The sequence below is a fragment of the Panicum virgatum genome, chromosome 4K (genome assembly GCF_016808335.1).
Source record: "Panicum virgatum strain AP13 chromosome 4K, P.virgatum_v5, whole genome shotgun sequence".
In the NCBI taxonomy this organism is placed as follows: domain Eukaryota; kingdom Viridiplantae; phylum Streptophyta; class Magnoliopsida; order Poales; family Poaceae; genus Panicum; species Panicum virgatum.
This window is the reverse complement of record NC_053139.1, coordinates 11,896,863-11,963,984: the sequence shown is the minus strand read 5'-3', so window position 1 is coordinate 11,963,984 and position 67,122 is coordinate 11,896,863. Positions and strand designations below refer to the sequence as shown.

General features: G+C 49.9%; 3 protein-coding genes and 2 long non-coding RNA genes across 6 annotated transcripts; all 5 read right to left on the bottom strand.

Moving 5' to 3' along the window:
* Positions 1-8,514: 8,514 nt before the first annotated feature.
* Positions 8,515-9,201, bottom strand: LOC120705059. The gene is made up of 3 exons (XR_005687762.1): positions 9,142-9,201; positions 8,812-9,068; positions 8,515-8,737 (listed from the first exon to the last, which is right to left on the bottom strand). It is a non-coding gene; the product is annotated as an uncharacterized LOC120705059 (long non-coding RNA).
* A 15,991-nt stretch (positions 9,202-25,192) lies between these two features.
* On the bottom strand, positions 25,193-27,077 carry LOC120703132. Its single transcript, XM_039987143.1, has 2 exons — positions 26,587-27,077; positions 25,193-25,654 (listed from the first exon to the last, which is right to left on the bottom strand). Exons 1-2 carry the CDS (start codon positions 26,940-26,942, stop codon positions 25,504-25,506), a joined length of 507 nt encoding a protein of 168 aa, XP_039843077.1. The 5' UTR covers positions 26,943-27,077; the 3' UTR covers positions 25,193-25,503.
* An 8,711-nt stretch (positions 27,078-35,788) lies between these two features.
* On the bottom strand, positions 35,789-52,168 carry LOC120703131 (protein CELLULOSE SYNTHASE INTERACTIVE 1-like). The gene is made up of 8 exons (XM_039987141.1): positions 51,907-52,168; positions 51,264-51,398; positions 49,946-50,013; positions 45,999-49,047; positions 37,924-40,462; positions 37,113-37,567; positions 36,365-36,481; positions 35,789-36,261 (listed from the first exon to the last, which is right to left on the bottom strand). Exons 2-8 carry the CDS (start codon positions 51,327-51,329, stop codon positions 36,121-36,123), a joined length of 6,435 nt encoding a protein of 2,144 aa, XP_039843075.1. The 5' UTR covers positions 51,330-51,398; positions 51,907-52,168; the 3' UTR covers positions 35,789-36,120.
* A 7,557-nt stretch (positions 52,169-59,725) lies between these two features.
* On the bottom strand, positions 59,726-60,724 carry LOC120705058. Its single transcript, XM_039989592.1, has one exon. It carries the CDS (start codon positions 60,543-60,545, stop codon positions 59,847-59,849), a length of 699 nt encoding a protein of 232 aa, XP_039845526.1. The 5' UTR covers positions 60,546-60,724; the 3' UTR covers positions 59,726-59,846.
* A 476-nt stretch (positions 60,725-61,200) lies between these two features.
* On the bottom strand, positions 61,201-66,932 carry LOC120703130. Of its 2 annotated transcripts, XR_005686810.1 has the most exons (3): positions 66,874-66,932; positions 64,252-64,358; positions 61,201-61,407 (listed from the first exon to the last, which is right to left on the bottom strand). It is a non-coding gene; the product is annotated as an uncharacterized LOC120703130 (long non-coding RNA). The 2 variants fall into 2 exon arrangements; XR_005686809.1 differs by lacking the exon at positions 66,874-66,932 and having other exon boundaries at positions 64,252-64,643.
* Positions 66,933-67,122: the final 190 nt, after the last annotated feature.

Sequence of the window (67,122 nt, the reverse complement as noted above, 5' to 3'; positions counted from 1 at the left end):
AGACGGTCACAATTGCATGGATGCTAATGTGTGGGTTCAGAGTTCAAACTCATTTTAGCCTGAAGTGTCTCCTATAAAGGAAGGCTACTAATTCACTTAGGAAGATTAAGCATTAGGAAGATTAAGGATCCGCCTAGAGCCAAAAAGAAGTAGATATGGACTTAAATTATTAGCAAGCAAGCATAAACATAGTACACAAACTAAGAACACTCTGAACCTAACAGGGTTAGCATGATTTACAGGAACTGCATGCTTTTGAATTAACAGGACCACAGATATTGAGAGATAGCTTATACAGGCATTAAACACGATTAAGGCAACTCCTCACCAATTGCTAAACGAAAAAAAAACACGTTAAACATTTTAACTAGGCACTGCAGGTGACAACAAAGCTGAACGAGTTGGTTGCAAAATTTAGCATGCTACTAACTTCAATTGCGCATTTACAAATTACAAAAGGATCTATTCTAGCATAATAGAGCAAGTGATAGCTACATTAATCAAGTTTAAATTATACAAGCAGTTATACTGAGTTCCAAAGGCTCAAACTTTATTGTCATGATTATGTACTCGAGGAGAAGTTCTAGTAAAAAATATTATATTTTTCCAGGCATAGAAATTATTTTCCTTGATTTATTGTAGTTTTTCTTAACAAAAATCATTTGGTCTAGTTAGGCATAACTAAAAAAATTCGTAAACTTTTTCTACAGCAACTAGGAACCAAAATAAAGGTACTGTAAAAGTTTCAAATCATGAAACACAGTAGAACAACTGGGAGAAATAAAACCTTTAACCTAGGCATAAATCAAGATTTAATTAAAACTATAGATAAACAAGAGAAATGACCATGAAATTTTTATAGTAACACTAGAATCACATTTTAATTCTACCATAAAAATTTCATAGTATGACTTGGCTCCAAACATTGGTTACGAAAAAGATAAGTACAACTAGTCTTTATGCACTATTAATCATAAATCTATTTTTGCAGCAAAAATTTCTAACTAAAATATGTCATATTATGGTTCCAGAGGGTAGAGATTTTGATAGGGATTCCAAAAAGTCTTTATTTGCTATTTTAGGATTTTTCTACGATTTTTAATTGAATTTACAAACTCACTGCAAAAAATTAAAAACAAATCTAATTTTATGTTTAGGCCCCTGGATTTTGCAGAAAGGGGCTCATAAAGATTTGGGACTCGCAAATAGGCCCCTGGCTGGAGAACATAGTAGGAGCGGCGGTTCCGGGCCGGATTCCGGCGACAGGGCTCGCCGGTGGCGAGGGCCCCGTGGGGGAGAAGGGAGAGGAGACCGAGGTGGACCTATGGGTGCTTGTGGTTGGGGCTGGGGTGGACGGAGGCGGGCCGGCCATGGAGCTCTGCTCTAGGCGGCGGCGGGCGGCGGAGGCGCCGCTCCGGCGACCCTGGACGACGGGGACCTTGTCGTCGAGCTTCACGGGGGTGAGAGGAAGCTAGCTAGGGGGTCAGTTTGGAAGGAGAAGGGGTGGAGGAGGGAGCTCAGCAGCGGCCTAGGGGGCGGCAGCGGCCATGGTGACGGCGGCGGTGCTCTGGCGGTGTTGGGCGAGCGGGGAGAGGTCGGAGAGCTGCGCCACGGCGAGAGGAAGCTCACTGTGGGGTTAGCTCGGGCAGAGGTGGGTCGGAAAAACGGGCTCCGCGGCGAGCTCGAAGGGGAGGCAGCCATGGTGCTGGAGGCTCCCGCTCTGGGCAGAGGAGGAGGGGAAGTCGGGCACTGGCTCTAGCGCGATGAACGGAGAGGGAAACTCGGAGTTGTCTTCGTCTTCAGATATGGATGACTTGAGCGGTGGTGAAGGCAACGGCGCGGCGACGGCCATCCTCGGCGTCGTGGCGAGCAGAGGACGGTGGGGCGCGTGGCGAGCGCGGGAGGGCGCCAGGGGGAGCGGTTTTGGGCGATATCAGGGGCGCGCGAGGCTGTAGCGAAAATGGTCACTCATGCCATATTTCAATATAATGTTTTGGCGATTGATGACACACACAACACTTGGACTAATATGATTCTTAAGATGAACATTCTCAAGCTTTTAGGTTCAAGTGATGACAAAGAAAAGATAGGCGTAGCTAGGCCCGAAGATTGAAGAGACCGTGAAGAAATCAAGTCAAAACAATCAAGACAGAGATATTTTAGTATCACCGGTTTAACCGACGCTAAGAAAATTACATACGTCGGTGCATTGACTTGGAGCACGTCTGGAGTTTTGGTAACACCAGTTGAACCGACGCTAGAAAAGTTGAATACGTCGGTGCAATGAACTCAGCAGCTGTGGCAAAATCTATACACCGGATGAACCGACGCTGCATCGGTTGATTACGTCGGTCGATTGAGGTAGCCGTTGAAGTATAACGGCCAGTTGGAAAATGCACTCACCGGTTTAACCGGTGATAGCACTTTTTGTCAGCCTTTTTCCAACGGCTAGTTTGGGGTGTGTGGGCTATATATATGCCACCCCACGGCTCATTTGAGAGTGCTGGAGACTAAGGAAGCATACTACACTTGAAGATCATCTCCAACCACCTTAGAGCTTCATTGTACATCATATAGGCTTAAGCACACTTGTGAGAGTGCTTAGTGCTTGTAATAGGGATTAGTTCTTGCGAGAGCTCCCTTGAGAAAAGTCTTGCTGCGGCAAGTAATCCTTGTGATCCGTCGTGTGACCCTCCGACTTGGTGTGGAGTGGCAACGACACTTTGTGCGGGGGAAGAGGAGACCCCATCCTTGGTGGAGAAGCTCCGTAGTGGATTTCGGCCGGGTGACCGAGAGAGACGGTGGCGGTGCACTAGACTCGGTGTCTTGTGCGCACTTGCCTTTGCTTGCCGGCATCGACTTGGTGGCGTAGTGCAAGACGGTGATCGGAAGAGCCTCGGTGTCCCGTGGACGTAGGCGTTTATGCCGAACCACGTTACATGACCGTGTCTACTCGGGAGTTTGCATCCCTCTTGCACTTACCTCTTTATTTACCGTATTACGTTTCCGCATTTACTCTATCTTGCGTACCTTTACTTTCCTAGTTGGTTTGATTAGGATTGGCTAGGTTGCAAGTCTTTTAGGGGTAAGTAGAGAGTAGCATAGATAAACCTTAGTCATAACTACCATGTGTAGGACGTGTTAGATTTATCTTATGCAAATAGTTTGAGCCCTAGGATAGAAAGCGATTAGCGACCCTATTCACCCCCTCCCCCTCTAGGGTCGGACACCATGGTGATCCTTACAGAGGCGGTTTGGCCGGGGGCTCGGCGCATGGCCAGCCATGAGGCGGCGCCGGCGCACGGACGCCGAACGGCGTGAGGGAGAACGCAGTGAGGAGGGAGAGAGGTGAGCTAGGAACTGAAGTGTGAGGAAACAAGAATTCAGGGACCTATTTGTAAATCATGTTTTTCTCAAATTTTTGCATTGAAACACAAAAAATTTTAAGAGTGAAAGTTGTTTAAAATTTAATTTCCTCCAACTTTTGTTTCAGGCAAAACTTCATTTGAAGATTAAATCATAGTTTAAAATTTGAAATTTTGAAACCAACTCTTTAATGTCCTTTTCAAAGCGAAATCAAAAGTTTTCTTCAAATTTTGTGCTGAAACTTGAAAAACCATAACACGAAAGTTTTTCACCACTCCAAACTCTACAACTTTGGTTTTAGGCAAAAGTTTATTTGAACAAGAATTTAAAAGTTGTTTTTAAAGCATGTTTTATTGGGTTGAAACCTAGACATCATTTCATGTGTTAACAAGCTAACAAAATGTATTTAAATGATTTTATGCATGCACAGTTAGTGTTAATGATGATATCAAACACATGATTAGCCTTACTACAGGTGATTAACACCTGAGGTGTTATACAAAAACACTCTTACATTGAGTTTATGTTGAAGTTTCGGGATTCAGATGATATTCCTCTTGAAAGTGGATCTTGCTACCGCGTCGCTCCTATGGCGTCTCGGGCGGCGACACCCCAACACCGCTGCTAGAGGCTCTTTCGACTGTCGTTCGCGGTCCTACTGCCGCCGAAGAAGTTCGACGTTGGAAGCCCGGCCGGAGAAGGATGGCCGGCAACAAGGATCTATTTGCATCTAGGGGGCAAAACGGCTGCCATTGGCCAGCTTCATCTCTCTCCTCCTTGACAACATCTTACATGGCTTGTCATCACACCGTTGCAGGGGCGGTTGGCAGCGGTGGTCCCCAACTTTAGGGATGGTGGTGGAGCGTCGTTCTTGGACGACGTGGCCAGATCTGGTTCCTTACCGACCGGATCTGGCAAAGGCAGGTCTCGCACAGCGGATTGTGCTGGGCAGATGAGACGACCGGATAGAGGCCAGCGCCAAGTGGGTGGGGCTGCTTGGCTGCGGCCGGCGACTGATCGGATCTGGAGGAGGCTTGTCCGCAGTGGTGGAGAGACACTCGAGCGGAAGCGGGAGGCCAGCGCTCTGCAAGTGGATCCGCCCGAATGCGGTCCGTGGTGGCTGGCTACAGGCGAGTGTGGCTCGGCTCTATGGCCGCGGAGAGCGGGCGGCTGACTTTAGCAGCGGCCACCAAAATTTGGTGGTCATCTTGGTGTCCAGGTCCTTAGGCAAAAACCATGACCGGTCTTGACCTGTGCCATCGACGACGGTGCCATGATGCATCATTCTCCTTGTTGAAGGCGCTGTGGTGAGAACCATGACCCCTAGGGATATTTGTAGGTGAAAATTGAAGAACCCACAGCCAAAGAAATGCTTATTGGTACCGGTCATAGGGGCTGCTTTGTACCGGTTGCTTCAACCGGTACTAAATGGTCGCAGCATCCGGTACTAAATATGTCACCCATAGAAGAAAAAATGCAAATGGGTGTGAGGATTCGAACACACAACCTCAACTCTCCCATGTAGCTTCATTTACCATCACATCTATGCATCACATGTGTCTACATGCGAGATACTTTCTTTTTTAAGTAACCCATGGAGGCCTATTTAGTACCGGGCCAAGATACCGACTGGTACTAAATGTCACTCTTTAGTACCGGTCGGTGTCATTGATCGGTACTAAATGGCCGCGCTATTTTAGTACCGGGTCATAACATCGCCCGGTACTAAAATATGTCATTTAGTACCGGTCGGTGTTCCTTCGAGAATCAAAAATTTCTACCCGGTACTAATTTCGCACATTAATATCGGACGAAAATGCGTCCGGTACTAATGTGTTGGACGAATGGCTATTTTTCTTGTAGTGACCAAAATAGGTTCAGCGGCGGTGGGGTCGGTGACGATGCTTTCCTCTTGAGGCGCCGTTTTAGAGTCCTTGGAACGGCTGTACCCAATTAGGTTGGTGGGATACCGGTGCACGGATTGTTTCATGCACTTTCATTGGATTGCCTGTTGCCTACGTACAATTTCTACGGCATAAGAGAACAACGAAAAACAAGTGTTCTTCAAGTAGGATCGTTCTATCTTCTAAAGTTTCTAATAAAATGGTAAATGTGAGGGATCAGTTGCTGCACAAGCCCCGTTGTTAGGTGGAAGCAAGACCATAGAAAAAGCGTGAAGTTTAGTCCTTTTAGCTTTCTTTGTTAGTTGCTTGCTGTTTTATTTTTTCTTTGTTCCTTGTGGTGAGGCGTGAAGTCTAAATACTCATATTTCTCGAGGCTAGGTGGTCGGATTTGTTTTATTTTTTGGCGTAAACATTCACGAGTGAACGTTCAAGGCCGATAATTTCCTTAAAATGTTCGTATCAAGTGACAAAATCCGAGAGTGAGACCCCAAATTTCCTGACGCGACTTCCATGTGCACCTCTCTCTCCCCGATCGATTCGTGGTACGACGAGCGCAGCAGAGCTAACAGCCGGTACGTCGGGGCCCTGCACCGCGTACGAGCCCGTCAACTCTTTGCCCTTTTATAGTAGCAGCCTCCTCCTGTGGCCGGTCACTCTCCTCGCTCCGTAAGCTCAGGCAGGCGGCAGCTCTCCCCTGCCCCGTCATGACCAGGGTTTCGTTTAGCGACCGGACCGGCCAAATCGCCGGGTCCGGTACCGGTATATCGGTCCGGTTTGGCCGGAAACCGATCGGTACCGGTGGAATTCAAATTTGAATTCAAAATACGCAGTCCAACCGGTTCGTACCGGTATACCGGCCGGTTAGACCGGTATACCGGCTGGTTTGGCCGGTATACCGGTGATTTGAGAAACATTCCGACGGTTAAAAAATACCGGTATACCGGCCGGTTAGACCGGTATACCGACCGGTTTGGCCGGTATACCGGTGATTTAAATAAATTTTCCAACGGTTACAAAATAGATCCCCGGTGTGAAATAAAAGGAAATTTCTGCATGAGCTATGCAAATATTAATATAAAAAACCACACCAAACCAACAATTTATAATTATACATACAAATACAATAGTAATAAGCGTGCATACAAATACGGATCATACACTTATACACATGAAATAAAAGTTCAACGTAGGAATGGGAAGACCCCCATTTGTGACGAGGTTTGGTATTCGGCGGTGGACATCAAAACGATACCTCGCACTCTAAGCAGGTCAGCCTTATAGTGTTGCCATGTTTGGCCCGTCCACGCCGATGTTGTCTGCTATTCCTAAACTAACATAGTGTAAAAATGTGGGTCTTCCCATTCGTACACCCATCTCGTCGGTGGCTGCATGCTGATGTCAGGAATGGAGTAGTGAAAAGAGTGCCTGGAATCACTGTAGGAGGAAGAAGAGTACTATGGAGTGTCGTTGTCCGTCGGTCCACCTGTTCTCCTCTGCGATTGCGGTGCTCCATGGTCGGTGTCCTGAGTAGCATGTGTGAACTGAGTCTCCCCTGCAATCAACCATATATCATAATTAGTAGTCAATACTCATAATCAGAAATATGTGTGCATTTATATATATGCAATGTATACATGTAAAACGAACACCACAAGCACCACCACTACCACTAGCAGCACCACCAGCACCAGCACCACCACCAGCACCAGCACCACCACCAGCATCAGCACCGTCACTATCATCATCATCATCATCATCGGCCGAGCTGCTATCCTTGGACTCTTGATACGGAGGACTACGCTCACATTCGCCATCATTAGTCTCGGTGTCGCTGCTCACTGATTTTGCTGTTCCTTTGCCTTTTGGACACTTCGGGTGACTCTTCGTAGGCCCCTTCTGCAACTTCCTCTTCCCTAGGTGAGTGTCACCCATATTTTTACGTGCCCAATCGCTGATGGCATCATCCCCCGTAGCCTCACGTAGATCTGACACGTTTATTGGATCTCTGACAATATGGGACGGGAGAGGGATGTCGCCGTCATCATCATCCTCGTCTAGAACTGAAGCCCAGTTAGATCTACCATATTCCATCCATTCCCGCACCGGATTATTCTCATCATAGAAAGAAAGATGGGCCAGCTGGTCAATGAAATCACCTTCTTCACGCATCGGTGGGCCGGAGACCTCCTCAGGTCGGAGACGAAGGTTGTAGTTGACATAGACAAGCTTGTTAAGTTTCTTGTGCGACAACCGATTGCGAACCTTTGTATGCAACAAGGCAAAAATACTCCAATTCCGCTCGCATCCACTGGACAAACAACATTGTGAAACAAGCCTCATGGCAAGGTACTGCAGCTTTGGAGTGCTTGATCCGAACATCATCCACCAGGACAATGCATGTGCAACCGAATATGTAAGCAATATATTTGAATAGAGAAAACAACAATGTCGTACGGAGTAACTCTTACATGGGGATGTCTTTGGGTCAATCGCCATCCGCATTGCCATTTCACTGCCATACTCGCCAACCTTATGCCGAAACACGTCAAACTCCTGCAATACCTGCATGGCACTCTGGATATCAGTCATGCGTTGAAATGTATCCTTGGGTCCACGAAACATTTGTTGAGTTGGATCCATCGTATATGCATACCTCGGATTTAGGACAGCAGCTGCAAAATTTAAATCACTTCAAATAAGCATCAGGTCAATAGACTTAAAAATAGATGACTCGTGTGTGCTTACCTGGACCCACATACGTGCCTATGAACACATCACCTAACCTCTCGTCCACCACCTGAATATACTCCTTCAGTGTGGAAACATTTGTTTCAAAGAAAGACCGCAGCTCCTGTTTCATAGTCTGGCAGGCCATCACGACTTCGCAAATGTTCGGCTTCTTGTCCTGATCAGCGAAGCGGAGGAACTTGTATATTGGTTTCCTGATCAGCGAAGCGGAGGAACTTGTATATTGGTTGAACCGTGTCGATGATATATTTCAATGCATCCCACCACTCCATACTTGCAAAACTTGCCTGAGTAAATCTACCATCTTCGGTATTCGCCCATTTGCTGTGTTGGAACTCAGTAGATGCCATCCACTGCATGAAACGATCACGTTCCCGATAGATGCTCTCTAGGAACATGTAGTTGATTCCAAATCGAGTGGCATTCCACTTGACCAACTCACTACCGATTGCGTCTCTCATCATTGTATTCAACTGACCATAATTGTGTAACCAATTTGAAATTCGCTTGCACTGCTTGATCATAACACCATGTTCAGGCCTTCGAGCTATATCCTTCAACATCAAATTGATGGTGTGTGCTAGACAAGGTGTCCAAGCTATGTGTTCATACACCTCAATTAGTAGTTCCTTGCATGCTTTCTTGTAGTTCGAGCCATTGTCGGTGACTACGTGCACGACATTCTCCGGTCCAATCTCTTCCACCACCTTTCGAATCTCCTGCAAACAAAGACATATTGTTTAGTAACATATCAAAACATAGTCAATGTGAATGGAACATGTTTAGGGACTACCTTGAACAAATATGCAGCATCTTGAGTTCTTCCACTCGCATCAATAGATTTATGGAACCACATGACCCCATTGCAATATATCAAAAAGTTGATAACACTCATTCTCATCGGGCCAGTCCATGAATCACACATCAACGTGACGCCAAATAAAGGCCAGTCTTTCTAAAACTTTACGTACCTCATCTTCAAGTCTTGCTCGTTCTGATCAAGGTACTTGCCATCAATATCCCATCCAGTGGGTGATGCGATACCTTCACCTGCAACCATATGAAAATCATGAGATACAAGAATGTAAGCTCATAGGTATCATTCCAATGAAAGGAGACTTACCCCACTTCTGTGTCTCCCTGACCGCGCCGACAAAGTATGGACTGTCAGCCTGTCTTCCAGGTACTCCTGCAATATGGAAAAACTTTGACCAAGCTTTACCAATAGCTTCCTTTGCATTCTTACCCTTCTGCGTCCAGGAGCCTGTATCAATCCTTGGTTGTGTCATTCCTCTTCTCCCACCAGCTGCCAAGTTATAATCCTCCACCACAGGTCTCTCCCTCTGCGAAGTGGTCCTTCGAAACATCCTCTGCATAACATTCCCCCTCGTCGAACCACTACCCCCTCCACGCTCATATGAACCTCCTCTCTGTTCCACCCCCCGTCGGAACTCTTCTTCCGCTCTCGATGGATCCATGGCACGCTGCACCTGAGCCTCCTCATCTTCTTCATCACCGGGATAGTTTCCTTCCGCTGCAACCTTCTCCCGTCTCAACCTCTCTCGGGCCCGGTCAGCAGTTGCCTTCTTTGCCCTATCCAACTCACGCTGAAAGAAGTCCCGCACATCAAGTGGCACATTCCTGCAATGGACCGCCTCTGCCCCGCGCCAGCCAAATATTGTTTCAATCTAGTCGCACCACCTCCTCCTTTCTGCGTACGAAAATAGTTGTATCGCCATCCGGGATAAAGATTTTCACCGTGTTCCCATACAACATCTCTCCCTGCCATTGTCTATCTGCCTACATGAACAACAAAAACATATCATCTAATATTCTAACTCCTAATTCATAGTGTCACAAATCATCTAATACACCTAAATCAAATCTACCTAAAACCTACTACATAGTGCAAAAAATCATCTAATACAAATAAATCTTACCTACATTCTAAATACACCTAAGTCATACACCTAAATCCTAAAACAAATCATATAATACTCTAAATCATAGGGGGGAAAATCTTACCTGGCCGCGGCTTACCGCCGCTCGTGGCCGGTTTACCGCCTCTCCGAGCTGGTAAACCGAGCTTCCCAGGCGGTTAACCGGTCGGGGCCGGTAGATCCGCTACCGACCTGGCTTACCGGCGCGCTTGACCGGCTAGCCGCGCGCTGCGGCCGGCTTGCCGGGGTCGAGCGCCGGACGGGGCGTCCTGGTGGCGGACCTGGCGCAAGTGAGGGGGGAGCGGGCTGAGGGGGGGCGTCGGGGCTGAGGGTTACCCCCAGTGGGGTTAACTGGACGCTCGCGCGGCATGGGCCTTAATGGGCCGTTCGTTTTTTCTTTTTCTTTTTGATTTAACTTCAAATTTTCGCAAACTATATTAAATGAACGAATTTTTGAGAAAATTTGACACCATTAGATATGTCGCACCTTAAAGTATTTTTAAGAATTTTTCATTTTTTGAATTCAAATTTGAATTTTGAATTTGGGCCGGTTTGGTACCGGCCCAAACCGGATCGGTTCCCACCGGTTTGGTATCGGCCCAAATCGATACCGGGCCAGACCGGTTTGACCGGTAACTGGTCAAACCGGACCTGTTCTCGCCGGTTTGGTGAACCCTGGTCGTGACAGGCCCATGTGATCCAGCCGCTCGGCCACGCGCCTCTCCCTGCACCGGGGCGCTGGGCATCGTCGCACCCCTCCGCGCCCGACCAAAAGCGACACCCGGCCGCGCACCGGCCGAGCAGGCGCTCCTCCTCGCCACCACTCCCCCCATGCCATGCCACCAGACGATTCGCGCGCGTGCGCCGGACGCCCCGAGACGAGGATGCCATGCCACCGCCGCGCGTCCACCGCTCGGTGTCGCCGAGGCGTGCGCGCCGGCCGGCCGGGATTCGTTCGCCGCCGCGTTTCCTACTGGTTTCCTTTCCACCGCAGAAAAAAGAAAGGGGGATGGTGGCCAACGGCGCGGCGGATTCGCGGGGGGGTGGACGCACCGAGGTGTCGGCCCCTCGGGCGCTCCTCCTCCTTGCCCCCGCCCCACAGGCACAGGCACAGGCACAGGCACAGGCACAGGCACGGGCCCGGCTCCTGATTCCGTCCCCTTTCGCTTTCGGCTTCCCTTTCCGTTTTCTCCGGAGACTAGATTCTAACCCCGGCTCCGTTTCTCCGGAGCTCTCTTCCGGAGACACGTCCATGAGATGCTCCCAACTCGCTAGGATTCAGATCTTGAACAATTGAGGAACTTGTTGCCTTGACAGTATTTTAAATCAAGTTTCTGTCCGAGTTAACCAAAACTGCAAGTGAGCTGCAGGGCTTTTATCAACTGCACGCCACATTTAGCAAGCCGGCGGAGCTGGCACGGCAAGCCCCTTAACAATGCAGGGGTTAGCATTAATCCAGCTGTGAGATTCTCTCATAGGTTGCTTCGTGCCTAGATCTTGATCCAACAAGGAACTGCCACCTAATTTGGCAGTGCACACATGGACTAGCCTGGGTCAATATCAGAATGTCCATGTCAGCATCCTCTTAAACAAAAACTTGCATCAAATATCTCAAAAATTTCAAAGAGAAGCAAGAGGATTTGCCAACAATTTGGAGAACTTATTGTCGGTACCCTGTAGTAGGGATACCCACTCTTACTGCGGCAAGGCAGGACCCACGTAGTTATCCGTAACTACACGGGAGGGACGGAGTAGCCAGGTCCCACAGGCCAGGCTTTCCCCTCACCAGGCCAACGGCCCCAGACCGTTCCCCGCCTGAGGATAGGTCCGGTGACGCCATGCGTCTCTAAGGAAGAGAAGCTCCGAGCTGACCGCCGAGGCCCGGACCCCCAGGGGGGTCCGGGGCCTCCTGCGCCCATCCGGACTCCCCTCACCATGTAGGGGTCCGGAGCCACCACGTGTCCCGGGGATGCGGGATCGTGCGCGAGTCTTCCGCAGGAAGACTCGCCCACCCACCGCATTTAATGCGGATGGACAAGGCGTGCTCTGCCGCCGCGGTACGCGAGACAGCCTTTGTCAGGCCTCGCTGTGCACCGCGTATTACCAAGGAGCACAGTGCAGCCGCCTGTGCCACGCCCGCGCAGAGCCCGTCTGCCGCATTAAATGGATACGACAGCATGGCACTTTTCCATCATGCCGCCCACGCCGCAAGCTACGCGGCCCGCTTAAGCTATGTGGCAGGCGATGCCACTAGCTACACCAGGTTCCGTCCCGACAAGGCAGCGCCAGGGCATGATGTACGAAGGGCTCCGGGAGCAGGCAAGGGAATCCAGAGAGAGATCTCCTCTACCTGCGACGCCATAATGTATGAATAGTATGTTATTTTATACTACGACGTTGGGCCCACTTGTCGGGGACCCAACAGCTGTGTACGCACCCCCTTGAGATATAAAAGGGAGGTGCTCGCTGTGCACAGGAAAAATCCAGACAGACTCAAGCTCTTGCAACCTTCTCACTCTCGTGGAAAGGCAATACAACACACAGTGGACGTAGGGTATTACGCTCCGGCGGCCCGAACCACTCTAAATCCTGCTGTGTTCATCGTGTTCTTGAGTGGGATCGATCTAAGACCAGCTAACCTCCGAGTACACACCCTCAGGGCTAGGGCGGGTGCCATCCGCCACCCGGCTGTGGTTTGCAGCACCACGACATTTGGCGCGCCAGGTAGGGGCACTTTAGCTGGTCGCAGTTCATCTCTTCTTCGTCCCCATGGTTCGCGTGGACGACGTGGAGATGACGGAGGGTGTGGCGTCCTCCACGCCACATGCCTCTCGTGTCCCTGCTCCAGGGGCAACTGTGCCTGCGGAGCAGCCACCGTCGGCGGCAGCGCGCGCTGCTCGCCGGCAAGAGTCAGGGCGCCCATCAAGGGCCCCCTCACAAGCTGCGAGCGGCGGAGCGCTGGCAGCGGCTAGGGAGTTGCTCCGCAACCCCCCGGCTGAGGCAGCCTCGCCAGACGCCCTGAAGCAGTGGCGGGACGATGTTGACCGTCTCCTCCACCTGGTTCAGGCCTCCCCTAGTTCTGCAAGGACTGGGCAACGACCTCCGCCCGGCAACGCGGTGGTACCTTACCGCCAGCGTCAGGGCGGTGCGTCGGCGTCCGTGCGCTCCCCTACTGTGAGGGGTGCACGAACAGAAGACCTGCGGGCGGAGCTCAACCGCCGGCGCGCGGGAGAGGATGCCCGCGTCTCCGTTGAGAGGGCGCGAGAGCGCCGTCTTAACATTGAGGGCCGTAACCTCAACGCCGACTTGGACGTAGTGGCACCCAAGCCCCCGGTGAACGCCCGGATACAGCCAGGCGCACCAGTTGCTGGGGTGGGCTGCGCTGCGCTGGCGGACCACCTCCGAGCAGTGGCATGGCCATCCAAGTTCCGCCCCCACCTGCCGGAAAAGTACGACGGTACCACTAACCCATCGGAGTTCCTGCAGGTGTACGTTACTGCCATCACAGCGGCTGGTGGTAACGCAGCCGTCATGGCAAGCTACTTTCATGTAGCCTTGTCTGGGCCAGCCCGGACCTAGCTCATGAACCTCACACCTTGGGACGATCCAGTCCTGGGAAGAGCTCTGTGCGAGGTTCACAGCGAACTTCGCCAGTGCGTACCAGCAGCATGGTGTGGAGGCACACCTCCACGCCGTGAGGCAAAAACCCGGAGAAACGCTCCGGGCCTTCATCTCGCGCTTCACCAAGGTACGTGGTACCATTCCTCGTATCTCAGATGCATCTATTATCACTGCTTTCCGCCAGGGGGTACGTGACGAGAAGATGCTCGAGAAGCTGGCGACGCACGAGGTGGAAAGCGTCACTACGCTTTTCTCCCTGGCAGACAAGTGTGCCAGGGACGCTGAGGGTCGGGCATGGCACTTAGCCCCCGAAAGCGGAGACGCCAAGGCTGGCGGCTCCAGTGCTACCGCTCAGGGCGGTGGCAAGAAGAAGAAGAACAAGAACCGGAATCGCAGAGAACTGCAATCGGTGGACCAGTCGTTGCAGCGGCGGCACCAGCGGCGGCGCCAGCTGCGGCAGCAGCGGCTGGGGGCCAAAATGCACATGGCAAATGCCCTCGCCCGCAAGGTGGGAGCGAAGGTTCATGCCCAGTGCATCCCACCGCACGCCACAGCGCCGCTGACTGCCGCGAGATCCAGAAGCTCGCGAAGCGGGTCAGTGGGCGGCGGGAGCAGTCCTCCAAAGACGGCTCACCTCCTCGCCAGCGGGCCGGCAAGGAGAAGGCCTCCGACAGCGGGGCCGCCGCCGGGGAGAAGGAGCTGGGGTACCAATCCCCCGCTCGAGAGCTGAAGGGCGTTCTACCACGGCGACGACTCCGATTCCGACAACGGTGACCGTCGCAAGAAGCTGTACGTAATGTACGGCGGAAGCTGGGAGCTTGTCTCCCGACGGGACGTGAAGACCCTTCGCCGGGAGGTCCTCTCGGTGAAGCCGGGGGTCCCGAGGGCGGCGCCGCACCAGAGGTGGATGAACACCACCATCTCTTTCGGGCCATCCTACTGCCCAGAGAATATGGCCGGAGCTGGTGTACTACCTCTAGTCACCGCTCCCGTCATATCCAACGTAAGGCTCTATCACGTGCTGATTGACGGTGGGGCAGGCCTCAATGTCATCAGCTATGCAGCGTTCAAGCAGCTGCGGATCCTGGAGTCCAAGCTAACTCCCTCTCGCCCATTCTCTAGAGTGGGCCCACACCCGGTGTTCCCTCTGGGGAGCATCACATTGCCGGTCACGTTCGGGACCGAGGAGAACTTCCGCACCGAGAGCGTTCTATTCGATGTGGCGGAAGTAAACCTCCCGTTCAACGCCATCATTGGCCAGCCGGCGCTCTACCGCTTCATGGCCATTGCTCATTATGGGTATTTGGTCTTGAAGATGCCTTCCCCTGCCGGAGTCCTCACCGTGCAGGGCGACCGCACCGCTGCCGTCGCTGCAGTTGAGAGACTGCATGCTCTGGCGGCAGAGGCTGCACGTTCCGAGGAGGATCCTGTCCACCTCGCAACCTAAGGCGCCTGCAAAGGTTCCCAAGGTCCAACCGTCCGATTCGGACCATGTTCCCGTGAAGACGGTGCAGATTGGAGCGGACTCCACCAGGACCACCCGCATCGCGGGGAACCTGGAGGAGAAATAGGAAGATGCGCTCATCGTTTTCCTTCGGGCAAATGTCGACGTGTTCGCCTGGGAACCGTCACAGATGCCCGGAATCCCCAGGGAAGTGATCGAGCACAATCTGAGGATCTACCCCGACGCCACGCCGGTGCGCCAGAAGCCTCGGAAGCAGTCCGTGGAGCTGACAAAACTTCATCCGCGAAGAAGTCCACAAGCTCCTACATGTCGGCTTCATCGAGGAGGTCCACCACCCCGAGTGGTTGGCCAATCCGGTCGTCGTCCCAAAGGCCAACGGGAAGCTTCGGATGTGCATCGACTACACCAGCCTCAACAAGGCATGTCCTAGAGACCCCTACCCTCTTCCGCGTATCGATCAGATCGTGGACTCCACCTCCGGGTGTGACCTTCTGTCTTTCCTAGATGCATACTCTGGTTTCCACCAGATTCAGATGTCTAGAGAGGATTGGAAGCATACTGCCTTTGTAACAGTAGATGGGCTTTATTGCTACATTGTCATGCTGTATGGTCTAAGGAATGCCTTACCCACGTTTGTACGAGCCATGAACAAAACCTTCTGTAATCTAATTAGAGATGTTGTTGAGGTTCATGTCGATGACATTGTGGTCAAGACTAAGGTAGGGTCAACGCTAGTGGAGGACCTGTCCCTCGTCTTCGACCGGCTCCGCGCCACGCGCACGAAGCTGAATCCCGAGAAGTGCATCTTCGGTGTCTCAGCAGGGAAGCTGTTGGGTTTCCTGGTCTCACATCGAGGCATCGAGGCAAACCCAGCCAAGATCAAGGCGATCGAAGCGATGAGGCCTCCTGGCCGCATCAAGGATTGTCCAGAAGCTCACTGGATCTCTCGCAGCTCTTAGTCGCTTCATATCGAGGCTAGCTGAGAGGGCCCTCCCCTTCTTCAAACTATTGAGGAGGTCCGGTCCATTTTCCTGGACCGAAGAGGCTGAACAGGCCTTCCAGGAGTTGAAACAGCACCTCACCTCGCTGCCAGTATTGGTGGCTCCAGAGCCCGGTGAGCCGTTGTTTCTGTATCTTGCTGCGTCTACGGAGGCAGTCAGCATGGTGCTGGTCGCCGAAAGGACGGAGCAAGCTCGCCAGGGGGACACCAGGGTCTCCCCGGCCAAAGATGGTGAGCCGGACCCTGGACACGGGGGCCCGTCAGCCTCACCTCTGCCTGAAGCCCCGGACCCCGCACAAAGGGGTCCGGACGAGCCTTGTGCCAGTGGGAACCCAGAGTCACTGGGGGCCCAAGGATCTGATGTGGTGAATAAGGGCGACCCGGACCTGGTAACCAGGGTCCGGACCGTCCAAAAACCAGTTTACTACGTCAGTGAAGTCCTCCACGAGGCGAATGCCAGGTATCTTGAGACACATAAGCTTATCTATGCGATACTTATTGCGTCCAGGAAACTGCGCCACTACTTTCAGGCACACCGAGTTGTCGTAGTGACCTCTTACCCGTTAAGAGCGATCCTGCACAACTCCAACGCCACAGGCAACATCGCCAAGTGGGTGGCAGAGCTGGCCGAGTTCCAACTGGAATTCCAGCCACGCCATGCAGTCAAGAGCCAGATCCTGGCTGATTTCATAGCAGAGTGGACTCCTTCCCCAAGTAATTCTGGGGGTCCGGTCGTCAACGCTGGACCCCCGGAGCCGGAAATCAGGGCACCAGTCTTCACCGAGCCCCACTGGACACTCTTCTTCGACGGGTCCGCCCACGAAAAGTGGGCCGGAGCTGGTGTGGTCCTCATCGACCCAAACGGAGATCAGCTGAAGTACATGGTGCACCTTGAGTTCAAGGCCACCAATAACATGGCGGAGTACGAAGCTTTGATCTTTGTCCTGACACAAGCCCTCTCATTGGGGGTCTGGCAGCTCCTAGTGAAGGGGGACTCCCAGCTAATCATCAAGCAGGTCCGAGGGGATTGCAACTGCAACAATCCCCAGCTCGCGGCATACCTCATACACGTGAGGAAGCTCGAGAAGGACTTCGACGCCTTGGAACTACAACATGTTCCCCGCGAGCACAACCCAGCAGCAGATGATCTCTCTACGAGAGCATCTACCTGGGCACCCGTGCCCGAGGCTGTCTTCGAAAGACGGCTGCTGAGACCTACCGCCCAGCCTACCGACCTGGGTGAAGGGGATCAAGCTAGCACCTCAAAGCCAGCGGTCCCGGCAACACTCCTCCTGTGCTGCCCAACCTGGGCCGTGTGCCCTGTTGAGGATCCTGGTGACCTCGCAGGGCCACACCCACCTACTCAGGGAGCTCCCGATGCATGGATCTCCGAGATCCGGGACTACCTGAAGGATAACATCCTCCCTGATGACGATGTGTCCGCTGAGCGCATAGTCCGATTGGCTAAACGCTACGCGGTGGTAGAAGGGGATCTCTACCGCCGTGGCGCCAACGGTGTCCTCATGCGGTGCATTTCCCAGGAAGAGGGCCGCGAGTTGCTCGTGGAGATCCATGGAGGTGAGTGCGGAAGTCATTCCTCCTCTCGCACGCTTATTGGCAAGGCCTTTCGGCATGGTTTCTACTGGCCGACAGCACTCCAGGATGCGGCTGAGCTGGTGAGGTCCTGCAAAGCATGCCAATTCCATGCAAAGCAAATACACACCCCAGCTCAAGCTCTGCAGATGATTCCGCCCTCATGGCCATTCGCTGTGTGGGGTGTGGATATCCTGGGACCATTCCCCCGGGCAGTTGGCGGGTACCGGTTCCTCTATGTCGCCATCGACAAGTTCACCAAGTGGCTGGAAGTTACTCCTGTGGTGAATATCACTAAGAAATCGGCAGTCGTATTCCTCAGGTCCATTGTGTGCAGATTTGGCGTCCCAAACCGCATTATCGCGGACAACGGGACCCAATTCAAAAGCAGGCTCTTCCAAGAGTACTGTGAGGACATTGGCATCCAGCTATGCTTCACGTCCGTAGCACATCCTCGCAGCAATGGACAAGTTGAGAGAGCGAATGCAGAGATCCTCAGGGGACTCAAGACCCGCACCTACAACTGCTTGAAGAAGCATGGTGCCAAATGGGTTGACGAGCTTCCATGCGTGCTATGGGGAAACCGGACCACACCCAGCCGAGCCACCGGGGAGACTCCGTTCTTCCTGGTCTACGGGGCTGAAGCATGCCTTCCCCCAGAAATTCACCTGGGCTCACCACGAGTCCAGGCCTTTGACGAATCCATGCAGGAGCAGCTGCGGTGCGACGACGTGGACCTCGTTGATGAGCGAAGGTGGCGAGCAGCAATCCGAAACGCACGCTACAACCAGGCGCTCCGGCGCTATCATCAATGGTTCGTGCACAGCAGGGAGCTCCGGGCTGGCGACCTCGTCCTCAGACGGATCCTGAGCCGAGCAGGGCTCCACAAACTCTCCCCCAGCTGGGAGGGGCCCTTCAGGGTTACAGAGGTATGCCGGCCCGGATGCGTTCGCCTCGCCACAGAAGATGGAGTGCCGCTGCCCAACCCATGGAATATAGAGCATCTTCGTAAGTTTTACACCTAGGCAGAGCAGGGAAATAAACCTTTCCTTTCTAATAAGATAGAGTTAGCGTGCGGACCAGAGCGGTTGGGGGCTACCCTCGTAAACCCGACCTCTGGCATCCATCGCACCACCGGCTAACACGCGGCTCAGAGCGGTAGAGGTCCGACCTCGTAAACCCGGCCTCTGTCATCCATCGCGCAAGCCATGTACATCGAGATTGCAAAGGAAAGATTTTCTCCTAGTTCTGTCTTTGTGTCAAGGTTAAAATTACGCATTTCGATTCTCGAAATTTTCGCTTTTCTAACCCCCGCGGGACCTCTACTCTTGTTGCTGCAACTAAAAGATCTGCATTGAGCTGCTGGACTGTCGTACAGATCCGGACCCTCATGCTGCTGGAGAGGGGTCCGGACCCCTAGGGATCTACTCTGGGGAGCGGGTACTTGTTTCCTGGGGTGGTTCGGAGCCCTGTGTAGCCGCTTAGCTGGTTCCGTACCCAAAAGCCTGCACACTCCACCACCCTGTAACGAGTGCTCTAGTACCTGGAGTCGGGTAATTGGGGGCCCGGACCTAGTCCCAGCTCAAGAGCTGGCTTCCTAAGTCCAACACGGCATGTCCAGCTCTATATCTCAAAGGATTGAGTACAGCAAAGTGACCTCACCCACTGCTGCGAAGGGTCGGGGACGACGAAGCCAGGTCCGGAAAGATCGTGCTGTTTCCTGGAGCGGTCCGGAGCCCTGTGTAGCGCCTTAGCCTAGTTCCGTACCCTAAGCCTACGCACTCCACCACTCTGTAACAAGCACTGAGCCACCCGGACCTGCGCATCTAGAGCCCTGGACCTGGTACCAGCCTGGGATTGGTCAGGAATGAGCCCCGCGGGTCTGCTACTAAGCTATAACTTTGAAGTGGTGCACAGATTAAAACCTGGTTAGTGGTAGTCAGTCTCAAACCATTGAGCCTACCTACCAGGGGGTCCGAGTATCTGCTTCAAAGCTTTCATGCAGGATAAGAGCCAGTCTCGATGGTAGACAGACTCATAATAACTGAGTCTCTCTCCCAGGGGGCCCGGAGCATCCGCTTTGTCCCAGACATCATGGACGGATTCTGCATGCGTCAAATAGCTAAGTTGCAGTATCGATGCTACTATATAAGCAAACTTGATTATTCTATCTGTACTCCTGTATACTACACAGGGAACAAGGCGCTAGCTCGTCTTACAGGCTATGCAGGCCTATGCCAAGGAGGTCCGGAGTATCTTCTACGGCTCAGATGGCAGACAGGTCCAAGCAACTGAACCTATCTGCCAGGGGGCCAGGGCGCCGGGGTGCTGCATACCGCAAATCAACAACTGACAAACAGCTAAGTTGAAGTTTCTTCTATTTCAAAAAATTTCAACTAATACAATGTTTGTTACATAATGCAAAAAGAAAAAGATACAATCCCCAGCCTAAGGGTCCGCAGGCTCTCGCTTGAAGTAGGCGGCGACGAAGTCAACGACCTCCCGCACACTGTCCCGAGCGGCGGCCTCCGTCTCCGCTACAGGGCCATCGACCACGGGCGCCAGCGAGATGGCCGGGTCGTGGCTCCGGAAGCAGGTCAGGATGTGCTCCGCCACCATCCGGATCAGCTCGCGGCCCTCGGTTTCGAGCTGTCCAGTAAGGACCGGCCCCAGGCGTTGGAGCCTATCCGAAGCAGAGCTCAACACTGGGAGGGCGTCAGCTATCGAAGCTGGCGGCTCCGCCACCTGGATTGGGCTCATTCCAAATGGCACCAGTGCGAGGCTCGCTTCGGCCGCCCAGTCAGCAATCCGCTGGGCTCCAGCGCGCTGGTCCTCCTGGTGCTTCCGGACCGCCTCCTGGACCGCCTCTTGCACCCGGGTGTCCAGGGTTGCCTTGGCCACCTCCACCTCGTGGGACCTCTCCTCGAGCTCGCGGGACCTCTCCTCGAGCTTGGCCTCCCTCTGCTCCGCCCATGCCTTCAGCTTCTTGAGCGAGTCTCGCTGGCGCCCATGTTCCTTCTCTATGCTGGTGGCGTGAGCCTCCCGCTTGGCGAGGGACTTCCGGCCCTCCTCCAAATCCGCCTCGTCGACAGCCAGCTGGCTGGCTCTCTCCTGCAGTTGCTCGCGCCATCCCTGCAGAGTCGCAGAGAAGACGTCGAGCTCCTGCCTCCGGACCTCGAGGCCCTCACTGCGAGTCTCCAGCTCGGACTGTTGGGCTGCGAGGTGAGCCTCGAGGTCGGACCGCTGAGCAGCGAAGCCAACAACCTCCAGGGTGAGGTCCTGCTCCCGCTGCGCCAAGGATTTCTCCCGGTTCGACACTGCGAGCTCTCGGTCAAACACCTTCTTAAGGCTGGCTCGGTAGGCCTCTTGGTCCGACTTGAGCTTCGACCGAGCTTCCGCAGCGCGGGAGGCTTCTGCCTTCGTGTGCGCTTCCAGGCGGGTGTGCCAGTCGGAGAGGCGCTGACGCTCGCTCTCCAGAGCAGACCACTCCCGCCGGAAGGCCACCTCGGCGGAGGAAGTTGCCTCCTCGATCGACCGCCGAACCTGCAACAGCACCTCAGGAAGCGGAGTAGCCTCCTCCTCCGGGAGTTGGAGCTGCAGGAGCCGCCTGCCAAAGACCACCTCCAACTCCTCCTCTGCAGCAGGACCGGAGCTGAAGGTAGGGGCTCCCACTGTGGCACTTGTCTCCGGTGCCTCCACTACCACCGCGTCGGGTGCGGCTGTGCCCGGCTCCAGTGCCCCAGCTGCTGCCGAGTCGGGCGCGGCCGAGCCCAGCTCCGGCGCCCCCACTGCCACCGAGTCGGGCGCGGCCGGGCCCAGCTCCGGCGCCCCCGCTGCCGCCGAGTCGGGCGCGGCCGAACCCGGCTCCGGCGTCCCCGCTGCCGCCGCGGCGGATGCGGCCGCGTCGGGTGCGGTTGCGCTCGCCGCGTCGGGTGCGGCTGCGCCCAGCACTGGCGCCTCCGCCGCTGCAGCGTCGGGAGCCGCGGCGTCCAGAGCCGGCATTTCAGCAGCCGCCGCATCGGGTGCGGCAGCACCCAGCACCGGCGTTTCCGCCGCCGTTGTGTCGAGTGCGGCTGCGTTCAGTATCGGCGCCCCCACCATCGCCGCGTCGAGCGCGGCTGCACCCAGCACCGACACCACCGCTGCCGCCGCTGCGTTGAGCGCTGCAGAGTCTAAAAATGACACGCCAGTCAGCATCACGTCATGCACCACGAGGCTCGCACAGGTCGCCGTACCTGAGGGTCCCGCACCTGCTGTCGCCGTCGCTGTCGACGCCAAGGCCGCCGCCGCCTGGGCACCTGCCGATGTGCCAGCAATGGTAGAAGAACCGCTGGGGCGGGGAGCCCTGGTAGCAAAGCAGAAAAGCCATAAAAAAAACAACAACACAGAGCACCGGCGCAGGGGAGGAGAGCAGGATGACACTAACCCAGAAGTACCGGGTACCCAGCGTCCCCGGAGCCCAGGCCTCTTCTCTTGCGGCTGCTGCTGTCGCTGCTGCTGTCCCTGTGGCTGCGGCAGGGGCGCAACCCGGGGTCGCGCCTGTTGCTGCTGATGCCGCTCGCGTGCCTGCTGCCTCTGCCCTTGCGGCTGCTCCTGCTGCTGCTGCTCTTGCTGCTGCTGCTCTTGCTGCCGGTGGGAAGAATTCCTCGGCGGTGATGGTGGAGGTCCCGACGCGCCAGAGGACCCGTGGGGGCCGGCAGTCCGGGAGCTACCCTGGCCTGCGCCCTCAGAAGACCTCTGGCGCTTCGCGGCGGGCTCCGAGACCAGGGTCCTGTCGCCCCGGAGTAGCCTCCGCCGGCCTGCGTCTCCCGACGACGCACCGGAGCTGCTCTGTGCCCGGTTGGAGCCGGCCGCGGCCGCACTGCTAGCCGCGGCCTGCTTCCCCTTCTTGGTGGCGCCGGACCCCGCAGCAGTGTAGCCTGGTCCCCGGACGTGCCAGGGATCCGGAGCCCACGGTTCGGGTCACCTCCAGTCTGGCGTGGGGCCAGTCCCCCGTCGTCCAGGGTCGACAAGGTAGCCAACACTGCCATCCTCGCCGGGTCCTCGCAGAGGGGGACTATGCTCTGCGGGAGGATCAGGTTCTCCGGGACGAAGGCGTCCCCCGTCACGTTCCGCACCAGGACCTCCAAGGCCTCCTGAGTCAGGTCGCTCCCCTCCCCGCGGTGGGTCCTGCTGCAATCGTTGAGGCCGGTGAAGCTCCACGCCGGTCGCGGCCGCTGCTTCAGGGGGGCGATCTGGTGCTTCACGAAGTCTCCGAGCACGTGCCACGAGGTGAGGCCGCTCTCCGCCAGCGACCTGATCTTGTCCAGCACGGAGTCGAACTCCGGCTGCAACGACGGCTTGGCCCTCCAGGATGCTTTGTTGGAGGCGGGCCCCCCAGTCGGCAGGGCGAGGCGCTCGTTGGCTTCGGTGGTGGCGATCACCCAATCCCTGCGCCACTCCTCCCACCTCCCGCCAGCAAGACCGGGAATGTAAGGAGTCGGCAGGTCGCACCTTATCTGGAAGTAGTATCCCCCCACTTCGTCCTTGCTCCTTCCGGACCTCACCAGAATGAAGAAGTACCGGAAGAGGATGACGCAGGGGCGCACTCCCACGAACATCTCGCATAAGTGCACGAAGATGGACGCCAGGAGGAGGGAGTGGGGCGTTAGATGCTGAAGCTGAAGGCCGAAGTCTTCCAACAGCAGTAGCAGGAATGGAGAGATCGGCAGTCCCACGCCGGCGGAGACGTGCGAGGTGAATAGCACGAACTCCCCGGCGCGGAGGTTGCCAAGGGGAACCGAGCCTGCTCGCACCCCCCAGCCAGTCTCCTGAGCACTCCACCCAAGCAGGCGGTGCACTGTGTTCAGCTCCCCCTCGGTCTGGAAGCGGCGGGGATGAACAAGGAATGCCATCTCTTGGTGGGCTGAGAAAGGAGCCTGTGTAGGGGAGAGAAGGGCAAGGAAAGCTCGAAGGCAAAGGGGCGCAAAGGCTGGAGGAAGAAGACAAATGCGGGAAAGTAACCACGGAATGCGGTACACCCCATTATAAAGCCTGACTCAACCGGCGCGCCCCGGAACCGTCGCTGGAACCCAAGCGACGCCCGCACCTAGTGTTAACCGCCCATTCCATGGCAAGGGGGCCCAGGCCCACCTGTCAGGGAGAGCGGGTAACCAACAGAGGTGTGAAAAGGCGGGATCCGAACCGTCGCCCGCGTGCGTGAAGCGAGGCGGAAGCTGAGCTGACGTGCGCGCATTAATCGCAGGCTGGCCGAGCTTTTCGGGAACTGCGCCGGTGGTAAATATTTCGTTTACTCCGGCCGCAACAATGCCGAGCGTCGCGCGCATGACTAGGTGAACCACTATTATGCGTGGGAATCGTGAGTCAGTAAGTCGTTGCAATGTGATGAGGCAGCAACCAACCCAATGGGTGGTCAAAGCCGGTCAAGACCCCTGCAGAAAGGAGCTTCAAGCTATACAGAGCCAAATCGCAGAAGTGGCCCCACCTGTGGGTTCATACCTCCCCCAAGGTGGGCCCGGGGGCCACTGTCGGTACCCTGTAGCAGGGATACCCACTCTTACTGCGGCAAGGCAGGACCCACGTAGTTATCCGTAACTACACGGGAGGGACGGAGTAGCCAGGTCCCACAGGCCAGACTTTCCCCTCACCAGGCCAACGACCCCGGACCGTTCCCCGCCTGAGGATAGGTCCGGTGACGCCACGCGTCTCTAAGGAAGGGAAGCTCCGAGCTGACCGCTGAGGCCCGGACCCCCAGGGGGGTCCGGGGCCTCCTGCGCCCATCCGGACTCCCCTCACCATGTAGGGGTCCGGAGCCGCCACGTGTCCCGGGGATGCGGGATCGTGCGCGAGTCTTCCGCAGGAAGACTCGCCCACCCACCGCATTTAATGCGGATGGACAAGGCGTGCTCTGCCGCCGCGGTACGCGAGACAGCCTTTGTCAGGCCTCGCTGTGCACCGCGTATTACCAAGGAGCACAGTGCAGCCGCCTGTGCCACGCCCGCGCAGAGCCCGTCTGCCGCATTAAATGGATACGACAGCACGGCACTTTTCCATCATGCCGCCTACGCCGCAAGCTACGCGGCCCGCTTAAGCTATGTGGCAGGCGACGCCACTAGCTACACCAGGTTCCGTCCCGACAAGGCAGCGCCAGGGCATGATGGACGAAGGGCTCCGGGAGCAGGCAAGGGAATCCAGAGAGAGATCTCCTCTGCCTGCGACGCCATAATGTATGAATAGTACGTTATTTTATACTACGACGTTGGGCCCACTTGTCGGGGACCCAACAGCTGTGTACGCACCCCCTTGAGATATAAAAGGGAGGTGCTCGCTGTGCACAGGAAAAATCCAAACAGACTCAAGCTCTTGCAACCTTCTCACTCTCGTGGAAAGGCAATACAACACACAGTGGACGTAGGGTATTACGCTCCGGCGGCCCGAACCACTCTAAATCCTGCTGTGTTCATCGTGTTCTTGAGTGGGATCGATCTAAGACCAGCTAACCCCCGAGTACACACCCTCAGGGCTAGGGCGGGTGCCATCCGCCACCCGACTGTGGTTTGCAGCACCACGACACTTATGTTCTTCCTTCAGGAAAATTTGACAAAACAGGAGCAGATCCCAAGTCCTAATCTGCACCAGGATTCAACAGATACATCCCCACAGCCGCAGATGCCTTGCAAACCTATTGCAGACATGCATGCCCAGTTCCGATCTCTACACCCTTTCCCTTCCCACCAATATACATACAGTAAATCCACAAATATAGGATATACATATGCTGATGCAGACTAATGCATTTGGGCCCTGTACAAGGCTTCCAAAAAAAATTCTTGATCCCCCCCCCCCCCCCCCCCCCCTCTGACCATGCTATGCAGCCGCTATGGTGCTGCTTTTGCCGGACTGGTCTGAACCACCACCGCTTCCGCCCCCGCCCGGAGTGGAGCACTTCTTCTCCCTGAGCTCATCGAGGTTCATCTTGTGCTGCCTACACTCCTGGCTGCAGAAGGCCACCTCACCCCTGAGAAAAAAACAGAGTTTAAGGCCAAATGATGGTTGATTATGCAAAACATTAGAATCTAATCAGTTTCTACTGGATGAGAGATATTTTGCTAACTAAGTAGATCACTCTTTTTTTGCTAACAAAACAGAGTGGGTGTGTGCAGATCTTGAGTGTTGGACTGGTGTTATGTTTGGAGACCCATTCACATCCCATGAATCCATGATGTGGAGGTTGATTACTAAACAATGCCACTTGCTCAGGAACTCAACCACTCAGAAAAGGGAAAAAGACTTGTTTTGTTCCTTGTCATGGAAAACGAATTCTCTTTCACCCACAAAGTGGAAAGCCATGCACAAGAGATATTAATACAAAAGTGCATCTGTGATTTTCCAGCAACCGAAAGGGCAGCTGGCTCTTATTTTCTCCTCAACTTGTTCATTTCATTTTTCATTCTGTTTCTCTCCACTTCGCCCCCGTTCAAACTGAGCGTGAGTGAATCATCATGCATCACCCAAGCATCTGCAACAGCGCAGACAGAGAGAATCTAACGCGATAAACACGCAGAATATTCTCCAGCGTCAGAGCACAACCAGATGAAATTTTTGTCTCAATAATATTCTTACTCTGTTTCAGAGAATAGGAGAAACACACGCTGTCTGTCTCCAAAACAAAAACGAAGCCAGATCATCCAAAAATATCTGGTGATCAAGACACACGAAGATCAATCAGTTCCCATATGCCAAGACCGTGAGAAACTAGTTGTGCTGCAACAATCTTGGAGAGGAAACAAACAACAACGAGAAGCAGACTAGCTGAATCTTCAGGGCGCAGAGCAGCTGAGAGACTCGAATATTTTTCAAACAGAGGCCTACGGGAATCTGAATCTCAATCCCAGAGAGGGAGATGAAGAACAGGGGAAAAGAAAAAGAAAAACGCAGAGGCTTACGCACATGTAGATGAAGGTGTCGCGTCCGGGCCCGAGGCCGCTCTTGCAGAGCCAGCAGGTCTTGAGGAACGCCGCCTCCGGCACGGTGACGCAGTCCGCCGACGCCGAGTGCCGCCTCATCCTGGCGCCCCACACGGACGCCCCCGCCCCCGGCCCCGCCGCGGACGCCTCGCCCATCGCCGTCCGCGCGGGCGCGAGGAGCCCGGCCACCGTCTCCTGCGGCGGCGCGAGGTTCGACAGGCTCGTGGTCCGCCGCATCGCGGACGGCGACGGCGACGACGCGGAGCCGCCGCCGCCGCTGCTCCGGGTCCGGGACGCGGAGCCGCTGTTCCGGGGACGCTTCCTCGTGGCCGTGGACATGGTCACCTCGGAGAGACGGAACCCCCCCGGTGGCGGCTACGGCGGCGGCCGCGGCTTGCCCTCGTCGTCTTCTTGGGGTGCGAGGGGGAGAGGGGGGAGTGGCGAGAGGCGAGTGGCGAGGCTACGGAGGAGGCTCAGGGCTCGGGGAGGTGGTTAAAAGAGGAGGGGGAGAGGGAATCGGAGGGATCCCAGCCGTCCATCGGAATCTAATCAACGGATACCATCCCTCACCGGCGAAGCGATTTCGACCAATTTATTAATGTATTACGGTACGGGCTGCTTTAATTAATACGTTTCTTTTTTTTAGGCGGGTCGTTTGCGATTTATGACGTCAATATTTTTAGTTTGGGTGGCGTCGCACTCGTGGAGTCTTACGTGGACAACTTTTTGTATTGGTTCCAATGCGGGGCGGCATTGCCGGTGGAGTGGAGGGAGGTGCGTGATGTCATCGATGGAGGGTACAATTATGAGAATATGACTTTTAACACGGAAATATGGCGTGGTGGGGGTCTGTACAGTAGAAACCAACCGGGCCTGGTTGGATTTTAGGGGTAAAATTTATCCAAAGGTAAATATTTCACACTTCACATTTGCCCCTAACGAATTTACTTCATGGGATGTTTAGATTTAAGGGTAAAATATGGGTAAAAGTGGTTGGAGATAGAAATTAATGCCTCTTATATACCCAATTTTACTCCAATTTAACACTCTTCAAGGGTAAAAGGGTAAAATGGGACAAATGGGTAAAGGGGCAAATTTTCATTATATATTTCAATTTTTAGTGGTAAATGGGAGGCAAATTTACTCCTTTTACCTCTTTACTCCACCATCCAAACATGGCTTTAGTGAGCATATTTAAGAGCTCTTGTATTTTGAATGAGTAAAAAAAGAAACTCTTTTTACTCCGTCTTCTATCATTGTTTTCTATCCAGAGGGTGCCGCTAGACATCTTTTGTCTTTTTTTGGATTTTGAAGAAGCTGTTGGATTTCATCCCTTTTTCGCTAGCTATTTCGTTTTACATAATAGTCATATGAGGATTTTAACTATTCATAGATACAAAAGCTCTTGAATATGCTCTAAAAAGGTTGCAAATTCATCGCATGCCCATTTTTTCTGCCAATGCAATGAGATCTAAAATTTCACTTCAGATTTTTACACATTCTTTGGACAGGGTTTCAGGCTTTCAGCTCGAACCAACCAGGTTTGAGATATTTTGGCGTGGCATGCTTATCTTTCTCTGCGTAATTTCTAGTTGCCGATCAAGAAATCCAAACTTCCATCTTTCGTAGACGGTCAACATGAATTTGAGCATCAGAGAATGCCTCTTCTAGCAACTTTCAGCATTGATTCAGATGCTGTCATGGCTTCGAGCAGCTAACCTTTATGCAGTTAAGGTATACTCCAAATGTCCAACATGCGCCTACAAAATTAACTGAATTTGTTAGTATCTTTTTGAAAATCCAACAGCTCCTCATTTTGGTTCTGCTCCCCCCCTGTTTATGTACTCCGGCGTACAGGCTCTGCAGCCTGCCAGCATCCACCAAACCAAAGCTGAAGCTGAAGAACAGGATACAGCGAGCGCGGCTGTACGACGAGCTCTGGCGCTGTCGCAGGCGCGTGATCTGGCGAGGAACACGCCAAAGCCGTCGCTGCCAGAAGCAAAGCTCAGGTTCGCTCCGATCTCCAATCATTCAGGCTCACCTCCCTCTCCGAGCATCACCCACCTGATCTTTCTATACTGAATGAACCCTGGTCGCGTTCGCGGCCTGAGAGATGGCCACGTCAGCTCCGAAAATATCGGCCAGAATATTTTGCAAAAAAATCCCGAGCTTTATTAAAATGAACACGGAGTCCATCAATTTAACGAAAAACCCCTCGGACTTCGTGGAGTCTTACTTTACAAAAAAAAACCTGAACTTTTAGTAATCGTGCCTACTCCGTGAATTTTATAAAAAAATCCTGGACTTTGTCAAAATAATTCTGAAGTCCATCAATTTTATGAAAAACCTCTTGAACTTTTCAGTAATCGACCGGTACTCCGTCGATGCCAAATTTACCAAATAATCCCCGCAGTCTACCAATTTTACGAAAATCCTCCAAGACTTTTTGCAGTTCAATTTCTTAAAATAAACCTGAACTGGAGGGCATATTTCTGCGCGGCAACGCCGCGCAATGTTCTAGTTATCTATCTGAAGCATGGCCGGTGTTGACAACAGAGCTGCCTGAAAGAAACAGAGTACTCTCGGCTCTCAAAAAGCAGAGCTCCCTTTCTCCCTGAGGTGAGGTCAGTTTCTGGTTGCGGTGTTCCGATGCTCCACGAAATCCATGAAGTTACAGTTGCGGAAATCTTCTTTAACACTAGCGAGTTGATGGTTTGCAGTGCACTCGGAAACATCTACTACTACTTACTAGTCCTGACCTAGCAAAGGTATTGCTGCCTTCGGCGCTAAAAAAAAAAAAAATCCAACCTAAAGGAGGAATTGTGTGTTTTTTCGTCAGGAAGAAGCGTTTGGAAAACAAGGTGCTGAAGAGGATGCTTCGAATAACCCTACCTGCCTGGGTCCAGGATTTTTCTTTTTTTTTGTCTTTAAAAACTTTTTTTTTTGAAATAATGATCTTAAAAACTGTGGCTGAAGCATTGGAAACATGATGAGCAACTGAGGTAAAGGTAAGCACCTCCATTAGCCGATGCCGTCACAGCAGCTGCAGTAGATGGCCCGCATTTGCGCTCAGTAATGTCTGCCTCGTCAGCGACCACGGCGCGCCATGGGAGGCTTGGTGGTTGCAGCTGCGATGATGCGACTAGAGACGCTGGACGACGCGACGCCATACGCGCGTCGTGATCGCGCGCTCACGCACAAAGAGGCGATCGCATAGGGGGGACGGGGACCAGAGCGGCAGAGCCCAGGCATGACGACGACAGGCTCGGAAAGCTGGTCTGGCCACCACCGGAGAAGGAAAGGTGGGCAGCTTTTGGTGGCCATGGGATCCTGATGGTGTCACCATGAACTCCACTACTCCCGGGGGCCGGCCGGGAGATCATGGGTGTCACCATGGGATCCTGATGATGCTCGGTGGAGATTGGAGAAGATGGGCCGGCCTCTGCAATCGTCGCATTGGCTGTCTGTGCTGCATGACAAGTGCGCAATAGTCAAGCCAATAGGAAATTTTTTTGGTGAAGACGGTATGCAAAAGGCAATCCATGCGTACCCACCCTAGCTGAGTGACGCGTGGCTATGCAGGTAATCTGACAATAGTTGATCCACTCTGCTGCTATATTGTGTAGCGCTCAGCTCCGGCGCAGCGGAGAACGTGGCTCGACTCAAGATAGGAGTTCAACCAATCGGCCTCCAGTATTGACGCGCGAAAAATGCATCATCCACGGCATCTATCGGCTGAGTGCTTACAAACGCATCTACTCTCGCACAATCACAGTTGCGGCGACGGTCCGACGGCACGGCGACAGTACCGGCTCCGAGGCGGAGAAACTGCTCCGATTCGACTCGATATGTTGTCATGGTCCAGCACGTCCATTCTGAATGCAACAACGCCATCAACAGTCATGAACAGGAACACGATGAAGGATCCCATGATCAAGATGAGGATGTTGTAGTTGAGGCCGTAACACCAGTTATGCAGGAGGAGGAGGAGGTGTCGCCGGTCAACGGAGGGCAGTTGCGGCGCCAGAGACCGGAGGCATATCACTTGCCTAGAGCTGAGCCACATCCTTTGCCCAGCACAGGAGCCGAGGCTGCAGCGTCCTCCAAGCTTGGGAGCCGAAACCATCATCAGGCGTCGGATTGAAGGGACCCCCACGCGTCCCTCAGCAAGAGTGGATACGCACGAATTATCTTTTGCATACCGTCTCCACCAAATTTTTTTTCCAGCCAATGGTGGACAGAGCGGGACCAAAGTGGGGATAGTGGACTAGTACGACATGAACAGAGTTAGGGCAGTGACTTTTCTAATAATGATGTAACGATATCTGATCTGTTGCTGCACCAAAACTCACAAAGATGTACCTAGCATTGAATCCACCTAGACCGTGAAATCCTGCTTTTAATTTACAGTCCAGCTTATAATTAAAAAAATCACTTTCTACAGTTCATCGATCCTAGATTGTGATTTGTGAAATCCCTATAAGATGACTCACAAAGCTTCAAGTTCATGAGGCAACCACCCCCACAATTTGAGTGGTTCCAAAATAGCTATCTGTAAAATTCAGTTTTTAACAGTCACAATACGTAGGGTACACCTTCTACAACCTGGGGTGTATCCAAATAGAGGTGTGGTTGTTCCATCTAGCCTCACCTCGCGGTCTTTTTTAGCTGTGTATTTCTTTCCTCCCATCTTGTTCAGTTAAGGTGTTGGTCTTAGGAGTGGGCTCTGAGCTTGAGAAAGACATCTCTTCGAGATAGCGGACCTTGATAGCGTAAGAGAAAACTCGCTCACCTTAAACTTTTTTTGTTTCAACTCATTGGTGCATGCAACCCCTTATAATATGAGACTTGGCTGGCAAAATTTAAAAAAAAATGTTGCCCACCCTTATTCTATACGTGAGACCTGTGACAATGTCGAAGTATAAGTTACATGTCTTTTTCCAATAATCTATGCAGGTATGGACAATAATGCTTTTCAAGCCGGACAATTTGCTTGAAAAGAGATCTCTAGGTGCTAGCAAATGAGAACTGAGATCCTATGCAATAGCTGCAGAGGTGATTTTGGTTACTGACGCATGGGCCCAGCTCCAATGTCAGTGACCGAGTCCCTCTACAGTTACTATAGAGGAACTGATTCCGCAAATGCAAACCTCAGCGTCATAGCGAGCAGTTTTGCCCACTCCTATGTTGCTGCTATGGACGGCCTCTACGCTGTCGTACTGTCGTTTGCTTCTTCCTTTTATGTTTTGTACATTTGCCTTAGGTTAGTCTCAGTGAGAAGTGTCATCGCACAATTGACGAGAGTGCCACATTAGCTTAACACTAGAATGACATAGTTACTCTCGGTGCACAGTGTTATGTCACACTTTTATAGACAACTTACAATATTAAATAGTGCAATGGTTGTGTGATTAAATTTGCTAGAACTCAACAAAGACCGGTCTCAGTGGGAGTGTCATCCCCATGTCGTAGCTTTGGCAACTGTATCACAAGAGGGTCATGGTGATGACCCAGGTTATCTCTCTCTCCTCTTAACTCTGTTGTCAAATCAACAATTTTGCTGATGTGTCGTAATCTTTAATACCTATGGCACTCCTATGACACTAGCACTAAAACTGGCCATATAGGTTACTTGCGGTCTGATGTCGTACTTACTCATGAATTACAAAACTAACATTTTTGAGTAATTTTTTTTAAAGAAAGTAAAGGTTTTTTACTCGCAGAAAAAAATTTTATTAAGTAAAAGTTATTACTCCGTAAGAGCCAAAAGGGTCATTTTCGTTTTAGGAGGCACAAACATTTACATTAGACTGGACTTATCAGCCTCTGAGACAACTGGGCATTTTTTTTTTTGAGGGGTCACCGATCATAAATCCAGCCCAACTCTTCCCTTCCATTGAACCAAACTTGTGGGCCTCACGTGCCGCTCAGCTCGATGGGCTGGCTAGTCCTGGCATTAGCTCTGTAAACTTGTGTTCAGATCATTCATTTGTTTCTGTTTGTTACTACTCTGTCGGTTCCAAATTATAAGTCATTCCAAAGACTTTGAAGAGTCAAACCATCTCAAAGTTTGATAAAAATTATAGAGAGAAATATAAAAATTTATGACATCAAATAAGTACACTATGAAAATATAGCTAACAAAGAATCTAATGATACTTAATTGATATTATAAATATTATTATTTTATCATATAAATTTGATCAAACTTGAAAAACTTTGGCTCTCCAAAATTCTTAAAATGACTTATAATTTGGAACGGAAGGAGTAGCTGTTTGGGCTCAGCGTTCCGGCTTTTACTGGAGCTGAGTGCGTCCTGTAATCACGCCAGAGCCGTGCGCGTTCACGTCGTGGCGAGCGTCCACGTCGGGCGGCATGACCCGGCGTGTGGGATGGCACACGCAGAGCACGGATCATGGCGCGCGCACGCGGGGGTTTAAGAGTTTTTGCTACAAATAAAGATACACCAGAAAATGTCGCAGTTGTTTCGCGGCACAAAATCCACCAGAGTTCTTCGCGCGTGTGTTTTCTTGAGAGCCCGTCTGCTCCTAGCTGGAGACGATCCGGCTGACACCCACCAGTAGGGATGGCAACGGGTTGGATATGGTGCGAGTAAGATATTTACCCGCCCGACATCGTACCCGAAAATTCCGGCCATACCCGTACCTGCTACATGTTTTAGATGAAAATTCATACCCATACCCGCTGGGTACCCGTCGAGTATTGGGTACCTGTCCCGAAATAGAAGAAACATGTCAATAGCTGCATATCAATGAGAAGCACGAGTGCCTGATGATGAAGTTCGACCTCTAAAAGTAGAAATAGGAGCACCACTGCCACTTTCTCCTAGAGTCGATATTGCAATCACCAGATACTGAAATAAAAAACAAAAATGGCGCAGGCATCAACAAGCACTAACAGATCCATTTATACTAAGCATGGCTACATCGATTAGCACTAACCACTAACCGTGGGAGCTGGGAGGACAAGCGGGCGCCGTGGCGACCGACTGGGGATGCGGACTCGCGACCACGCAGGGGCGCGGGCGTCGGCGTCGGCCGTCAGAGGCGTCAGCTTCGCGTGCTCCTCGGCTCCTCGGCTAGTCGGCCCTCTGGTGGCGGCGGGTAGGTGCGGGAGGTGGGAGACCGACAGCTCGGGACCGTGGGAGCTGCTGACGGGTCTCGAGGAGTGGAGCGGGGTGATAAAGGCTCCTAGATTTTTATCTAAAAAAATCTAAGAATTAGGTTAAAAAATGGGCTCTAATTTTATATAATTTTAAATTTAAAAATTTAAAAATTATTATATATTAGACTAGAAAGAGACTACTAGAGCTATGGCCCATTACCACCCTTAGGGTCGGGTGGTGCGGTGGATTGGTGGGTGGATAAGGCAGGCAGGTGGAATCTAAAATTTTTGATAAGATGGATTGTATTGTTGGGTCTTTTACATATTTCCTCCGTCCCAAAAAAAATATAATTCTCGTTTTCCGAGGAGTCAAATAATTTTAAATTTGACCGAATTTATATAAAATAGTATTAATATTTGTGTTACAATATAAGTATTTTTAGATTAATCATGTAATATATTGCTATACTACATCTATACGAAGACATAAATGTTAGTAATTTTTTAAATAAATTTGGTCAAAATTAAAATAGTTTGACTCTTCGAAAAACGAGATTTACATTCTTTTTAAGACAAAAGGGAGTATTTTGTTGTGCATCTGTGAATAAGATTTTTACCCGTACAATACCCACAGTACGAGTATAACATTTCATACTCATACCCGACCCAACGGGTACCGTGCCCGCGGGTAAAATTACCCTCCCCACCCGCCACTCTGCTCGCGCCGGCCCAAAGCGAACCAAAGCGTTCCAAACTGCCGAGTCCTTTGAGATTGGGCCTAAAAAAATAACTGCCGAGTCCTTTTCTGAAAAAGAAAATGCCGAGTCCACCTGTGGGCCCTACGCTCCGACAGTATAAAGGTCAATCGCAAACTCGAGCTCTGTTACAACTTGTACTAGGAAATTTTGACTTTAATTATTAATATTAAATAAAGATAATTTGTAAAATTAACTCCACAACCTCTGTGCTAGGAACCCTGAAAAATCTAATGAGGTCTTTGATCGCGTATTTAGATGATAGTTATTGTAGCATTACTGTAGTTAATCATCAATTAATTAACATTATTAGATTCGTCGCGAAAAATTACATCTATTTCTAAAAAAAAATTATAAATAAATTTTATTTAGTATTTTATGCGTACAAGATTTTTTTTTTTGAAACATGCGTGGTAGCAAGTAGGATGATCCAAAGAAGGCCTCGATGGGGTGAATCCCAGATCGAGCAGCCATCCAGTGACACGCTGACACGAAACACTCGAGCTCCCCCCCCCCCCCCCCCCCCCCCCCCCCCCCAAGCCGAGCGCGACGATGCCGCTGCCGCTGCTGCTGCTTTTCTCCGTCCGCGTCGTCCCGGCGGACCCCGACCTCGTCGCCGGCCTCCAGGATCTGCTCCGCGAGAACGCGGCCGCCACGGCAGCACCGCCCCAACCCGCGCCCGCGCCGCCTCCGCCGCAGCGGGAGCCAGCGCCGGCGCCTTGGGGCCGGCCGCGCTGGGCGGAGGGCGAGAGCAGCCTGCCGCCGCCGATCACGTCGCTGCGGCGGCGCCCGGCGCTGGTGCGCACGCGCACGGGCGACGGGCGCCTCGTCATCGCGCATCGCGGCGAAGGGTCGGTCGGGCGCGGCGGCCTCGTCTGCACGCGACGGCGCGAGGGCGAGGGCGAGGGCCACCTGACCATGCACCTCCTCCAGCGCGACGGCCTCCACCTCCCGCCGCGTTCGTCGAGCGCGTGGCGGCGTGAGCCACGCCCAGGACCAGGGCTCGACCTCGCGGCCTAGCAGCCGGACGGTTTAGGATGTGAATGGATGATGCGTTACTGTAACTGTGTATGTGCCTCTAAGCAAGATTATCATGTTGGAAATAAACTGATATTTCGAAGAACCGTTTGTCCTGACCCAACAAATTAGTCCTTGTTATGGCTACTGTGATAGATCAGTAAATAAACACTGAAACTATTCTCGAACCGGTCACAATAGCATGATCAATTGAGCATTCAGTAGCCATCGGTCTGCATGCATCCTCACCACGAGAACAAACATGGCAAAGAAACTTAGTAACAGACATTGGTTATGAACGGCAGAATTCCATTCCGTATGACAGAACCTAACCACAGCATATACTTATTCTGTTTACACCCTTTACAGAGACAAAATCCCGGGGTAAGAAAAAAAAATAAACGAATGAATCCTGTTACAATCAGTACAAAACATCTGAGAACTCATCTGTTTATATCTCACTGAAAAAAGGTGCGACAAATGACAACTTTTCTCTGCCTGCTATTTACAATGATGCACAAACTGGGTAACCTTTAGCAGAGGACAAAACAAGAAACCACTCTGGACCTCTTATAGAACTTTTAATTACACAAGAACAGCTAAATTATGTAGGTATACAGTTATTTGTTTGACCACTGGAACTCGATTTCCAGGTTTCTATTGGGACCGCTTTTGCTCTCGGGTAGCAGGGTGTACTCGCCCGCGACTGAGCCCAGCATCACAACCCGGTCGATTTGGATCGTCACTTTCCCAAATGATTTCTGCAACCACAAATCGGAGAGATTTGAGGATCCAATCAGAATGACATGGACCATAAAAGGAATCAAAGATACTCAATGTAATAAATCTCCTATGTTTTCATACCTTTCCAAATTTGCTGTTGTTTTTGCAGGAGATATGGAGTTTCTGGCCTTTGGGAGGGCTGTCAAAGGCCCATGCAAAGGCTTCATCCCATTCAGGAGTTGCGCCAGTGGATACAATCTGTGTATGAAGTCATACAAGTTAGGTCAACAACGCTTACACCCAATAAAACTAGAATGTTCAAAGCCAGCCAGCCAGGTGTAGTGTGAGGTGAATGGCTTGCCAGTTCACTATTAAGAAGAAAACTAGCAGATGCATCGATTATAGGCACACATTGTTCATATAGCAAAATGGACTACCATTCAATATGCTTTGCTGTAGGCAGTGAAACTATGTGAAACTATGGAGTTATCTGACTACCAATTTTAACTGTGATGCTGTTCACAAGTTAATCTGTAACTTCCCAGAAGAACGTTCTAAGAACTGGAGCTTAGTTTATTCAAGTCATGACCTGGTACACCCAAATAGTTAAATTTAAACACTTCACAGTTCACAGGCCTAAGAATCAGGAGCAGTAGGACTAAGTAATGAAATAATATGCCTTAAAAAGGAAATTCCAGTTAGGCCCATCACATAAAGCACAATGAGCACTATTCTCCGCACAGCATTGTCCGAGCTCAATAGACAGCTGTCGGATTTTGCATCAGTGGCCCGGAATAGAAATGGACATAAAACTAATTGGAAAAGAAACATGCCAAGAAAAAAATAAATGTAGGCTGTAGCAAGTTATTTAATGGTCAGAGATGCATACCTTTGTCAGCCTCGGCGTATTATTTCCAAGAGTAAGCTTGCAGAATGCACTAGGATTTCCAACTGATTGTCTTAGATTGTTGCCGCGCTTTATGGTAACTGTAAGTGTCCCGGGCAAGCACTGAAGAAGCAGTTCTGCTTTTTCTTGAAACCGGGGTGGGCCAGACTGTATCAAGTACTGAAGTAAAGGAATAGCCTCAGAGGCAGCCACAGACTGAGCTTTGAATACTTCAGCTGGGCAAGCTGACCAAGCTTGCCTGAGAAGATATAGTGAATCCAGTGCTGCTTCTTGAGTTGCCTCAGAACCAGTTTTAAGGGACGTTACAAGATGAGGAATGCATAATGTAGCAGGTTCAGTGACCCTTAGACGAGGGAAATTGCTAAGTAAAGCGTTAAGTGCTTTAAGATACTCCTCATTAGCACTTCCAGATGCCCATATATCCTTCTCAATAGAAGCTGCAGGCAAAAATCCACATTAGATACATGCACTCTGGGTATCATGACAAAAATATGTTCCAGGTTGCCAGAAGAAATTTAGCTTACTTTTTAGTTTTAGCTGATTAAACACAAAACCAACTGTTCTGCTTAATAATTGCAAAAAATTAAACTCAGATTGGAACTGGAAAAGTAACTGTGAACTTCACAAATATGAGGACCTCAATTCCAGTATTTGCTACATATTACCTAGAACTTACTTATATTTAATGCTGAACATGGATATTAACATCTTTATTATGACAGGCATATTGGATAATAGTGACATTAATATGCAAAATGAATATGACAGATACAAGAAAGGAATATTATTTTACCAGTTATAACTCTCACTGTTTCACTGGTTGCATACTCTTGTATAGTGTGATTGTTGAACAGAAGTTTGACAAACATTGCTGCCTGAACAGAAGTGTCAGGATTGCTTGAACTGATAAGGTCAAGCAGGACCTGGACACCACCAGATTCAGCAACTGCTCTCTTATTTGCTCGGCTGTACATGACTAGATTCTGCAAGGCACAAATTGCTACCACTTTCATCTCTTCAGTTGGCTGATCTTCGAGGAGATTAACCAAAGCACGGCATGCTGCAACAGCATCAGTAGAACGAGCAAGACCTTCGTTTTGGAACAGATCTCCAAGAGCAAGAGCAGCAAGCAATCTTCCTTGTTGAGACTGTGTCTGTGGATCCAGAAGGTACATGGACAAAGGTGCAACAGCATTTTTAGCAGCCTTCGCCTCCCTAATTCTTACATTGTTAAGCAAAGCCTCAATGAGTCTGGCAGCAGTTTCCTCACATTGATGACTCCTCAGGAGATCTAGCAATGCTTCCACAGCACCACTTTCAGCCATTGCTTCTGCACTTGTTGAATCATCACTCTCCAATACAAGCAAGGCATTCAAAGCACCAACAACAGTGCTTTCCGTTCCTGACCTCAGCAACTGCACTAGTACTGCAACAGGAACCTCAAGGAAAAACTCAGTACTGTACTGCAAAATGCTAGATAATACGGATGCTGCAGATTCCCACACAACATGAGGCAAAGGTGGGTCAGATTGCAACAAAACCTTGGACAACTCGAAAACACCACCCTCCTTTGCAATTGTATTTGGCCAGGCTATTGCCAGGTTGGCAAGAGCTTTTATAGCTCTCTGCTGTAGATTTGGCAAACCTGATGAAAGAACTTGAATAAGAGGAGTGATAGCTTGCTCTGTTATTGTATCCTTCTGGAGGTGGTCTTCTAAAAGAAGATGGGATAGGAGTTCTGCAGCTAATTGTTGCACAGCTGGTGGGGATGAATTCAATAGGGTAATGACTGGCTCAATAGTTTGGCGAGGTGTCAAGTTATAATCAGCGCGGCATTCAGGATGCTCCAATATATTAACAAGAACCTGCAAAGCGCTATACTGCCCTTCAGGACCCATGTCTGCCTTAGAGAGCAAAGAGAAAAGAGGCTGTACTACTTTGGCTGCAGATGGACCTTTTGCTATGCTAGCATTGTTTGTCAAAATCCGAAGCATTTCCGCCAATGCAATGCAAAGAAAATCTGGAGCGTCATGGAGAATATCAAGAATACTCTCAATTACACCAGCTTTCACCATTTCCAATTTGCAAGCTGGTCTATCCTTTCCAAGTTTCACCAAAGCTCTAGCAACCGCCTCATGAAGCATGTAGTTTCTGCCATACAAAAGACCGACAAGAGGAACAACAGCTCCATGTGCTGCCACTAATTCTGCCAGCTGCTCATCATCTAGAACCCTATCCAATGCACGAACCACAGAAAGCTGGGCAGGGTTCGCTTCGCTAACCAGTAAACCGACCAGGGGTTCCACACAACGTGCTGCCGCCATTGTTGAACGGATCCTTGTATTTGCAAATAGAACACAGCATAGTTCTGCAGCATCTCCTTTCAACTCCGCTGAACAGTCGGAAGAAAGAATACGGCACAGAACATCCACAGCATTCATCTCAACATCTGCAACCGCAAGTGCTCTTGAGGGATTGTCACAGAGAAGCCTAACAAGGGCTGATATAGCTGCATGCTGCTCCCTCTCCATGCCAGTACTCAGAATCTCCACAAGTGGTTGAATAGCCTGCCTAGCTGACTCACTGTTCCTCACATGGTCAGCACAAAACAAGCTCTCTAATGCCTTTGCAGCACTGTAACGTGAATTCCTTGCTCCTAGACGGAGGACTGCTACAAGTTGGTTAACAACACCAGGTGCTGACTCATGGTGCCTTATTTCTGCACTACTGAAGAGAATGCCCAGCAATTCAGTTGTAGCTTCTTCAGTTGCATCTTGTGGGCTAAGAGATAGATATTTGGTAAGTGCTTCTAGGATTCCAGCTTCAGCCATTAGCAGCATGTTTTGGGGGCAATCAACTGCCAATTGAGTCAGAAGACCCAAGGCCAAGAAAGGAGCACCAGGTCTTTCAGGAATGGGTTTAAGTAGATCCACAAGAAGAGGAATAGATTTTCTGGAAGTTGCACCAACCCTGATATCATCAACTCTGAACAGCCTCTCTAACGCAATTTGATCAGGATTAGGCACCAACATGAATTCCTCTGATAGCTCCAAAAGATCAGCTATATCAACATCAGCGCATCCAAGCAAAGATATAAGTCCAATGGCTGCACCAGAATTAGCAACAGCCAGAAGAGTTCCTCTGCTACCATTGCAGACCAGACTTGACAAAGCTTGTGCAGCAAAGTACCTGTATGCTGGCTCATCTGATCTTAACAAGTTTGAGAGCACAGGAATGGAGTGCAATGCTGAGTTTGATCGAATTATTTCTCTTTCTTGGAATAGTAAAGCAAGAAGCAAGGAACAGACCCATGAGGTGCTATCTTCTTCACCCTGACAAAGAACACAAACATATGTAAGGGCGGTCACAGACTTGCAGAAAATCAAAACAAACTTAAAAAGCTACATGCAGGAAGGGAATAAATAGTGGATAAGCAAAACTGACAGTAGAATATGAATTCCGACAGATACTTGCAGCATGGACATTCCATATGAAAATGATTTTAGGCATTTCCAATGTTAAACTTATTTTTTATATATAAAAAAAGATACTTAATGCCCTTATGTACAAATGCCAAATAAGTAAACATGTGATAGTTATGGTATCCAACCAATAATAAGATGAAACAATTCACACAATTCAAATTTACTTCTGGTCATGTCTGATTTTGAAGTCTTTAAGCAAAGGAGATAAGCTGACTTATAGAATGAATAATGAAATGCCAAATAGAACTTCATCAAATATTCAGATGTCATTGCAGTACTGAATATATCATGAGTATCGAGTGGAATAAATAAATCAGATTGACCAGCATGTTATCCGTGCATCGGCTTATAAGACATATTAACGTAATTAAGAACAGAAGTAGAAGCAGATTGGCTGAACCAACCAACATAATATCTATTTGGCAAAGATTGTGCACAGACAACACCAATAACTCCCCCCAATTATAGAGGTAAGTACAATCCATTATTAAGTATCCAAATTTATTACACTGTCCAAATTAAACTATTTTTTCTATGTAAAAAATAGATGAAATCCTTACAACCAATTTGGTCAAAGATACTCCAGTATACCAATAATTACTGTTAGTGTATATGTGAGCCCATGTATAGAGGCCCATCTAGAGGCCCATATATAGGATCTATATATCCCACCCTTCTAGGGTTTGGAGGAATACAATCCATTATTCTCTCCTACATGGTATCATTAGCTTAGGTCTCTCTCACCTCTCTCCTCTCTCTCCAGCCGCCAGCAGCAGCCGGCGCCGCCGGCCTCCTCCTCCCTTCCCCTCTCCTCCTTCCCTCCTCTGCTCCGTGCGCCGCGTGGGCCGCCGCCCCTTCCTCTGCTCCACGCGCCGCCTGGGCCCCTTCCTCTGCTCCTGCCGCCGCCGCCGCCTGGGCCCCTTCCTCTGCTCCTGCTGCCGCTGCCGCCACCTGGAGCCGCGCGGGGGCCGTGGTCGCCGGCGCTGGGGTGGAGGTGCTGCCGCCGCCGGGGCTGGCGCCCCTGCCCCTGGATCCGCCGCGTTGGCCGCCGTCCTTGGCGCCTCTGCCCCTGGATCCTCTTCCTGGGCAGGGGGCGCCGCCGCCGCCGCACTGGCCGCCGTCCCTGGCGGCGCAGGATCTGGGGGCGCGAGCACGGCCGCCGCCGCTGCCACGGGGGACCTGGCCACCGCCCGATCCGGCCCCTGGGGGGGGGGGGGGGCGAGCGCTCGCGCTCGGGGTGGGTGGCCAGCGCTGCTACGCGGGCCAGCAGCCCAGTACAGGCCCAAGCTGGAGCGCGCCCGCCCAGGGCTGCCCCTGGCCACCGCCGCTGGTGCTGCACCTGGCCCCCTGGGTCGCCGTCGCCGCCCCTACTCACGGCATGGCGCGGCCGTGGCCCCAGGCCGCCGCCTCCGCGCGCTACCTCGCCGAGTCGCAGGCCGCTGTCGCGCCCGCCGCACACGCCGCGCGGGCCACCGCCTCCCTCGCTGCCGCGCAGGCCGCGCGGGCCGCCGCCTCCCTCGCCGCCGCGGAGAAGCCCTACTTCCTTGTCCCGCCCGTCGTCCCGTTCACCGAGCACGGCGCTTCGTCCTCCCACCAGGCTCCGCCCTCTGGGGGAGGCCGAGGGCGTCGTCGGTGGAGGGGACGTGGTGGTGGTGCTCGGGGCACTCTGAAGCCGACTCCGACTCCCACTCCTGCTCCTGGCCCTGGAGGGCACATCCCGATGTGGCCGGTTCAGGGTCAGGGGGGGGGCTCGTCTTCAGCCCCAGCCGGCGTCCATGCTCGCCGCTGCTACTCCCTTGTTCGCGCCGTTCTGGACCCCGCCCGCTCCACCCAGCCAGCAGCCGACCTGGCCTGGGGGGTGGGACCAGGCCGCACTGGCACCGTCCTTCAGCACCATGGGGCGAACGCCGCCGGTCAGCACCGAGTGGATCGCCGACTCGGGTGCCTCCTTCCACACCACCCCAGATGTCGGTATCCTCACTTCTGTCCGACCCCCACATCCCTCTTGTCCTTCTTCTATCATGGTTGGTGACGGGTCTTGCCTTCTTGTCACCACCGTGGGTTCTGCTTCTGGTTCTTTTCTTCCCAATGTCCTTGTTGCTCCTTAGATGGTTCATAACCTTCTTTCTATTCGTCAGTTTACAGCTGATAATTCTTGTTCCATCGAGTTTGACTCTTCTGGCCTCACTGTAAAGAATTCGGCCTCCCGGCGTCCGCTACTCCGGTGTGACAGCACGGGGCCCCTTTACACCCTTCGCCTTCCTTCTTCCGCTGCACCACTCTCGCCTTCTTCTTCGCCCTGGCCGTCTTGGTCTGCCGCTTTTGCCGCGACGCTGTTTTCCACCACCTGGCACCGCCGCATTGGTCACCCTGGCCGCGACATTCTGGCTCAGCTCAGTCGTAGTACCGATGTTCCTGGTACTAGGGCTCCTGCTGAGCCCCTCTGCCATGCGTGCCAGCTCGGTCGTCATGTTAGGCTCCCTTTTTCTTCCTCTTCTTCGCATGCGACGCATGCCTTTGATCTTGTTCACTGTGACCTGTGGACCTCTCTTATTCTCAGTCTTTTGGCTATAAGTACTATCTGGTGGTGGTCGATGATTTCTCGCACTACTCTTGGACTTTTCCTTTGCGCGCCAAGTCTGAGACCTTTTCCACCCTCATCCACTTCTTCGCCTGGGTGTCCACTCAGTTCGGCCTCACCATTAAGGCCGTCCAGTGTGACAACGGGCGTGAAATCGACAACTCCACCTCCCGTTCTTTCTTCCTCTCTCGGGGTATTCAGCTGCGTATGTCTTGTCCGTATACTTCTCCCCAGAACGGCAAGGCTGAGCGGATGATTCGCACGACGAACAACGTCGTGCGCACTCTTCTGATCCAGGCCTCTCTGCCCCCGCGCTTCTGGGCTGAGAGCATCCACACCGCCACCTACTTGCTTAACCGCCTTCCGTCCACTGCTTCTCCTGCTCCCACTCCACACCACGCTCTTTTCGGTACCCCTCCTCACAAGCTAGCGCCCCGCTCGACTCGTTGTGTGTTCCTTGGTTACTCCCCTAACCACAAGGGGTACCGATGCTTTGACCTCACCTCTCGCCGCATCCTGATCTCCCGACACGTTGTGTTTGACGAGTCGGATTTCCCCTACTCCACACCTTCTCCTGACCCCGAGCTGGAGTCTCTGTTTCCGACTGACCCGGTGGTTCAGCCACCTTTTCCTGTCTGTCATTTCCCTGCAGGTTTTCCCGGCACACCAGCGCCGCTTCCGGTGATCCCTGCTGTGCCACGCGCGGCCCCCGGACCTCCGATCGTGTCGCGCGCAGACCCGGTGTCTCCTGCTGCGCCACGCGCGGCCCCGGTGCCTTCCCCTGCACCTGCGCGGTACGCTCAGCCGGTGCAGGTGTACCGGCGTCGTTCGGCGCCGACACCGGCACCGCCTCCGGCTCCGGAGGCTCCTACGCCGGAGCCGCCGCCTCCGCCGACTCGCTCTCGAGTCGAGCCGGCGGTGTACCACCCGCCAGTCATCCATCGGGATCCTCAGCATATCCATCCCATGGTGATTCGGCGGATGGCGTCTCAGGCCGCGACTCCGCTACCGAGGGAGAGCCGCGGGTCTCTCCGGTACCCTCCTCTGTCCGCGACGCCTTAGCGGATCCTCACTGGCGTCGGGCGATGGAAGAGGAGTACGCGGCTCTTCTTGCCAACCAGACGTGGGACCTCGTGCCACGTCCGTCTGGTTGCAATGTGGTGACTGGCAAGTGGATCTGGACGCATAAGCGTCGGGCTGATGGCACACTGGAGCGCTACAAGGCCCGCTGGGTTCTCCGGGGGTTCACTCAGCGATCTGGTGTGGACTATGATGAGACCTTCAGCCCAGTGGTGAAGCCTGCTACTGTGCGCACGGTCCTCTCGCTTGCGCTCTCGCGCTCCTGGCCTGTGCACCAGCTGGACGTGAAGAATGCGTTTCTTCACGACACTCTGTCACAGACTGTCTACTGCTCTCAGCCAGCGGGATTTGTGGACTCGAGTCATCCGGATATGGTCTGCCGACTCAACAAGTCTCTCTATGGTCTGAAGCAGGCTCCTCGGGCTTGGTACTCTCGGTTCGCTATGTTCTTGCTGACATTGGGGTTCACCGAGGCCAAGTCTGACACGTCTCTCTTCATCTACCGCCGTGGGGATGAGACTGCATATCTGCTGCTCTATGTCGATGACATTGTGTCCACAGCCTCCAGTCAACAGTTGCTTCAGAGTGTCATCTCCTCTCTGTAGCCGGTAGTTCAGACTGCGGGGGGGTGTTGGTGTATATGTGAGCCCATGTATAGAGGCCCATGTATAGGATCTATATATCCCACCTTTCTAGGGTTTGGAGGAATACAATCCATTATCCTTCTAGGGTTTGGAGGAATACAATCAATTATCCTCTCCTACAATTACTTTAACTCTTAGTGAGGTTCTCATAACTTACGGTTGGGACCGTCATACCCCACCTATGACCCCACCGGGTCGAGTTTTTTTTAGTGGTTCTCATAACTTGATTACTCTAGACAAGCATTAATGAGTTTCTGAAACCAAAACTTTTTTCCACATAATCGCTTGGAAAATTATGACATTAACGTACTCCCTCCATTCCAAATTGCAGGTCGTTTGCTGATTGGCGGAGAAGGTCTTGGAAGAAATTACAGAAACAGCATAGGAAGGGCTTCAACTCCCTATGCATTCTTGGAGCTTGGATTCTATGGAAACATAGGAATGCATGTGTCTTTGATGGGATGACCCCAAATCTGCTGCGGGCACTCCAGGATTTCAAGGATGAATCCCTGCTTTGGAGGTTTGCTGGGGCTAAGGGGCTTGCTGCCCTGAACCCAGGAAGGGTGATTGAGCAAGTTTAGGACGTTAGGTGCTGTGTGGTCAGGTCCTAGGCTCTTTTTTGTAACAGTCTACTGAGTTTGCAGCCCTCACTCTGGTCCAAGGTGATGTGTTGTCTATTGTAATTGGACCAACCCTTTTTTCCTCTTAATACAAAGATTCGCAGCTCTCCTGCGTGTTCGAGAAAAAAAATTGCAGGTCGTTTTAGCAAATTCAGATACATAGTTTTTGCTACGTATCTAGACATAGCATATGTCTGTGCACAGCAAAATTTATGTATGTAGAAAAGCCAAAACGACCTATAATTTGGAACGGAGGGAGTATAATAATATATTGGACTATTGGTGTTACCAAATTAACCAACAATGTAAAGCAGAAAGACTGTTCTAGGGAGCTAACTAAACTATACTAGCTATAATCATAGTTTGCGTAAAATTATTGAAGCATAAGAGACAACTAGCATTCATGTACCAACTACAAAGGATTACAGAAGTAATGAAAACAAATAGCATTAACATACCACATATTGGAATGCATTTTGTGAAATCTTCTCAGTGAGCATTTCAACTGCTCCAGCTTCTAGGATCTCTGCTCTTGTTTTGCTGTCATGACGAGAAAAGACAGCAAGAAGCCATAGTGGAATCATGTTGCCTGAGATTACAGCAGTACGGCACACAGTTTCACCATCACTGTTGTTTTCTTTGGAGTGTCTGGATATCCTAATATCTGCTATGCTATCACCACTGCCACTTTCAGCAGGCGTGTTTGCCATATGGATCATACCAATTAAAGAATGAATTAATTGAATATATAGACTTGAATCATTCAGAATCTCTTTCTGCTTCTGACAACACTCTTTTGCTGCACAAACAAGAAGAGCACATCCACCAACTTTAACTTTAAGCATGTTAGAGCCAATGACTCGCCATGTGATTGATGGCATGCAACCTGGAGTTTCAGAAACCAAACCACCCACAACATCATGTTGGTCGGAACACAGTCTTGCCACAACTTCTATGGCTTTATCTTGTAAGGAGGGAGCAGCATCAGCTATACATGAAACAAGGGGAAGTATCGTGTGGGGATTTTCTGCAAGAACTGCCCAGGGAGCCTTGGTGTGCCCACTTGACGCCTTTGATCGTGATAATAGCACCAATGCATCAAGAACTTCTGATGTTGCAGCAGCTTCACCATTGGCAGCTTCCAAGAGCCCAGCTAGAGCAAGGACACACCCAGAGCGGTTAATAGCATCTGAAAGCAGCTGGTTAATAGTTCGACACTGTAAAAGACGAGCTATTGCTGCAGCTGCATGAGTTCTTCCATCAATAGTTCCCTCTCTTAGCACACGTGTTACACGGAAGAGAATTTCTTCAAAAGACACCTGGAGAGATAATTCCTGATCAAGAAAAAGATTAGCCAAAGCTCTGGTCGCTTGTTCTGCTACTTCAATAACAGAAGAATTTGCAAGTGAGACCATTGGAGATAAAGCATCCCGTCCAATTGCAGCAACCTCTTTGTTTTGCTTGATTGAAAGAAAAATGGCAGCTAGACAACATGATGCACCCATTAGTATTTTGTCAGACTGAATATCAAGCAACTTCATAACTGACCCAAGTGTTTTCACAGCAATATGAGTTTCTCGGAGGTCCTTGCGGCAATGAAATAGACCAGCAAGAGCAGATGCTGATTTAGCCTGAGTTTCTTCCTTGGGTGAGCTAAGAATTTTAATCATTGTCTCAACCGCATCATTTGCAGCACTTCCCTCATGTAGAATATCATTGAGTGGTGCAACAGAGAGCAAGCTTTTCAAAGCATCCAGAACATAAACTTTTGACTCAGGTTGTTCGCTTGTCAAAAGAGCAGATAACTGACTAATAGTTCCTGTATCTGACTTATGGATGAGATGATTCAGTGTTTTAGAAGCTATCTCCTTACCATTATCGCTTCCATTTTTCAGAAGCCATAGTAAAGCAGGAACAGCATCTGCACTTTCAACACATGCTCTTATGTCTTCACTGTGATTGCATAAATTGCCAAGGATGATTGCTGAATCTTCTTTAGCTTTTGGAGATCCGGTTTCTAAAATTTGTACAAGAGGAGGTATGCCACCAGCTGCAGTGATAGCCCATTTGCTCTCATCATTCTCCTTTGATAGAAGAGCAAGCAGAGCAACAGCACATTCCTGCTGCTGTTCTGAGGAAAGACCAAGTAACGAAATCAATAGCTGAACACCTTCACGACCTTGCAGAGCTTGCCATAGATCACAGTCCTTCTTGCAGAGAGCAAAAAGTGATTTCGTGAGGTCATCTTGTACCTCAGTACCTGCCATGGTTATTAAACCAACAAGCAAGCGTTTCGCATCAGAATCTGCTAGCGTCTTGCAGAGAACCGGGTTACTATACAAGCTAGCCAAAGCTTCAATTATGCGTTCCTGCACAAGGAAGGGCACCTTAGGCTTAAACTGCTTCAACAGTGTTTTCTCAATGTCAAGAGGATCAGAAGCACTGATAGATTCCGCATTTGTGTCATATATCATCAAGGCTGAGGCCAATGCACCAAGAGTATCTGCAATCTGTGCAGGTGAAGAGCATGACTCGAGACTCTCACCAAGGCTTGAGATTACAAAAGATAAACCACCAGATATATTTGCTAATGCACACATTGCATTCTCTTGCAATGCTTGAGCAGATTCACCTTGCATGAACTCTTTTGATGGAGCAATAGTAGCATTTATAAGAGCAGGAATACCATTAGAATTAGCTATCTGACGCCTGGCCTCTTTACTCTGTGCAGAAAGGGACTTGAGAGCCCCAGCAGCTTCAGCTCTTATGGAAGTTTCATTTCCAGGACCAAGTAACTTTAGGAGCTGCTTTGTTGTTTCTCCAGATAAAACTTTAGAACAAACAGAAGAGTCTTCCATCATCAAAGACCCAAGAAGATAGCAAGCATTTGCAAGGGTGTTTGTATTTCCTGAACTGACCAGCTTTACAAGTATATCAACTCCGCCACATTGCACAGTTGCTGACCAAAACCCCTCTGTGTTTTTTGATAAATTCTTCAGCGCTCCAGTTAGAAGGCCATCCACCAAACTCTCATTCTTGAGACTAATTTTAAGCTGCTCCCATAGTACTGGAACAACATTTTCTGTTGAGAAAATCTTTGATCCGACATGATCCCTTATCCCACCTTGTGAAACTGCATAGATGGTTTTGGCAGCTGCAGTTTGGCTTTCAGCTGACTTTGATCTGAGAAGAGCAAGCAATGGTGGGATGCAACCACCAAGTAGGACTTTCACCCTTAATTCGTCTTCCTTGCAAAGAGACCCAAGAACAGTGGCAGCCAGCATCTTAACTCCAGATGGTCCAGACCTAAGAAGAGATACAAGAATTGGAACGGCCTGTGAATGTGACCCAACAGCTCCAAATGCAGTATCACGTGTTTGAACAAGATCTAATAACTGCTTCAAAGAGCTTTCTTTCTCTTGAGTGGATGAAGAACTCTGCCGTAACTGCTCAATACAATGAGCAACACTTGAAAGCGTCTCCTCATCCTCCACATTAACTCGGTTCCTGCAGATACAGAATTATAAGGCTCTGAATCTCAATCAGCTCCTACGCATTGCGTGAGCACAATTTTAGGCATATTAGGAAGAGTGATACTAAAAGATGCATGATTGAGGTGAATTACTTGAAATATTTTTCTGGTAAAAAAGCTCATAAAGGATTGGCTGATATAAATATTCACACAACCCAATGTCCATTCTAACACAGCGCAAGAGATTATAAACTAGCAATCCACAGATTAATAATTTCATTATTATTAGTACTGGTAAATTTGCATTGCATATAGAGTAATTATAGCATGGCAATTAGTGTGTCCCAATAGTATTCTTAGTTGGCTATCAGTATCCTGTAAAATCTAGTTGATATACCACTGTAGGTATATACTCCGACCACTCTCTTGCCATTCTAGAATTAGGGCAACTAACCATTACAAACTTCAACAAAAAGACATGCATAAAGTTGTTCAATCTGTGAAATGAAATCATGCTGGCTAATTTCTCACCAAAGAGCACTTTGATGCCAGTGTATTTTTTTATACTCTTTTGCTGAAACACAATATTGGTGATGTGTTGGAGCAAGTGTTGCAAGCTCTCCTACAATTATTTCTCAAATTAAATTGTTTTAAAGAGCAGACAATCACATATCTGTTAAGTGGACGAAAAGAAAAATCGAAGTACTTGCTGGATCACTCTTGAAGACTAACAGTGACTGTATTGAATGATATGAATATATATTAAAGAGAAAGTTATTGAAACTCTACCCTGCTTTTTTAAAAAAAAACTAACAATAGGGGACTTTAGACAAGTGAACCTGCCATGTTAGAGATCAAAATCTCCAGTCTCGTTTCTCTCTTAATAACTACGTAAATTTGCACTGTGCCCCGCGAAGCAGAGTCAAAACTTACTTGCCCATTTTCATGACTGACATAGGAGTTGGTGGCTCTGATTCTTGAACTTTGTCCACATGCCTTTCCTGTTAATGACAACAGAAGCAGTTATTATCAAGAAATCATGATGTGAAAATTCAAAGATCACTTCTGAAATTTACATGAGTTCATATCTCATCACGGAATGTACTGGACCATACATACATTCTATATTCCAGAAAATGGACACTTGAATCACAAAAATAGAGTGCAATCTTAAGAGGTATCAAATAATGGAAACAATGCCTTATGAAATAGGTGGATGCTCAACTTAAATAATGTTCTATCAGATTGACTGCATGTGTTTGTTTTTCAAATTGTAAACTAGATACAAGAGACTCAGCATCTTTGAAAGTAGCATGAATAACAGCAATCTTGCCATCTCAAAAGCCTGCTACATCACAATATGTGCCCAAGGTGCATATTAAAACACTCATCATTGCTTAATTTTAACAAAGGAAAACTTGGCAGATAATAGAAAAACTAAAAAATGAAACAATAAGAAATTTATTTTAGAGTCAAGCCCACAAAAAAAAGGACTTAAGGGAATAATGATGGAACATAGCAAAGGAGAGAGGAAAAGGGTGCATTTTCGATCCGAAACAAATAGCAAACCTGAGATTCAAAGATCAAGATGATGCAATGATGCAGTAATGATGTGTAGTCAAGTAAGCATTTTCTGGGTGCTATCACTTCATCCAAGTAGCTACATTACATCAATGCTAGTTTCCAATTCTTTCCAATGGTCATAGATGACAAAAGGTAACATACTGAAGACACATGGCATGAATTTCAATTAAAATAGCACTTGTGTTATCTGTAGAAAGCTCTAAGATCTTTTCAACAGCTCAACCCATTTTAACTGAAATCATTTATACAAGAGCATGTCCTTGTTTTCTTATTGAAAAAGGATGAGTTCGTAGGACATAAGAGCTTCCAAGTTTCTCAAGACAGATTTTCAAACTACTGCTCACTATCAAGTTGATGGACCTAGCTAACTGGATTTAAAAAAGGACCCTTAAAAAATACAGCATGAAAACCCCACTGCTTAAATATTTCACAAATATGCGTGGGAAATACTTTTTTCCAATGGACTGAATACTGATCTCACTTTCGAAGCATATCATACCGTAACACTACGCACAGTTAAATCCAAAATGGATGCAGCAAAACCTCATACAAAGCAACCAATTCCTTTCAAGCAACAGGAGAACACAATTTCGTCTGATGAACATGAGAAAGCGACTGGCCACCAATCAACAAGCTGAGAACCACAAGAATCCGAGAGGAGACCAACCAGATCCGCGCCGCCATGGCTGCCGCCGTTGGTTCCATTGAACCGCCACGCCAGTGCTGCCGCCATTGTCAGCTGTCAGAACTCCGCGAGACTAGCAGATCAGGCTATCCGCTTCCTCAGTGCCGAGCTCTCAACCTGAAACCAACACGGGAGCAAACAATCGGGAATCAGATCCACCTCAACGACGACCCAATCAAGCGGACCATACATCAAATTAACCCCCAGATTTCGCATCGAGCTTAAGCGGCTAGCGAAGTAGCGATGCGTGATCCCAGATCCAACCATATGCGAATGCGAGAGGCGCCATTGCTACCAAGTGGAGTCGGACACTCCCCGATTGCGCAAAACCATCAGACCAGCTCCTCGGAATCGCAGCATTTGGCTGCGATTGCCCCGCGAGCTCCTCACTCACCGCAGCTAGATCACGCGTCCCCCGCCGCTACCAACCACTCGCGACCCCCGAAGCCTGCCACCGAACCCCGCACCGAAACCTGCTGCGCTGCGCTGCACTGAAGCGGTTACTACTGCACGCCAGCCGCGGCGCCGCCCAGACCCCAACACCGACAAAAAAAAAACGCTCAGAGAAGCCGCGAAAAATCCGGGGAACTCAAACCAGTTCCGCCAGAGGGAGAGAGTGGCCGACCTCTCATGGAATCGCCGCGCCGGCGAGGGAGATTTTGCGAACAATCTCACGGGAGGCGCCCCCTGCTATCTCGCGGCCGCAGATCCAGCGGGGAGGGAGGCGCCCATACACAGAGGCCGCCCAGCGCGTCTGTTACTCTCTCTCTCTCTCTCTTTCCTTTTTCTTTTCTGGGCGATTTAATTTCGCTAATTTCCGCGGCGTAAAAGGGCTTGGCGTTTATATAGCAAGTGAGCTCTCCTCCTCCCAACGACCGCCGACAGTGGCAGTGGGGAAGCAACTGGCTTGCCGCCAGCCATGGTGTGCCACTTTTGTAGTTTCGCCCCTCAAACAATTTTATTGGCTACACACCCCCGTGCGGCTGCATGCGGAGTAGGCCCCATTCAGCAGATAAAGGGACTTAGCAAGGATTATCATGTTAATGAGGGTCAGTGTGCAATATTGTAGCTTTTTTTGTTGTTGGGCTTTCGTGATTAGATTGAGCAGGGGAGGATTAGTTAATTAGGGAGCACGATACGCTGGCCTGAGGGTGGTGGTTGATCAGTGCCAGTCTGCATGGGCTGGCCGCTGGAGGGGGAGAGGGGTTTTTTTGTGATCGTCTTCCACAAGACAAAAAATCAACAGGTGGGAGAGGTATCTGCCAACTCCTGAATTAGCTGTAAAATCAGTGACCCATGAGAGGATCGAGCACCAACAGTTGGGCATTTCCTTGAAAACTGAAATGTTGGGAGAATGATCGTGAACATGATGACTGTTTTCTTTCCTCCAAGACGAGTGATTATTTAACTCTCCGTCGTGTCCTTTTCTAGGATGTAAAACATTTTTTCCAAACTAGGAATAACAGTTTATGGGCTGTGATTTCTAGTCCAAGACAAGTGAAAAGAAATAAAAAAATTGTAAAATTTACCAACTGTTGATTAATCAACTGAGTGGGCACACTGAAATGTTAGGAGCTTAATCAACTGAGCCCGGGAGTCATGCATTTTACCCTGTCGTGTTACCACAAACAGTCATGTACAAGTTGATCATGTAGCCAGGCCTTGAGTAGGCAGTAATAAACAACAATTACGATCCGTGATGGACACCACTCACTCTGACAGTTCTGAAGCGGAAAAGCAGGCTAGATCCTTCCTCTGCTGGGGATCGCGTCTCTTTTTCGTTTCTTGCTATGCCGCGGATTGCCTAATCAGTAGGTTAGGGTGCTGGACCATGCTTGCGCGCGGCTGCGAGCGAAAAGACAGCGCAGCCCCTCGCCGCTGCACCCCCGGCTCTGCTCGGCGTGGCCATGAGCCATGTGCACGATGATTACTCCATTATTGACTCCAAGTTGATTAAGCTCGCTTTGTCAGGTTGTTAAGCCAGTAGTGACCTCCCCAATGACCCAATCCCAAATGGTAGCTCCAAGACAAGGAACAGTAACATCTGGACTAACGGCTGATGGTCTGATGGTCCTTCTGTTTTGCAAGCACTCTATCTATACATATATTACCAGGGTGTTAATATTGTCCTAACTAATCCTTCCAAAAAAATTTGTCCTAACTAACTTTTTATTCTCTCACGCAAGAAAAAAAAAGGAGAAATGAATTCACGGTGACGCCTTTGCTCGCGGGGCTCGTTTTTCCTCCGGGATGGATGGTGATGTGGACATCCTAACGGCCGGTGGCGACGGCGTTCTTTGGGTGAATGGGACAGCGCAACCGCATTACGCCCGCGGCCAGGACATCGCTCGCCGACGATGAGGATTGAGGAGCTCCGACGACCCTAACTAGCCCATTCTCGCGGAGCTCATAGCATCTTCAACAGATTACTTATACTTCATATCTAAAACATACTCTATCTTCATTATCAATAACTATTTTTGTGTTTTAGTTAATGGTTGCTGCAGCAGACTACTAAAATCTAATCACCTAGGATAGAAAAAATTCATTTTACTTAAGTGAGAGAGGTGTATTTTTGTGATTACCAAAAATTTATAAGTAATGGAGATTAGATTGGTAATCTGCTGGAGCACCTTCGTCAATACAACGTCAAGTTTTTTGTGTTGAGAAGAAGAATGAGTAATCTGTCGGAATGCCCTCACGAATTAACGGATCCGTATTTAGTGCACGTGGCCGTGCGGTGCGCGCGCGTACGCTGCGTCATCTGATGTGGACGGCGGGGGACGAGTGGGACGGCGCACTAGCCGTGGCCAGTTCGCTAGATTCGAAACTATGGGTGTTCAAGGTTCGTGTTGCAACATGCATCTCACTGATTCCCGAGTTTTGCGAATTTAGCGTGCATTTAGTGATTTAGATGTTCTCTAACATCCACATTTTTTTAATAAAATAAAGAGGCACTCGAACATCCACAGTTGACGACAGCAGATTGTATAGCAGCCGAGAAAGCATCCACAGATCGATCAGACAGTCGATGCTCTTCTTCTCCTTCTTGCTGCTGTCGTTTCACCGCGCACGGAACTCAGCAGGTGGCACCGACAGTCGATGACGGCGTGGCTAAAAGGTAAGCTAGCTGGCTTGGCTAGCGGCCCAGCAATCTCTCGGCTGGATCGGCCTCCATTTTAAAATTCCCGCTTCCAGCTGACGACCTACACCAACTGGTTTGCTACTCGCTCACCTTCTGATCGCCGTGGCCGCGCCGCGCACTCTCCGAGCCGTCAACTCTGTTCGCGCGACGGCCACAGGGGCGGGGACTGCTGCCGCGGCGTGCGCAACGGCGCAAGATGCGGCGGCAGCAACAGGGTGCCGCGAGAACGCGGCCGTCTCCGGCAGCAACCGAAGGCCCGCCGGTAGAGCGGCGCGACGAGATGCTCCACTTCCACCCAGCAGACCTCAACGTACAACGGTGGCCTCGCCCGCGAGTCGCCGTCCCACTTCGTTCGCGGACACGATGGAGCGCCCACGCCCACGGCGCCGGCGGGGGCGGCGAGGCGATCCCGGAGCTCGCCCCCGTTCCGGTCCGGGTCACCTGTGGGCGCCTCTCTGAAACGTGGCCGAACTGATTATTGGTCTTGGGCAGCGCCACCGCCGGCTGATCATCCGCTGTCCCGGTGGATCACTGATTAGCGCCCACGCGCCCGACGATCCAGTGCCCTCAAGTCACGCTCGCCCGGGGGAGGAGCATGGCTCGTCCGCTCCGCGCTCCGCCTCTCTGTTTTTTTTCTCTCTTCTCATCTGCGCATGTGGCGTGGGGCCTCCCCTGCTCCCGGGCCCCGGTGGTTGGTGGACGCCCGCCCTCATGGAGTCATGGAACGTGCGCGTACAGTTGTCGCCTCGCCTCGCCTGCGCCGAATAGAATCTTCCGCCGCGTGCTCCACCCCGGAACTCCAGCCCTGCACTGTCCGGAACCCACTTTCGCCGTTCATGACGACGCGACGGCAGGCCGAGCTGAAGCTGGCGTCGCGCGGAAGCGTGGGCTAGTACGAGCTGTTCACTGCAACAGCAATTCTGGATACTCTGCCGCTGCCCACTCCAAAGTCGGGATACTCTTGCAGTCTTGCAGGTTACAAGTACGAGCTGCCCGGCTGTTCATGGATCCATACAGCAACAACAATTTAAACATTGCAAATGGCCTTAGGCGAAGCCATCGCCAAGCATTGGACCCTCTCTCGACTGTCAAGCCGGCAAAGCGAGGGCCAAGCTGTGGAGAATTTCTTTCGCGAACCTCCACCGCACCACGTGGACGCATTACAGGAAATGTTTCCGATTTTGAAGAACAAGAGCAAGAGCTCTCCTTCGTGGGATGGAGCGTGTGACGGAACCGCCAAATTAGAACTCTAATTAAGCGTAATGGCCGTCATTTGAACACATCGGGCACATTAACTTAACGGCTTAATTTGGCGATCCTTTCTCAACCCACGGCCCGATCGAAACAACACCGGTAGTCGCACGCGAAGGTGGGCGCATATGGTACAAGCACGACACATTACTTAAAAATACAAGAGCAAGCACGACACGAACAGTAAGTTTTACGAGCCGAGTTCAAATACATAAATAATTTATAAAACTTTACAATAGATGTGCCTGAAGTTCGAATATAAAAGATCCTACCGCTATTTTAGCTTCCATCAGTTCTGCTCCTTCAAGACCGGTCAGACCGCTTCTACCAACCGGTCGGACCGGTCGGCACTGCCTGCCGACTCCACCGGTCAGACCGGTCTACGCAAAACAGAAAGGCTGCACACTCAACCCACAAGTGTACAACTCGACAGCACTCTAACCTAAGGGTCCCGCTCCTCGACCTGCCACCCCTCTGCATCCCGGCGGATGAACTTGACACAACAGGGGCAGAAATCGACGTCCGGTTGTCCTGTAATAATAAAGGTGGCAACAAACCCTGAGTATTCTAATATTCAGCAAGACTTACCCGATCAGTGGGTATAACTTAGCCCACATATCTAGACATGCAAGGCTTTTGGCTGGTGGTTTGTTTTTGCAGAAATAGCAACTAGAAGTGTATCCTTACTTTCAACATTTTAGCCGCATATCTTATATAGCTAGACTCTCACTAAAGTTTGCCTGTCTACACACACATGTGGAGCATCCAAATAAGATTCAGAATTTATATCCATTTTTATATCTCTAATACCCTAACTCATTTGCTACGGTGTGACAAAGAGATCAAGGCCCTCATATAACTAATTGTACCAACAACTCCGATTAAACCCCTCTCAGCCTCTGCCACACTGGTCAGACCGGTATACTTAGCCGGTCAGACCGGTCCAGCCTAGGTGCACCCTGAGACCGAAATCCGGAGTACCCGGACATATACTCGGAGTATCCGGACCACCAAGTCCGGAGAATCCGGAACCATACCCGGAATACCTAAACCCCCACGAACCCGGAGTAGCCGGACAAATGGCCAGACCGTCCAGGCCCCTACCGGTCAGACCGGTACACCCGACCGGTCAGACCGGTCCTACCCAGACCAAAACTAGAATCCACAACGCGGCGAAAATCGTGCACAAATTCTAAAAGCTTCTAGGACCGAGTTTAGAGGGTTCATGTGGATGTTTTTGACCAGAGGAAACCATCTAAAACCTTCTAAAACAAGAGATCGATCCATATCAAGCAAAATACCTTTAGAGAAGCTTTCCCCCGTGGAGAGCTTGAATCACAGCACCCAAGGGAAGGAATCGATGAGATGAAGCTTCCCCACGCCGATTGCTCCGTTCTAGGCCTTGGAATCAAATGGAGGGGAGGTTTTTGGGCTCTAGGGTTTGGGGTGAGAATGAGAGGGGAGAGCTCGGGCATGAGCCGAGCTGGGCACGGGGAGGTGAGGGAGTGGTTGGGAGAGAGAGAGAGAGGAGAGTGATTTAAATGATGTGGGCCCAAAAACGATTGGCTCAGGTTAGACCGGTCAGACCGGTCGCCCTTACCGGTCAGACCGATCCAGGCCAGGCTGACAGGAAACGTAGAATCCACAACGCGGCGAAAATTGTGCACAAGTTCTAAAAGCTTCTAGGACCGAGTTTAGAGGGTTCATGTGGATGTTTTTGACCAGAGGAAACCATCTAAAACAAGAGATCGATCCATATCAAGCAAAATACCTTTAGAGAAGCTTTCCCCGTGGAAAGCTTGAATCACAGCACCCAAGGGAAGGAATCGATGAGATGAAGCTTCCCCACGCCGATTGCTCCGTTCTAGGCCTTGGAATCAAATGGAGGGGAGGTTTTTGGGCTCTAGGGTTTGGGGTGAGAATGAGAGGGCAGAGCTCGGGCATGAGCCAAGCTGGGCACGGGGAGGTGAGGGAGTGGTTGGGAGAGAGAGAGAGGAGAGTGATTTAAATGATGTGGGCCCAAAAACGATTGGCTCAGGTTAGACCGGTCAGACCGGTCGCCCTTACCGGTCAGACCGGTCCAGGCCAGGCTGACAGGAAACGTTTTGATTTGTGCTTTTACCGTGTGAGTTTAAAACTAATCACTTTAATTGACTTAATTACCGAGGATTAATACCTGGGGTTACAGAGCGTTGACTGATATCTACGCTTAAAGCTAGTCGTTTAGGTTGTGCATGATGTGTGTAGTTCATGTGGGAGTTTATCTTTCGGGTTATGTTTAGCTACCTTGCCGGCTTGTGTTTAGAGTCCGTTCCATTTGGATTGTAACCGAACACTACCAATTTTTTCTTTATTTTAATACAATGATACGCTTCGCGCGTATTCGAGAACAAAAAACAATTTAAACATTCTCAACATTGCTGGGCTCCATTTTTAAATGGAATTCTGGTAAAGAAAAAAAAAGAAGAGACGAGTACATGGGCTCAATATTTGATCCTAATTACTACAGATCTCCGGGCTTGGGCCTGAAAATATCGACGGTGAGTGCATTGGCTCGATGATACACGGCCCTTTCCTTCTTCTGGCAAAAAGGTTACTGGCTTGTGCAGTGGTGCAGTACTGCTTCTTCAGGCTCTGTTCGGCTATGACTGTTACTGATTTGCTGTGAGAAAAAAATATTACTGGTTGGTTGGTGACTAGTGCTGATTTGATGTGAGAAAAAAACGCGTCAGTGTGCAACCTCTAAGAAAAACTTCAGAAGCTAGTGCTAGATGATAAACTACAACTTAAAAGGGGGCTGCCTAGTTTACGGCACCCGTTAAAATTGGACCGCAAGGTCGATTCTACGACATCTGCCGCCGATAGAGAGGGCCGATAGAGAGGGTCTATCTTCTGACCATTTGTTTTTTTCTTTTTGGTTACTTTTTTGTCATTTTCTGATAAAATATTTTTAGACAAATTTTTTTGATAGAAAATTTTGGAGAGAAATGGAATAAATTTTGATGAGAAAATTTTGAAAGAGAAAGTTTTGAGAAAAACTTTTGCATCCAAAACTAAAAAAATATGTAAAAACATTTTGCAAAAAAATCAAAAAAAGAAAAGAAAACCAACGTACCCAGGGAGAGCTCCCCGCCGTGCCATGCCGTCCCCTTTCCCTTCCAACCGTGTCGCGCTTGCCCCGCCCACGCCCCCGCCTAGCCGCGCTGCTCCGCCCAGCCAGGGGAGTCAGGCCGCCTCCCCCGGCGCCCCCAGTCGGGCTCCTTGCTGGAGTCAGAGGAAGGGGAAGAGGGAGGAAAGGGAAAAAGAGGGAGGAGAAAGGGAAAGTGGAAAAGGGAAGAGAGAGGCTGTGGGACACGTGAATGGGATCGACCATAAGTTTTTGATACTTACGTCAACCGTAGATTTAGCATTGGGACTTACAAGTATACGACCATAGTCTACAATGCTTCTTTCCGCCAAAACGAGAGAAAAACCTACCGCGCTTCTTCCCGGCATGCAAACACGAGCTGTTAATCCTCATCATAATGACTAATCCCAAACCATGTCTAGTACATTTTAATCCAACTGAGTTGCATTGACAACGACGATTTTAAATTTACATTGACAACGCCCAGTGGAAAACCATAGTCGGTGCATTTCGTTACTACCATATCCATGGCTAGTACCATCTGCAAAATTCACAATAATTATGCAGTAATAACGAAGAGCATTTGGGGGTTTCGCATCTCCATCTCATCATTCGATTAGTTGATCACTGAATTCCTAGTTAATTCGTTCTGACTCGTATCCATATCAGCACACTCAAAGCTGTTGGGTTCTGGGATTTGTCCTTGTGCAGAATCTGCGGCACGTTATATTAGGATCCAAGAGTCTGATGGATTGTATTGCACGAATGTTTCTTGAACCCTTCTTTTTTCTTTTTGATGGCTTCTAGAACCCTTCTCGTGCCATACGTCCTAGGTATCCATGTCTCTTCGCCGGAAATAATCCGGCCGCAACCAGTAAAAAAAAAAAATCTTGGCACACTACACAATCATTCAAACCGATGGACACTGCTATGATTTTCTCGCTATGGTCCGATTCCACCTGCGAATTCGAGGACGACGGCGACTACAATAATTCCTCTCCGGTGATTACAAAATTGTTCCTACGGCCGCAAATTTTTTTCCTCAAGGCGCGTGCAACAGTTGCTTGCAAGACATGAGATTCCCCCTCAATGCACAGGCAAGCTCATCCGCATCCCCGCGCAGCGACGCCGCGCGGATCGCGCCCTCGAAGCACACCTCGGCCGGGACCGGGGGCGCCGCGGGCGCCCGCGCGGCAGCGGCCTCCTCGCCCGCCGCGGGGGGCTCGGCTTCCTGACGCCCATCCAGCGGGTGCGACCACCGCCGCGGGCCCTGCTGCCGCGCCGCGCCGCCGTCGCGCTCGCCGTCGACGAGCTCCAGCACGAGGCGGCGGTCCTCGACCTTCCGGGCGCCGACGCGGCGCGCGGCCTCCTCCCGCGAGATCACGAGGCGGCCGTCGGCGGTGCGCTCCATCGCCAGCGGCCGGAGCGACGGGATCGGGGGCGGCAGGCGCCGCGGGCGCCGCCGCCACCCGTACGACACCCAGCACCCGGACCCCTCATCATCCTCCCCCTCCCTCCCGTCGCAGCCGCCCCCCGCCCCGCCGGCGCCGCCGCTGGCGAGGCAACGCACCGCGCGGGGCGAGGCGGCGATCGTGCGCGTGGCCACGTTGCCGCCCCACGGTGACGACGACGAGGAGGAGGGGGTGGGGGCGTCGGAGTCGGCGGCGATTAGGGTCTGGAGGCCGAGGGGGCAGGCGGCGGCGGCGGCTGCGCGGGCTCCGGCGGCCGGGATGAGGAGCATCGCAGATTCGCGGCGTACGGTGGCGTGGCGGATAGGGAGATCGCTGCCGGCTATTTGGGGGTCGCCCTCCGAGTTGGACTCGGCGCGGCGCCCTTGGATGGGGTCATCCGATTGGACGAGCTCTTCGGGGGACGAGAATGACGTGTACTTATACGGGTACGGAAGGGATTATCCCGGGATCGGACGGTGGTTAGTCTAATCACCCGGGTTCGCCGAGATAAGGATCGTTGCTTCCCTTATCAATGCAGGTTTTGCGTTTTCCACTGGTTAAAACTCTCTCTCTCTCTGACCAGTTGATACCTGAGATGCGCAAATGGAGCTCAGCTCAACTTGTTGACCGGAGGCGAAAGAGGAAACTAGTTTGACCTGGGCCGTACTTTTCTATTTTGGTAAATTTGCTTTTTTATATTTTTTTCTTTCCTGCAGCGGCCGCAATCTTTCTCCAATGCCACCGGTAGCCCAGGCATAAAATATCATTCAATTCATTGTCTAGCAAATTTGTTTTTTTTCCTCCAAACAATTTAGAACATCATCAGTAGGCAAAAAATAAGCATCATCATCTAGCATCATGGAACAAAAACTACCACGCAAGTAACAATTTGTCAGGCACTTCATAAGACACAATATCAGCCTCTCACGGAAATGAAAGAACATATAAATGTCATGCAACATCATGTTTCTTAGAACACAATTTTCAGACCTACAAAGTTACCTATTGATTTGCCTACAATTTTCATTGCTGCACAATGTGAATCAAAATTTGCAAAGTATACTCAATATGTGCTCCCAACTGCTAAATATATTTGCTTTTAATTACTCAAAATGCCTTCCGATTTGCATTCATGTTCAATAATCCGGTGACCTGCAGATATAATGGAACAAAACACAAAAATCAGAGGACATGCAACTATGTAAGTAATGGAGGTCAAAAAAAATATTTCCTAATTAGTCGGGTGAAAAATTATTGCTTTTATTAGCATTGGTGGTAGTTGTATGTTAACTATGTACTAAAGGCAACTAATAAAAAAATTAATTGTCAGATACTAAAACAAAATTGCTTAATGAAGTGTATTGTTATGCCTAGATAGAACAATATGATTGCTTGTTTGGAACCAATACTGTCTAATTCCTTCTATATTATAACCTAATTTAGAGCCAAATTTAATAAAAAATGGAAAAGAAAAGATATTCATCAATGTTCAATTACTCTAAACAATGTCAAGCTGCAGCTGCCAGAATCCACAGAAAATACCGCCAAAGCTACTAGACAAGTTGTAAGGATCACCGGGGTGTCCGACCCTAGAGGGGGAAGGGGTGAATAGGGTCGCTAATCGCTTTTTAACCTAGGGCTCAAACTACTTGCATAAGATAAACCTAACACGTCCTATACATGCTAGTTATGACTAAGGTTTATCTTTGTTATTCTCTACTTACCCCAAAATACTTGCAACCTATAGCCAATCCTAAACAAACTAACTAGTAAAGTAAAGGCACGCAAGATAAAGTAAATGCGGAAACATAATATGGTAAGTAAAGAGGTAAGTGCAAGAGGGATGCAAACTCCCGAGTAGACACGGTCATGTAACGTGGTGCACAAACGCCTACGTCCACGGGACACCGAGGCTCTTCCGATCACCGTCTTGCACTACGCCACCAAGGCGATGCTGGCAAGCAAAGGCAAGTGCCCACAAGACACCGAGTCTCATGCACCGCCACCGTCTCTCTCGGTCATCCAGCCGAAATCCGCTACGGAGCTTCTCCACCAAGGAGGGGGTCTCCTCTTCCCCCGCACAAAGTGTCATTGCCACTCGACACCAAGTCGGAGGGTCACACGACGGATCACAAGGATTGCTTGCCACATCAAGACTTCTCTCAAGGGAGCTCTCGCAAGAACTAATCCCTATTACAAGCACTAAGCACTCTCACAAATGTGCTTAAGCCTATATGATGTACAATGAAGCTCTATGGTGGTTGGAGGTGTTCTTCAAGTGTAGTATGCTTCCTTAGTCTCCAGCAACCTCAAATGAGCCGTGGGGTGGCATATATATAGCCCACACACCCCAAACTAGCCGTTGGAAAAAGGCTGACAAAAAGCGCTATCACCGGTTAAACCGATGCACCCGTTTTTGTCATCACCAGTTTAACCGGTGAGTGCATTTTCCAACTAGCCGTTATACTTCAACGGCTACCTCAATCGACCGACGTAATCAACCGATGCAGCATCGGTTTAACCGGTGAGTGTAGTTGCTGAAAAACTAACTCTCTGGACAACTGCACCGACGTTCACCAATATCTAGCGTCGGTTCATCCGTTGTATAGATTTTGCCTCAACTGCTGAGTTCATTGCACCGATGTATTCAACTTTCCTGGCGTCGGTACAACCGGTGTTACCAAAACTCCCAGACGTGCTCCAAGTCAATGCACCGACGTATGTAATTTTCTTAGCGTCGGTTCAACCGGTGATACTAAAATATCTCTGTCCTGATTGTTTTGACTTGGTTTCTTCACGGTTTCTTCAATCTTCGAATCCTTTGGACCGAAGAGGTTTCAGGGCGCGGCCCTTCGGGCCTAGCTACGCCTATCTTCTCTTTGTCATCACTTGAACCTAAAAGCCTGAGAATGGTCATCTTAACAATCATATTAGTCCAAGTGTTGTGTGTGTCATCAATCGCCAAAACATTATATTGAAATATGGCATGAGAGGCCATTTTCGCTACACAAGTCCAATGACATGAAGAAAAGCACATTGACCTAAAATTCAATTCATTGGCCAAGAAAACAAGCCATGACTAAGCCATGGAACCAGCATTTGCAATACTATAGCATGAAAAAAGATCTTCAATGTACCTGAAATATAAAACTTGCTGAATTGTAATACATATTATTGCCTATCTGAAATAATATTATTGCCTAATTCTTGTATATATTAATGCCTAATAAAGAATCAGTGATGCTTGTATCATAAAAAATGTAGGATCTAGCACAAATACTGCCAAAACAAGAGGAAAGAAAAGCCTATAATTGAGGGTGAAAACACGATGTATCACTCTAGTTAAATATATGTGCTTGTAGATCAGAATCATATAATGGTGCATATATCAGTTTATTATACCCAGTTCTACCAGTGATTCAGAATAGCACAAAACACTAGAAACACATTTGCAAATCAAAATAAATTGCTTATCGGGAGCTATAAAAATGCTATAAGAAATAAGTATAATTGCCAATAAAAATAGTATAATTATCAATGTAATCAATATTAGTTTGAAAAAAAAACAGAAACTGCACGTTGCCCAGACAAAAGTGTCACTGCTAGTGGTGTGTGCTAGGTTATTTGAACCGCAGAAGTAGGCGAAATCGCATTTTATGTTGCTATCTACCTGCCACCCGCAAAATATACAACCTGACACGCCTCTTTTCAAACCGATGACACAAGCCAACTAGTAGCAAGCTCACCCTAGAAACGGTTAGGAGTTTCTCAAGGTATTGCTGAAGCAAAAATACAAACAATCAGCTGGACAAGATTAGCACTAACTATTTTTCAAAATGATCGACCATATTGCTAACTAAAAGGTATGCAGACAAGACCAAAAGCTTACTAGAGTTTACAAGCAGTTTAAAGCATTACTAAAAACATGGACCAAGCAAGCAATGATTGTTTAATCACTGGACTTGTAGCATGAAAGAGACATCAAGATTAATTTACCTTAGTTAACCCGAGCATTCTGCTTACGTCCCCTTGCAGCTGTTGATCGAGTTGTAGCGTCACTAATTTTGATTGTCACATCATTGATGAGCTCATTCATATCTTATCTGCAACAAAATAATTTTTTTGGAGCTTGAGCATGGACAAGCAAAGAAATACTATTTTTTAAAAACTAAAAGTGAATCAAGTCTGGTTCGTCCTTTAGATATTCACAAATCATTTGGAAAGCTTCCTCCACGGTAGATGAAACAATATAAGCACCTATGTTAGAACATTTGTGCACACATGCACAGAATTAGAGCATCTGTAAACAATACAAGTGCTTCGTTTGAGTCAAGAAAAATCCAGTTGAGCAGAAAAAATAGCTAGAGTATTATTTAAATGTTTGGGCTGACCGTTTTGATTTTGCTTACCAAATATTATTAAATTACTATCTCGGTACTACTTAAATACCAGTTTAATATTGTAAAACTACTTTGTTACTGCACAAGAATGTGACATGACCGCAAAAATGCCCTGAAAAGGGATAATGCCAATGTGCACTATTAGCTGCAGGTTTACAGGTTGCCATGGATAAGAAAGGGCCAAGTAGCATGGCTGTACGATGTGTATAGAAAAAGAAAATAACGCTGCATAGTCTAACAATCATATGTTAGTTTTGTGTACAAATCCGAAAGCGCACGCTTAAAATAAAGGTAGGATGGTGTGAATTAAATTTATTCATGCTCTCATGATATGTTTGCAAGAGAGCCTGCTACCTCTTCATATAGGAAATAGGAGGAACATGTCTAATGAAAGAAGCAACATATGGGATCAAGTAGGAAAGCTCTTATTTCTCTATGACAATAGTTCAGATCATGCTACAGAAAACTCAATAGTTCTAAAGAACTTGCTTTTAGATCTAGTAGGAATGCTGCTATCTCTATATGACATACTTAAAATTACATGTTTAATAACATTGCCTAATGAAGTAAACAATATTACCTTTTCAGTGTCATATTATTGCTTAATTAGAAACCACATAACTGCCTAAAAAATAATGCTTATTGGGAATCAATATTATTGCCTCTGTAGAACAGTTTTATTGAGAACCAACATTAAAATGCCTATACGAGACTGAAAAAGACATAACCGATCTAACTAAAATGCTTATGAGTTTTGCCAAAACTGCGTACCTCTCTACCACAGAAAAAATCATATAGTAAACTCAAAAAAGCATAGATTGGTGGCAACATGGTTTGCATGAGCCTACTCTTAGCACCAAGCAGGAATCAGTAGAAAAATTTGCCAGAACACAAAAGTTGCTACATAAGAACAACTCCTGCCGCTATTGTGCCGACTCGGTCAAAAAAGAGGTGATGAGCTCATGCTATCCCTTATACTTAGCATTACTGATGATACTAAAACTGGACCTATTTTTGAACACATATCATTATGGCTTGTAATCCAATCTATAACACTAAAAATCAATGTTGGCTATCAAATAAGCTATGTCGATTAATGAAGTGGTGACAACATAGCCAACAACCCCAATTATAAGAACTGAATATCACATGGCACGTATCTATTTGGGATAAAAACAAAATAATCTCATGCAATCACATTAACTGGAACCCAATCGTTGAGTACATACCGATAGTAACACACGATGGTATAAGGATAAAGCAAGCTAATAATATCAATCAGCAACCTTAGCGGTAAAAAGTAGTAGAATCATCTGATTGAAATTGTAAAATTGACTAGTTCAAAATCATATGCATAAGAGGGATCCAAGTAATTAACTAGCAGCTTCCCATGTGTTTGGCTATGCTCAAATTTGGGGAAAAACCACAACTCGAATACTAGTTTGACTTTATCCCAAAATCCAAAGGAAAACTATATCCCGCTTTCTAGCATTCTAAACTGAAATACCAAAAATTAAATATGGACCATTAAATATTGTCTGAGTCCCTGTGCCCCATTCCCTGACCCAATAATAAAAATGCAAATATACAACAATAGGTCAATATGTAGAACATCAATTCCCAAATCATGTCTAGCATTCTTGCCTCTAATCCCCTGAAGCTAGAATCCAACATGGATCGCAAAAAAAAAGCTACACCTACACAATTAATAGAGGGATGGTAACAGCTCTAGGCAATTTAGCTAGACATGCTACTTTCAGTATGAATGGATGATGCACACCAATTGCATATATCTCTTGTATAAATGTTGTCTCATGTGATCCGTTCCTCCACCACAAACCGGATCTCAGCAAATCTCCGCTGAAAAAGTTCACTGGAAAAAAAATCCCAAAAAGCCAGTTCACTTCGCAACAAAAAGACCCAAAAGCCAGTTCAGCATCGCAAGCACTGCACATAGAGGCATACAGTCTAGATGAAGCAAATCAGGCAATTTTAAAGTACAAATCAAACAACCGGAATAGCAAATTTCTGCACTGAGAGAAACTAATCAATTGCGTCGGCATTTCATAAAACACATTCAATGCACTAAACTCATGCCAGTTTCCTTCAGAACAAATCGTTCATATGCAAGCAAGATCTAACTAATAATCATGCTAATCAGAGATAGTGGGTAATGCCAACAACATAAGCTGATAAAATGGAAGAATACCACACTGACCTCCAATCACCTCAAGTGCTAGCCAATCACCACCAAGCTAAGCAGGCTGGGGTACTATGCTGGATCACGGCCTTCATCTGCACCGTTATAGGGAGGGCCTGCATCAGGTGATCCTTGCCATAGCCACAGTGGAATCCTCGTCAAAGGCCCAGCTCGTGGCGGCGCTATGCCTCACGCGACCCCGGCGGCGCACCTGGAGTTACGGGGCAACGGGCCACGAGGCTCGCACGTGACCCCCGCAGCGCACCC

Excerpts from the sequence above, each read along its gene's own strand:
- LOC120703132 (XM_039987143.1), bottom strand. The coding sequence starts at position 26,942 with ATGTCCACGGCCACGAGGAAGCGTCCCCGGAACAGCGGCTCCGCGTCC. Across the intron at positions 25,655-26,586 it reads CGCGACACCTTCATCTACAT|GGGTGAGGTGGCCTTCTGCA; the intron begins GTGCGTAAGCCT and ends TTTTTTTCTCAG.
- LOC120705058 (XM_039989592.1), bottom strand. The coding sequence starts at position 60,545 with ATGCTCCTCATCCCGGCCGCCGGAGCCCGCGCAGCCGCCGCCGCCGCC.
- LOC120703131 (XM_039987141.1), bottom strand. The coding sequence starts at position 51,329 with ATGGCGGCAGCACTGGCGTGGCGGTTCAATGGAACCAACGGCGGCAGC. Across the intron at positions 50,014-51,263 it reads GCCATGGCGGCGCGGATCTG|GAAAGGCATGTGGACAAAGT; the intron begins GTTGGTCTCCTC and ends TGTCATTAACAG. Across the intron at positions 36,482-37,112 it reads ATACGCCGAGGCTGACAAAG|ATTGTATCCACTGGCGCAAC; the intron begins GTATGCATCTCT and ends CTTCATACACAG.